The sequence below is a fragment of the Falco biarmicus genome, chromosome 7 (assembly GCF_023638135.1).
Source record: "Falco biarmicus isolate bFalBia1 chromosome 7, bFalBia1.pri, whole genome shotgun sequence".
NCBI classification, from domain to species: Eukaryota; Metazoa; Chordata; class Aves; order Falconiformes; family Falconidae; genus Falco; species Falco biarmicus.
This window is the reverse complement of record NC_079294.1, coordinates 17,046,099-17,118,187: the sequence shown is the minus strand read 5'-3', so window position 1 is coordinate 17,118,187 and position 72,089 is coordinate 17,046,099.

The following is a 72,089-nucleotide window of genomic DNA, read 5'->3' as shown; positions in this document are numbered from 1 at the left end:
AAAATACAAGCAGCAATTCTATTGCAGCTGAAGCCAAGCTGTGTCAGTGCTTTTGTGGTCCTGGCCACCTTGGCTCTGGGACTGCGATACAACCCTTTCCCTTCATCTCTTTTGGGGACACGGATGCTCATCTGATCTTGGATGGACTAGCTCAGGCAAAGAAAATCAACAAATTTTTTTACTGGTCTTTTTTTCTCTTATGATGATGGTTTCCTGCTAGTTTACTTCCTGAAACAGAGCAAGGGAGAGGGACTCCAAGGGCAATACTTCAGGCTGATGTAAACTATTGTGGAATCACAGCCTGAGGCTATACTTTTTATATACAGCTAGAATTTTGAGCTGGAACAACTGCCATGGTTGCCAAAAGTAAAAGCACCCTGACCCTATCCTTAGCCACTTGTTCCAGAGGCATGCTGCTTTCTCTTCAGCACGACTACATAAAATCATCCAGTTTAGGAACATATTTAGCTGATGATTTCCATTTTTTTTTTGTCCAGGCTAGTTTTCAGTCAGATCAGTTTCTCTTACAACACCACAGAAGGGAGAGACAAGAGCAGGGAGGGAGGGAAAAATGGGGAAGGGCTAACTGAGACGACTTCTTTGTCACAGGGTTTATGCTGGCTAGAAATGTTAATTTAATTACATATTGTGGAAGGCTGCTGTAGTTGCTAAGAGAGATTCACTAGGGTCCACAAAGAGCATAGCAGCCAACGGAAGGAATTGATAGTCATTATGCACAGAGGCTCATAGCAGCTGATGAGACAAGCCTATACCAGATGTGTTGAAAGTTTCTTGCAGCTGATGGAAAAGGTCCAGGCTGTCTAATGTGAGAGACATATGGTGGCTGATACAGTGGCCTAGGAGTTCTAAAGAATAGTTATGGGACAAAAAATTGGTCAGGAACTTGAAAGTGCATAAAGCTTTTTTCTCTCCTAAACAAAAACAGGTTTGCAGTAATCTGCAGAGGCCCAAATAATTCTCCTGCTCACACCCCAGAGACTCCCTAATTGTGAATTTGCATTGTTCTTTCCTTCAGTTTTGCCTATGGCCTTTGGCAGCTGCTTTGCTGATCTCACCCTTCTCCAGACCCCAGTAACAAGAACCTGATCGGACATCTGTCATCAATCATTATGGGAATGCAATGCTTACTGCATTCAAGTAGCATTTGATATATAATTGCAGGCAGGCAGGTTGTGCTTTCAGGTAGTATAACAGAAGACCTTGAAGAGATAAAAGAAGGGAATTAGTATTTATTTTCTTAGTCTTCTAGTATTTTTCTGTACTTTTTCAATTTAAGGCTGTAGGTTGGATATTAACTTCAGCTAGTTTAGGGACTGAATGTTCTTTTGTACCCTGAGATGTTAGATTTTGTACATCTGCGTAGCCACTTTCTAGTGGCATTCTAGTTCTCACTTGCAGTGAAGTCAAGTGGTACTTAAGCTGTTCACTGTAACAGAGCAGCATAGGTACAATGGAGACAATTCCATTAAAAAAAATTGGATCTTTTCACAGTGCTCCTTGAGCTGTGGTTAGTTACATTCAGGCATTGGTTTTCAAAGTCATATTAAGAATGCTTATATTGCAGATGGTAAACATGTTTAGCTTGGAAATCAACAAAAGATACATGTGCATTTGACAATATAGTGAAAACAGAAGGACCTCTAATAAAGATCTTCACCTTAAACTGCATCAACTCAATGCTGAACTTGAAGCTGCAAAAGTAAAGTATGGTTCTCAGCTCAGTGCTAGCTGGGCTCCAGCTTTCCTTAGACTCAGTAGAATCTGGCAGCCAAAATCATCTGCTTCTGCATGGCTGAGGCTATAGAGGATCTCAGCAGTACCACAATCAGTGAAGACCAAGGTTTACTACTTGTGCTTAAAGCAGTGTCTGCCAGATCTCAGGGTATACACCAATGCTGCCAGTCAATGGAAGCTGTGTTTCAGGATGCTCATCAACCAATCAACAGATATTGGTCCTGTTAAGTGTCATCAGGTGTTCTGACTGTCCTTTCAAAAGTGCATCTATGTCCTTAAGTAAAAAATAAGTGCTAGGTATGTGAAGAGATGCTGCATCAGATTGACACAGTACACAATGATTTAATTCGGTTACTAGAAAGCTCTGTAGAGGTGTTGTTTCTAGAATAGAATAGAATATTTTCAGTTAGAAGGGAGCTACAGTGAACATCTAGTCCAACTTCATAACCAATTCAAGGCTGACCAAAAGGTAAAACGTATGCTTAAGGGCATTGTCCAAATGCCTCTTAAACGCTGACAGGCTTGGTGCATCGACCACTTCTCTAGGAAGCCTGTTCAAGTATTCACCATCTCACATCATGATACTTCTAGCATCATACTTACTTTGCATGGGACCACTGCTTTCCTTTTTGCTCCCAATTGTAGAATTATGTCTCTGGGATCAATGTAACTGTCAGCATGCTCTAAACATCATTTACTTTTGTGAGAGTTAAGTTTAGAACTATTTGGGAAACATAAGCTAGAATTGCTGTTCCTTTGGATTTTGTAATGTACTTGCTGAATTGTTGTGTCTTTGGATTTTGCAATGTACTTGCTGAATTGTTGTGTCTTTGGATTTTGCAATGTACTTGCCATCATAAATTATTCTATCATTTTAATTGATTTTGGGAGTTAAACAACTCAATAAGTGATTGGGGAGGCAGTTTTATTCTATTTCCCCCCCACTAACTGTAATTATCTTTTGCAATAAATGTTTTGGACCAAATTTCCAGGTTCTTTTTTAGTATAGCAAACCCAGCTGTTTTCATTTCTCACTGCGGTTGATTCTTATGTAGGTCCTACCTTTGCTTTTCTCCTTTATCAAGTTTTCACTATTGCTCCTCTTAGAAGCATATGAATATATGCTTAGAGAGAATGCTGTTTTTAGTTTTGTTTGGTGCAATATCTTTAAAATATGTGGAGTTCCTTTTTAAGTATAACTTTAATTCATTGTATATTGTATCTGTCTTTCAAGTGCTCAGATTAAATCCAATACAATCTTCCTTAGTCTGAGCAGCCTTAGTGATTTTTACAGGTATTTATTCATAGTTGCTGGTTAATGTGTAAATTACTTTAACTGCTAAGTGCAAAGCTTTTGTTAGCAATTGTTGGAAGTCTGAAATTGTGCCACTGATAGGGGATATTTAAAGGGTAGGAAAGTCTGTAAGCGGTTTTATAAAATTGTGAATTAAAAAAAAATGATGGGGTTGCATGCATTCTTAAAGGTCCTAGGGTCCTCAGAGAATTTACCTCAATATAATAGCAAAGCAGGTTGCTGACAAATGACATAAAACTGGAAGATGTTTCTCTATGGTGCTGTTTAATTGTGGGTTATAATTCTCAGTATTCTCCCTGTTTTGAAAACACTCTCAATTATTTTGGAAAATAACAAAATGCATAGTGGACTTGGGCTGTCTTAACTTGACCATTCTCCTTAGAACTACTTTTAGAAATCAGATAGTTTAAATATAAGTCAAATGAAGATAAAAGTGCTGAAATCCACCTACTGCCTCTAGACCATTAAATGTACCTGCTTGCTGAAGTTTTTTCTGCATTTTTTTTTTATTCTTTTCAATAGTGAGTTGAGGACATTTAAGTCCTAATAAACTCTAGAATTAATATTCTATTTGTTATAATTTAGAAACAGTAAGAAAGCCAAAAATGCTCTTGGCTCAGAGAAGTTAGGAATTGAATAATGGAGGGGAGAAGCTATTTTACTAGTCAGATTCAGAATGTGGGATGTCTGTAGGAAGTAGAGTATTATAATTAATTTTAAAAATCATTACTTAGTAATTGTAACTCTGTACAAGTGCTCAGGTAAAAAACTGAAGTGTGTGGCCATACTCTTACAGCCTTCAATGGGAATCGGAGCAAACCCTGATTACTAAAAATGTTTCATTCCTGTTTGGTTGGGTTTTGTGGTGGTGTTTTGTTTTGTTCTTTTTAACCTTCTAAGTATATTTGTTTTGATCTATTTTCAAAGAAACTGAAGATTAACTGAAAATGCAATCAAGATTTGAATTGCATACCTTCTGGTCTAGCATCCAACTGCAGTAACACTTATTTTCATACTATTTCAGCTATAAAGCCCCCTAATGTTGTACTTACTGTGTGTGAGTGGAGGGGGAATTCATGTAGGTTAAAGTGACAGTAAACTGATTTTAAAAGACAGATATGTTACTGACATACAGAGAAAGCAAAAGCTTTGTGAGGGAAACTTCATTTAAACTGATTTCAGGATACTGTAACTTTCCAACTGATAGCATACCTTTTTTTAAGTTTTATAAACAAACCTTTTTTTCCTAACCAGTATGATTACAACTTGTTCTCTGCTGTTCTTAATTTAGACTACTGTGGTGAAGCACTGAAGCCAAATCTCATACATTATGCTAAAGAAAATCTGTGTTCCATCATTTTCTTTATTGTGAAAGACTGTTCATTCACTGCTTAATTTACTATCCTCTAGGTGACATAGTAGTAATCTAATATTTTTTTTTTAAATAAAAACTATGTGTAGAGAAAAGTCAAGGTGATCTGTATGTGACTATTTTATGTTTAAGTTTTTTTGGGTTTTATTGGGTCTGGAAAACTAGCAGAAAACTGCCAGAAGAAGAGTAGTGAAATGCATTTGGGACTGTTCTTTTAAATAATTTCAATTTAAGCACATCACAATCTATTGGAAAGGATATCAATTCAGGAAAGAAGTTGACAGAAATAAATTGCCAAAGAAACTACACAGATCTTATTCTAGGAGGGCCCTGAAATATATGTTTTATAATAATAATATAATGCTGGTATGTAACAGTTATAGGTCCTGATTTTCAGTTGCCAGGTACGTGCTATTCCTTCTGAAATCTGCAATTTTGAAACACTATTTAGAATCATATTGTAGATGTAGGTATTTGACTCTTGAGAACTGAAGTCTGTATGTGTTGACATAGTTAGCTGTCTTGCTGCTGTCAATAAATCTCTTGAAATTGTGGTGATTAGAAAATAAATACATACAAATATGTAAATATTGTGCATTTAGGTAAAATGGGGCCAGACATCTTACTGATGTAGGCTTTCAGACTTCAGTGGAAGACTGGTGTTTTCCATCATTTGAGAAGCCAGGCTGCAATATTTATATGTACATGTACACAAATACATGATAAAATGTATAAAGTTGGTCTTTTAATTAATTTTTAACGTAATTTAGATTCTGAGTATATTACAGACTTCTAATTAGTACATAGTGTGCCAACAGAAAATCATATAGCACAGAAGCAATGGAGAAATCATGCCATTCATCACTGTACTGGTATCCAGATTGCGTTTTGATCAGAGCTAAAATGAGCTCAGCAGTTGTTCTGTGTTTGTAATAGTAACTTCTCTGTGTAATATTCAGGAAGTGGCTGGTTTTATCAAAGCAGAAGTTGTTCATTATTTTACAGCTGTGGTCATCTTACAATCTAGTTTTTCTTAACCAAATTTAAGTTTTACCTGGGATGGAACAACGGAGTTATGTAGATAAAATGGAAGACTCTATCATTTATCTTCTCTTTTTTTTGTATGCTGGGGCTTACTGGCTAAAATGGTGTTTTATATTTACTATATTGTATTTATATATATTTAATATAAATATATATATTTACTATACTGTATTTACTATACAGAAAACCTTCTGTATAGTAAGGATGGCTAACCATTGGAATAGACTGGGGAGGCACCCTCCTCAGTAAAATTTTTTAAAATAAATTAAACAAAACCTTAATGGTTTGGAGATAATTGGGCTCTGGTCAAGCAGTCTTCTAGCTGTTTTCAGATCTCTTTAAGCCGTATTTCAATGATTCTGAGATCCAGTATTGACATCAAAGTACTTTGATTTAGATACAGAGCTGAATCTGGATCATGTCAGCTCCTGACTGTTGGTGTCAGTACAATGCACTATCTCAAGAGCAGAGGTTTAACACTGGGCAATACTTTCCCAGAGCTACTGAATACAAGGAAGATTATTAGTAGTAGTAGTAGTATTTAGGACCTGAGAGACTTCATCTAAGGGTGCAGAGACAATTGTCCTTGCAAGGCCACTCTATCATCTTTGAAAAGTTGTGGAAATCTACAGGGAGGTCCCTGTCAACTAGGGAGGTCTCTGACAACTGGAAGAAGGCATATGTTGCACCCATTTTCAGAGAAGAACAAAAGACCAGATTGAGGATGTACAGACCAGTGAGCACACGCTGATCCACAAGAAAACCATGGAGTCTCCTGGAAAATGTTCCTGGGCGCATGAAGGAAAAGGTAAGGACATGACTTTACAAAAGGTAAATTACTTCTGATGAATCTGACTGGCTTTATGTTCAAATGACTGGATTTCTGGATGAGGGGAGGGAATTGAATGTCATTAACCTTGAACTGAGCAAGGCTCTTGATGCTGTCTCTCACAGTATTCTTGTATCCACAATAGGATGTTATGGTCTGGATGGGTGAACAACTAAATTGTTAAAAAGCTGGTTGGAGGATTGGGTACGGGAGTGGTGGTTTCTTGGTTGTAGTCCTCTTGGGCACCTGTGACAAAAGGAGTACTTCAGGGACCTACGCTGGGACCCATCCTCTCTCATAATTTTATCACTGATGTGTGGGAGATGGAGCACACTTTCATGACTGATTATTAAAGTCAATGGGAAGCCTTCTGTCAAGAAGCAGATCTAAGAAGACTGAAGAAATGGGCTGACAGCAACAGAGACAATTGCAAAGACTTGCAGTGATGCAGGGTCAGACTGACTGACTGGGGAGCAGCTCTATGGAAAAGGACTTGGGGTCCCTGGCTTGGGGGTGAGCAGTGAGCTGCACATGAAGCAATAGCATGCTCTGGGAGCAGAGAAAGTCAACAGCACCCAAGCCTGTGTTCAAAAGAGCAGCACCAGGAGCCTGAGGGAGGTGATTATACACCTCTCAGAGCACGTGTTGGACCACATCTAGATGCTGTGATCAGTTCTGGACACCCCCCACTCCTCAGTACGGGAAAGACATTGGTAAACTGGAGCAAATTCAGCAAAGAGCCACCTAGACGGCTGGGGGCTGGAGCACCTCTCCTGTGAGGACAGGATCAGGGAACTGGACTTCAGCTGGGAGAAGACATGGCTTCGTGGGACCTAACAGTAGCCTGGCAGTACCTGTGGGAAAGTTATCAAGACAATGAACCAGGGTCTTCCAGTGGTATGTGGTTGAAGAAAGAGAAACAGGCCTAAGTTGAAACAAGAAAGGTTCAGACTGGATGTAAAGAGAAACTTTTTCACCACAAAGACAGTCAAACAGTGTAGCAGGTTACACAAGGTGGTTATGTTGTCTCCTTCCTTGAAAATTTTCAAGACCTGACTGAATAGAACCCTGAGTAATATGGTCTGATCTCATAGCTGGTCCTTGCTTTGAGCACGAGGTTGGACTGATCCTTCCAACCTGAATTTTACTGTTATCCTACCATCCAGTCCCAGCCTCTTACACCTTTACATAGCCTTATTTATACATGTATATTTACATATATTTGTATTTAACTGTGCTTGGCTACTGTATGTGGCCTCACCTCCTAAAGGAGGTAATAGGAATAGAAAACAGTGGGCTTAAATAATTTGGTATAATTTGAAACTATACACTTACATCATAATTGGGAAAAGTGAGATTTTTTTTTTTATTATTGTTGCAAGAATGTATGGATAACATAGTTTGATCATTCTCATAATATCTGACTGCATAACTATCAACAGATGGCCCTTCTTTACTGAAGAAAACCAGCTAATTGTACCTGAACCAGACAAAGGCAGAAGTAGTAAATTAAGGGTACTCTTAGAATTTCCTAGTTTCCCCCATTTATTTTTTTTTAAAATGAATCAATTGGTCATTACACTCTGTGATTCCTTGGTGTAACACAAATGCAATGTTTTCATGTGGTAGCATCTCAAAACACTGCTTTCTATTATCATCGTAGAATAGTTTGGGTTGGAAGGAACCTTAAAGATCATCTAGTTCCAACCCCCCTGCCATAGGCAGGGACACCTTCCACCAGACCAGTTTGCTCAAAGCCCCAGCCAGCCTGGCCTTGAACTCTTCCAGGGATGGGACATCCACAACTTCTCTGGGGAGCCTGTTCCAGTGTCTCACCACTCTTACCGTAAATAATTTCTTCCTAATATCTTATCTAAATCTATCCTTTTTCAGCTTAAAACCATTACCACTTGCCCTGTCATTACAGGCCCTTCTAAAAAGTCCCTTTCCAGCTTTTTTGTAGGTCTCCTTTAGGTACTGGAAGGCTGCTATAAGGTCTCCCAGGAGCCCTTTCTTCTTCAGGCTGAACAACTCCAGGTCTCTCAGCCTGTCTTCATCAGAGAGGTGCTCCAGCCCTCTGAGTACCTTCATGGCCCTCCTCTGGACTTGCTCCAACAGGTCCATGCCCTTCTTATGTTGGATGCCTCAGAGCTGACCACAGGGCTTGGGTGGGGTCTCACAAGAGCAGAATAGAGGGGGAGAATCACCTCCTTTGACCTGCTGGCCACACTTTTTTTGGTGCAGCAGCCCAGGGTATGGTTGGCTTTCTGGGTCACGTTGAGTTTTTCATCCACTGACACCCCCAAATTCTTCTGAGCAGGGCTGCTCTCAACCCATTCTCCTCCCAGCCTGTATTTGTGCCTGGGATTGCCCCAACACACATGCAGGACCTGGCACTTGGCCTTTTTGAACTTCATAAGATTATTAATTCTGATTAGCTAGATTATCGTTTGGCTTGTCCTCTCTTCAACTTTGTTGCATCTCAACCAGATTATATCACTGCAATATGCCTTGGAATAAACACTCGTGCAGTTAGGTGTGCTTCTGTGCCGAGGCTGAAAGATTGGGAAAGGACTGTTTGAGAGAGAACAATTGTGTTACACTGAGAACTGTGCAATGCCCTTAACTACTGCTGATGATAATGTTGAATAGTATATAGCATAGTACTCCAGACTGGGGGACAAGTCAATTAGAACTGGTCCACAGTCATAGAAACAGGTCAGACTTTACTGATTCCTGCTTCACCCTCCCACCCCCCACCCCCCATCAAGTTTAAGATGCCTAAGACAGATATTTTTATTGTTTTAATCAGGTTGACACCGACTGATCAAATTACAGAGAACTCATTGTACTGGTTGGCCCATGATACTTGCTGTGTACTGGGCATGTTGAGATATTAAATATCTATTAATTAAACAAAAATAAAGACTGGACTCTTTAAGAAAGTACCAGAATAGTCTGACTATGATTTTACTACTTTCAGTATCTTAATTTGCAAGTAATGCTCTTGATCACAAATTTGAAAGAAAATAGACCACAAAAAAACCCAACAAAAGGGACTGCAGCATTAGTAAAACACTGAATGCTGCTCAGAAAATAACCAATACCTAAGATTTTCTCATAATGTTTCTAAATCTTTATATCTCACACTTTCATTAGCTCCTTTCTAATAGTTTCCTCTGTTGACACCTCTTTTCCCTATCAACATTTATTCTGAAAATCTGCTTATTGATTATCTTATATGTAACCGAGAAATGTGTCATTATTTCTTCAGCTACTCAGATATATAAGCTATAGTATAATTCTGTTGTAAGGCGCAAGTTAGAGATGAACTGCCTTATTCTAATTTTATGCTGATGTACCTTCACTGGCATGATGAATTAGATTCATACCGAGAGGGATATTTCCACATTTTATTTAAAGATTTACTTTAATTTCTCTGTCATTATGAAAGCTGTACTAAATTTAGCGACCCTTTTTAAGGTTCAGAAGATGGGAAAGAACTTGTTCAGTTGATTCTATGTAGAAGATTTTTGTGCCCATCTGATTTGTACTTCTTTCAATGATGATGGTTAATTTTGATGTGACTAACCACTGAATAACATCTGTGAAGAAAGGAACGTTTGTGAGCAGCGAACGCTTGCATTATTTCAAATCACTTTTCTGTCTATTGGACACACATTTACCTGCTACACAGACTTGAAAACTTTGGGAAAAGTACTTGAATCTGCTGAAAAATAGTTGAATGTCTTTAAAGAAATGAGAAATTTTGGCTGCCAGAATTACAGGTTTTTTTATGCTGATTACTACTACATGTTGATTTACTGGATTATTCCTGGAAATGGTTTCCCCAGAAGTGAGATAATGGCCATGACAACCAATACGGATCACCTAATACTATTACATCATCCCCCACATTAATTTCACACATTTCCACCAGTTCCTGAAAAACATGCTTGCCCTCTAGGTCTTCCTAAGTCATGTATCTTTACTGATTTGTAATTATGGGCTCTCTTTGGAAAAAAGATACTACTGTACATCTTTTTTAGCTCTTTATCCCATTGCAATACATCATTAAACTCTTTTATAACATGTTATTTATTATGTTATGTAAAGTCTGTGGCTCTTAGGAACAGCCTTAAAGGATTTATATTTTATTTATATATGTTTTTATTTTTATTCTTTTTTTCAGTTGGTTATGTCCTATTTTAAATAATTTGAGGGAAAAAGTATTGCTTGTTGTAAAACAGATACCCTCAGGAATTCAAGACCATTTAGCCTTTTTTCCCCTCTTATGTTTCATCAAATTTTAGTTATCTCCCAGAGAGCAAGGATTTCATAGATTAAAACCGCAATTGATTTTTTTTTTAAATCTTTTATTTGAATTTATCCATTCCACTGAAATACATTATGTGTCTCCAAAGAAAGTAATAAATTATAGACAAAGCAAAAGTTAAAATTAGATCTGAATGTGGTGTAATGCCCAAAGGAAACTGTCTGGAAAGGTTACAAGCTGTCAAAAAACAATTTGTATGGTTAAAAGCCACACAGTTAGATGCTGTTAATGGAGTATCTGTAATGATTATTTAGGCATTGGTTGCTTATTATGTCTTTGAGGCAGCTATTCACTGTGCTACTTTGGGGCTATAAAGACCTGTAATTCAGCACCTATTATACAGAAGTGTGTGCAAGAATGCACTGTACCACATCAAACAAACCTCTCCTCTCTATTCTCTAGATTTTTAATCATCTTTCCCTCTTGGAATTATGGTTGATGTTGATTGTGAGAATAAAGACTAGTTACTGTAGTGAAAGGATCATAAAGTCAATCATGTGGATAAAATTACTTAGCAATTCAGCCAGCTGGTCTCTATTTGGCTTCACTTCAGTTCATTAGTTTATGGGGAGAATTCACTCCACATTTAAAGAAAGAAAAAACTGCATAAAAACTAGTTTGTAATTAATTGCAGCTTTTTATATAGAAATAAAATTGCCAAGTGAATGTGCCCATTGGGCACTCATTTTTGGTTACATTTCCTATCCTTTGTAAAATAACTTTTTGTATTTACAACCTGTTCCAGACACAGGTTGTTCACCAAGAATCCACGTCTTTTTCTTGAAAATGATTCTTTACACGGTGTAATACTTGAAGAGTTTTCAAATCACAACATTTGCTAGAGGAGTAGTCAACTTTAAACAACTTAGGAGCCATTTGGAAGCAGGGCTGTATAATCTTGGCATTCTGTGCCAGTGCTCTCATGCAGGTGATTAGGTGGCATTGTATAACCATAAGCATATGTTTAAAGTGCCGTACATCATAAGCATATTGCGGTTTGCATGCTTTATAAGAGTTAAATAGCTAATGTTAATTACTATTGTGTTTAACGGAGCCAGAAATAACAAATACACTATTCTTCTGGTTTTGGAAACCTTTTATGAAGAGCACATAAATGCAGCAAGGCAACTGGGGAGTTTATACATTTCTAATCCCTTAACAGGGTATCCAAAATGAACCCAAATTACTCCCAGATCCTTTCAGGTCTAACCATAGAAGCGGAAGAGGCTGTAGCCTGTACATTTGTGTTAGCAGTTACACTGCACTGCTAAAGAAAAATGGTATGGAAATTTTGTCAGAAATATATTTGTAACAAAAATTTGCAACTATTGAAAGGAACTTATTGTTTATAAGGCCAGATTAAACACCCATGCACTAGCTCGCTGCAGAGTGATGACCTTTCTTCAGAAGCAGTGTACACACAGAATGTATTCTCTGACACAGAATGTATTCTCTGAACCTACTTTAATGGATAAAGGGGGAAATAGAGTATGCGGGTGGAGTTAGGACTCTTAATTATTCTTCTCCCTATTCAGAGTATTTGGAATGTGTAATTGGAAGAAATTTCAATATTTCAAGATGTGTTTCAGTGTCCAATTAGATCAAAGTAGGTTTTGAAACACAGAAATCGCTTACATTTCCACATTTCTTACATTTCCATGTTTCCACAAGAAATCATCCTACAAAACAAACTTATTGTTACTACTTTGGCAGGTCTTGATAATGCTGTCTAGATCTTAAGAATTAATATTATGTAATGGATTGGCACTTCCCAGTGGAAAATATTCCTCTGGCAATTTTACAGCTGGCTATTGGGTTTATGTTGTGCCTCCTGTGAGCATGTAAGCTGGCAGAACTGGATGGTATTCAGGAAGGTATAGGGCATGTGAGCTCTGAGGTTTCTGTGTTATTCAGGAACTCTGAAATTCCTGAGACAGTGTAGCTGTATGTTTTAGACATGTATAACCATTAAATGAATGATTTTCTTATACAAAAGATTACTTAATCAACAGTATTTAGCTACGGAAAAGATATCAGTGGAGTTCATGTCCCTGTTCTTCTGTTTGTTACCACGAGTGTATTTCTCTAGTTCATTCACATTTCTTTCAGCTTTGTATAGGCTTTGTATAGTAAATATTACCCACAGAAATGGCATTTTTTGACATTGTTAGCAATTATAATTTAATTTGTTTTCTTTTTATCTTCTTTAATAAGTAGATCTTATCAAAGCAGAAAGGTATGAAAGAACTGATAAAGCCAAAATTGTCTAGAGAATACTGGAATTCCAAAATTTAGAGAAGTTAAAATGAGATGGCTGTCATAAGCCTGCTTAGTACTGCAAAGTTAGAATAGTCTATGCAAAGCTTAGTATTAGTCCTACTGCAAATACATTATATTGGGAATGAAATCGTGTGTTTTAATGTCAAGGAACTCCATAAAACACTGAGGAATCATTAGCATAAAGAACACGTGATGAACACAAATGACTATTCAATTTGTATCATTATTTTCCAAAGTAGAAATCATGAAAAAATGGGAATGATCAGAGACTGAAGTCTGGACTAGCATGTGTAAGAAATTGTGTGACATTTTATTCCTAAATAGCTCCTCAAGTAAACCATGTTCCTTCCAACTGTTTATATTTGTTTGGTTGATGACATCTTGTGGAAATGCCTGGGAGACCTGGAGTACTTGCCTTGTGTTCCGTTGATGTTATTCTTTCCTGTTCTTCCAATTCCTTCCATACTATACATGGTCTACAGGGAATCCTGCAGGACAGCACTTCAGTAGCCCTCCTCTTTTCTGGGGGAGGGATGTGAAAGGTGACAGTAATTTTGGGTGGGAGTGTTCCTAGTAAAACCCCTCATGACCCATGTTTATAAATAGTGTACACAGGGAGAGGTCTGATGGTATCAGAAAAGAAATTCTACACTTATAGTTGTATCCTAAATCTGCTTTAGCCTACCATGGACTAGAGAGGCCCAAAATACAGTTTTTATGTACCTATTAATGCTCAACACATCATAGATGCTCGCTGTATCAGAAGGGACAGACACTGGAAAGGCATGCTATTAGATAGTGCATGGGAATTTTTAAACTCCCCATATAGCAGTTAACTACTGTCATCTATTCCAGTTATTGACTGTTCAATTTCCTTAAGTTTATTACACATCTTCATTTCCTGAATCATCGGAGATCATTTAATTACAGAAAATGATTAACTAAAACATTTAGCAAGGAAGCCACTTCCATCTGTTTTACTAAATACTGAAAATAGAAATAAACAATGGTTAAAATGCATACATTCATATATATACAATTCTTTAAAAACACTTTTATTGGCAGAAATTTAATAAGAGAATCAATAAGCAGTCCTAATAACAGAGTGTATGATCCTCTAGGTGTAGATTAAGTCAGAGTTGCAAAGAACAATCAGTTAATGTGCTGAAAAGACTGAAACTATATTGTAGCTAAGCAAAGCAAGTTTTCTAACGTGACATGAGAGTTAAATTGTAAGTATAACACAACGGTCTGTGAAATGATGAGGCATGTTTGCTTCAAATAATATCCAAAGAAACCTGTTATAATTGTCATACTTAATAATATTATGATAGTTGATACTGAAAAGATCTTTGTGAGATGGAGATTATTTGTTTGACTGGCTTGATACCCATAAAAGCACAGTATGCTGAAAGCAAGTATGACCAAAATTAAGGACATTTTGTGGTTTGTAGAAGTTTATATAACAGCTTCTTTTGCAAAATTACTATAAAACTTGGAATTACTCGAGTCTAGAATCTATTTGATGTGGACTCCATAATTTGGTAAGGTATTTGGAATTAAAGATATGCTGATAGTCAGAATAGGCAGAACTGCAAAACATGAAAGAAAAAATTTCTAGCAGCCATTTCTCAGTATGTGATGGTTCTTTTTAATCTGAGTAGCTGTGGTTTGTGTTGGTTTTTTAATACAGTTGAGCAAAACAAATATCATGAAAATTCATACAATTCTTTTCTTGATACCATTATCTACAAAACTTTAAATTATTCGACATTCACCCTAGTGTAGCATAAGGAACAGAAATAATCAGCCATAAGCGTCATGGCTTCTTAAACCAATAACAAATAATTTTCAGTCCTAGGCTTTCTTTCTGTTATTCAAGGCCAATTGGAAACATGGAAACAGAATTTGTACTCCCTTAGAGGAGCTAGTGACCCTTTAACTTGGAGCTGATGATCCCTGTAGGTGTTACACTGCAGAACTTGTCCTTGATTTTAAAGACTTCTGATCATCATTAATAAACTTTAAAATGTAAGAATAAATTATTAATATACTCTCCCATAATCAAGATTATATATGTACTTTTGAAAAGAACCCTCAGTTGATGCAGTCATCTGTGTCCTGGTTACATGCACCTATGTTATTTCTCAACCATCAAAATACAAACCTTTCAAAATAACAAAATCTTTATACTTCATCTATTACAAATTGCCGTATGTTATATGTTATACTGAAAAAACCCCACTGCAACAGCATCTTACAAAATGTCAGATCATGTTTTGGCATGGATTTACAGGCAAAGTAAGACAAAAACACCTGTTATGGGATCACACAACTAACCCCATCTTTATTAATAACAATTAGGGTATAATTAGGAATAAACTATTTCCACTGCCTAGGTACAGAGGATTACTATAAAGTCTTGCTTCATATGAATGTTCACTACTTCCATAAGACTAAGGTCTGTTGGCTTCAAACTTTTACTCCTCCTTTCCCCAAACGTGCTCATATGCCAGTATTTTCTGCCTGAAGATATCTGACTATATGCATATGTCCCTCTGTCCCAACAGTAGCTTCTGTTTTATCAACACTATGAAAAAGGTAAATGCACTGGCAAGTCTGACACTTGGAATAAAACTATCTGCTGACAACAATTTTGAAATAATGTGTTTGAAGTTTTTCCTAACACTTCCCTCCTTGCTTAGTGGTTGATTCAAGCATTTAAGCAGAATTGTCAGTATTCCTTATAGCAGGAGGTGTCTGCAATGTACAGCATTTGATTCAACTAGTTGCCATGCTAATGGACAGTAATTTAGGGGCAAAAAACCAAGCCACTTTGCAAGACAGAGCCTGTAGTTCTAAGAATAATCTAGGTTAAGTCTTTTTTTTTGTTTTCATATAAATTGCTGCTCAATATTTTAATTCTAGATGTTTGTGTTCTATCTTTGTGGAAGGTAAATACAGACAATCTACCTGAGGCTCTTTCCTTTATAATAATGATCAAATACATTATGTCAACTTTTATTGCGTATGTATTTAGCACTTTCTAAAACAAGTCAAAATGTTAGCAGAATCCAATGCAGGAGTGCACTGATAAAGAAGCATGTGTAAAGCACTTAGGGTATAGGAAGCCATTTATTAATACACTGATATAAGCTAGATCTTTGAGATAAGATTTTGACAGGGTTAGGAACAATTCGCTTTGAGATGGAACATAGAGAGTGCTAACTAGGCAGTGTGATCCTAGGCAGTTAAGCAGTGATTACTAGACTATTTTCAGTTTAAAAAATAAAACCTTATTTCTCTACATTTATAGAAAAGTACAAATTGAAACAAAGAACATAAATACTGAAGAAGTTACAGTGAAGACTTACATATTCTATTTGTGCAAGAGGTGGGGAACTTCTGTTTTTACTGGGTTTTCTACACCTTGTAGCAAAATGTTCACAAGTTAATATAAGCCTATAATGTAAAGTTTATGCAATTAAAGACCATAAGACAGTTTATAGACCATTCATCATTGGATATGGATCATAAACTGTGAGTTTCAGAAAATAAGGAAGGAATTCCATTTGTAGTTCACTGTTGCCTGAAGCCTACCTAATGAAATCTTTCTTAGTCATAGAATTAACTGAGTATCTAGCTGAAAAGCACTGAATATTCACTGTGCATATTAAACTTGAAAAGGTAGAATAAATTCTTGCATACTTGCAGGGGCTTTTTTTTGGGTTCAGTTCATCCAAAATTAGACAGCTCTTGTTCATTTAGTGCATTCAAAAAGAGTCGAACCTTTAAAATTCCAAACTGTCAGCTCCCATCATTTCATATGACAGCTGACTGTTTGAGTGTAATACACACAAGCCATACTGACTGAAAAGCTGTTAATGAATACAATTGCTTTTTTTAAACCAAGGGAAAAGAACACATTAGCCAGTGCTTTGTGGATATGTGTTGTGATGCAAAATGGATTCTCTGCTATTCTTGTTTGGTCTTACTTGTGTAGCACAAGACTGGTATGAAGAAATCTATGGAATTTGTTAAAGAGATAATTAATCTTTTGTGATTTCTGACTTTAATATGCTATATGATATTGCCTCAAAATTAAATACATGGCAGAGATGTATTTTTTTAAAGCAATAAAGAATTATTCCTAAAGTTCTGTATGTGCATAACATATTCTTTGGATCTCATTTTCTCAAGGGCTATCTTCATATTTCATTGAAGTCAACTGGGGAAGCATTTGGCATGCTAGAAATTAGTCACATGGTAGCTGTAAAATCTGACTAATCCAAATTAATTTCCTGTATTTGTTTTCTTCTCTTGTATTTTTGACATAGAACTCCAGGATCCTTGATTTTGATTTTCCTTTACCAAAGCTTATTGATGTTTGTAAAGTGGAAGAAATACTGTGTTTCTTTAAGGTGGCTTTCATAGTTAGAAGACAGAGCTTTTGAAACTTTAGGAAGTTGAGGAGAAGATAGTTTCCGAAATGGTAGCTCTCTCTCCCATCAGTAGTCTTTTTGACTCTGAAGGCTGTGTGGCTTTCACTGGGCTGGATCTTCAAGCAGCCTGCATACCATCAATAAGTGACGGCATAAGCTAAACTGTCCTTCCAAGTACAGGAAATTGCTTTTAAAATTTACTGGTTTGGTTGGTTTTTTTTTTTTTTTTTTTCATTAGTAAGAAAAGCTATTTTGGTAAATATAAAGTATTTGTTATCTGTCTCTCTATAAGAAGGGCTGTCATACACAGGTTGTGCAATGATCTTCAGTACTTTTGAAATAGCAAGATACAACAGAAGACATAGAAGCTGAAAGGGTTTCTTTTCTGAAAATCAGAGGACTGAAATATGGAAAAATCTAGATTCTGTTTTATCCTATTCCTCTGACTTACTGTAAATCTAGTGTACTTACTTATCTACTTCCTTTATTTCTTCTTTTGTGAAGTGGGGACACCTTACCAAGTCTTACAATCCTTAACCCTTTAAGGATTGTAAAACATTTTGAAATGCTTGGGCAAAAAAGCGCTTGTAGCAGAGTAAATAATTTGATTGATATGACTTTATTGGAGACAAGGCCACCAAATTATGTTCTGATCTCAAAGTCACAGTCCTTTCAAGACTTGGGGAAGAAGAGATGTTTAAAATCATGAGAGGCTTGTGCTAATTACAGACAGGTGACATTTTAAGATACTGAAATACTGCTGCATCAGGGTTTTAGAATCTGTTGACTGCCGTGCAAAACCAGTACAGCACCATTTCATTATCTTTAAATATGTATGATTTCAAGCAGAATTAGTTAGGGTTCAGATTCAAGAACAGCAAAATTACAAAGTTTTCTCAATAAATTTCAGGTTTACCAGCTGTCTGCTTCAAGTTTTACTGTCTTGTACTTTAAAGTCTCATTAACCTGCATAATCTCAAAGAATTTCAGGAAAATTTGAATTTGAACTGATGAATAGAGGAGTTGTTGATTTGATATAGCCCCAAAATTCTAAGAACAGGTTTAAATTTGTGCTTTGAACTGGAAATCTCTAAGCCCCTGAAAATCTGAAGTGATTTGCATAGGCCCAACTTCTGCTAAATACTGTTATCTGAAACAGATGCTGCTTAACTTTAGACATATTTTTTACTCCATCCATTCATGTTGTATGGTTTACTGGGTCACAGCTGGCCTATTATTCTGGAAATTACAACAATAACTTCTGGTTAAGGATAAAAACCTCAAAAGAAGGAATCTCCAAAGGGAAAGAGTCCTCTTTTTTTGTTGTTATGCAAGAATCTGACAAGACCTGGAAGTAATCTGGAAACTACCTATTACATTTGCTTTGCAATCTCTGTGATTCCACTTTCATGGATAGAACTAGTCACCACTGTTAGTAATGTGGAAAAACTCAGTTTATGTTAAACTCTAAAATTACATGGTGGAAAAAAACCCAGTTCAGCTATGAACTTTGAAGTTTGCACATTTGTTCTTTTTTGTGTTGGTGACTCTCTGTATAATGTGTTATTCCAAAAACTTCTCAATAAAAGCACTTGATATAGCATCTAGAATCAGGTTTTCTGAAATGCTCATTAATATAGAAAGTTCGATGTTGAACTTTATTTTGGTACTTCTTTTAAAGAAATATCAGTGGTAGGCTTTTTTTCCTTAATTATAATCACTAAGAACTTTCAAAAAAATAAATACTTTTTAAAAGTTCAAAACAGAGGTCTTGTAGCCTGGATGTGTATAGCTATCTTTCATAGATTTAAGCTTATCCTTTTATTTGGCTTGCTTAGATATACTTAAAGATCAAAAACATATGCTTTTCCAGGTGTGCTTGTGAGCAGGCACCACTGATGGGGTTTTATGTAAAGAGATAAAAATTCTGTGCATGAGCTGTCACAAACTGTTTGGCTGAACAAAGTCACTGTTAGTAAAACACTGCTGATATTCTTAAATGGAAATGCAATGAGAAACACCTGTGTGAAATCTAGATTAGTAGAATTGAAAATCATTGTGGATTCCAGGTCAGAAGTAAGTAAATAAGATAGTTCAGGGAAGGTCAAATAGTATCCATGTTCTCAAGTGGTGATGAAAACTTCAACTGCAAAGAGTATAGAAACAGGTGTGATTGTTGTGAGGCAGCAGAATGGAGAACTTTAAACATGATGTTTAAAATTCTGTGATCAAGAATGGTGTACCAGAAAAGCATAATACTATGGTTACTCCTGCTATTTTATGAGCTTGAATAGGTTGCAGAGTGCCTGTATAAACACAAAGGAAACACTCTTCAAATTTGCCTTTAACATCTAAAAGCTATACAGCCCTTAATGGAGTATGGTATAGAGCTGTATCGTCCGAACAGGCGCACTGGATGGCACTATGCCTTTCATTCACTGCTCTTTTTGTGAGCCCATGTAGAGAGCTGACGCAAAACAAACAATGCAGTCTGGACACATACTGCATTGTATCACTAGAGAGTGAATTTATCCCTTATGCAATGTATCCCTTCACCCCTCTGCTTTCATGTTTCCACAAGTAAAACACTTTCTTTGTGTGATGAATTAATGCTGATAGGCTTTATGGAAAGCTGTTCAGAAGAGCTATTTAAATGAAGAGGATGACTGCCACATGAAAACAGTAAAACTAAGAATGTTTCTAGCAAAATTAATTTTAGTTTTTTTTCAAGGGATGTTCCCATTCCTGTGGTTTTTTTCTGTCTAATTTTGCAATGGCTGATCTAGCAGGAAAAAAAAATAATTATAAAAAAAGTAAAGAGCACTGGAAAGCAGAATACTGAGGTCCTTAATTAAGCCAGGCAGAAACTGTCTATTCGCTTTAAAGTTTAAACAGAAGCATATGGCAAAGACTGGTTCACTACTGGGACTGACAACTAGCCTCTGTTCTGTTAACTTCAGCAGTAGTGGGAAGAGGGAGAGGAAATAACAAATGCAGACATGCAATAAAGAAACCCAGGGAATTACAGGGGAGTAAGCTGTAAGAGTATGCTAAATTACACCTATACATTAACCTTCTTTGTTTCCTTGCTGCAAAGGAGGACACCTAATTAGAAATAAATATGGGGAAACTTCAGACCAACACTACTGCTAGAATGAAGAATAATTGTTTTGCTGGAAACTCCTAATAGCTTGAATCCTTGGTTATATCAATTGATATTTTAAATTAAATACCAATGTAATGTCATTTTTTTTTGGGGGGGTGGGTTGTTTTAAATAGTAGTTGTGTGAGATTTACATAGGAAGAATTCTACTACAAAATTAATAACTTGCAGAATTCACGCAGCTGACAGTGCATCTTTGAGAAACCACCTGTGTTTGTGCCGAAGCCACCTATTGCTAGTAGACTGAATCAGCTAGAAAACTTTATATGAAACATACACATGTAATAACATGTATACTGTTACTTATCACTGTAATTTTTTACATTAAGGATTTTCTGTCTTTATTGAAAAAATCTACATAGATACCTAGATACATCTACATATCTCTGAGTAGACTGTGTTCCACTGTTGTTGTTCACTAACTTTTCTTTCACAATGGAAATATTTCAGGTTGGCTTTTTTTCAGTGTGGCATGCACATACATGTATGCATTCTAATTCATAAAACAGAAGAAATACATCTGTTTCCTCCATATCTTTTTAAAACCAAAATTTTCACCCACAAACACCATACTGTTTTCCCTTTGATACACATTGTACCATGACAATTTCAACATAGCCCACACTGAAAGCTAACAACATAGTTGGGTCATCCGTCATGGTCATGACTGGAGTTGGTCAAGCCTAACAGCATCTTCACTCTTGTAGCTTTCCTGTGCCAGTAAGGGAACCAGTGAAATGAGAGCCAACTCAATCTTTCTAATTAAAGGAAGATATTTCTTGATCTTTCAAATTTTCCCATAAATGTCCCATCCATATCCCTCACACACACACCTTCTAAAGCATTTCTTGATTTCATATGATAACAAAAGAGAAAGTAATTTTAAATAAGTAGATGTTCCAGGCAACTTGTTCTCTTTTTCTTTCATTAATACAAATCAGGAATTATACTACTTACATCAAAAGACTCACCACAGTGTCACAAACTACTACTAGAATGTAGAGAATGAGGTCTTTTTTTTTTTTTTTTTTTTCCATGGGTGAGTTAGGAACAGCTCTTAGACTTGTATCTTCAAGTATTTTCATGGCTCATTATGTACCAGTAACCATTGCTCTGAATTGCTCTGAATCCAGAATCTGATGCAGAACTGTTTGGTGGAAAGGTTTAAGTAAGATTTAAAACTTTGGAACTGGTCCTGCTCAGTGACAATCTGAATTTTAGAAACAATAAATAAGGCATTGAAGGTTATAGTCTTAATATTTAAAACAAATGGAAGGCAGTTTTATATATATATATATATATATATATATATATATATATAACTTATTTACTCAAAATATTACTGACACCAAAAGTTTGCTAGAGCTCAGAGACAGAAAATCAGAGGAATGAAATCAGAGATATTCACAATTTGCCCAACTAAAGTTTTTGAAAAGGGTACCAAAAATTTGGAAAAGAGGTTATAAATGCTTGGCTTAGAAACAAACAAACAAAAACCCACCAAAAAAAAAAAGATAATCTGTTGGGGGCTGTTTATTCCATCATTTTATATTACAGCAGTTCTTATTCTTTCCTTTCAGGCCTGTGAAACTGCCCATTTTATCTTACATGGTACTGCCAGACAAGTCCTGAAATGATAAATATAGTAGTTCTTCCACAAGTGAACCAGAAATGTATCACAAAGAAATGCTGCAATTGCTATTAAGCATTTACCAAAGACATTATTTGACTGTAATACGTTGTTTCAGCAGCTCTGAAGGAAATTGTTTCTGGCATGAAGAGCTGGGTGTCACATCAGAAACAAATATTTGACATTTTCTTGTTTCCATCATGCCTTGTCAGTATAGTTTTATAAACATCCATGAAGTTTTGCACACAGAAAAGATAAAAAGGAACACTAATGATAGAGTATTCACTGAATGGATGTCACATGATAGAATTTGTACTGCAGTAGAATTTGGAGACTCTTGCCAATAAAAAATGTTACAAAATTAAATTTTGGCTTAATCTTGTTAATGATAAAATTATCCTGTGTCAATATACATAACAGTAAAATTATATAACAGCTTTATTAATGAATCTTGTATCCCTTTATCCTGGCAAGTAATAAATTGAAATACTTTTAAGACACAATTTTGAGGTTTATTTCATTATTTAATGCGACACGTTTTGTTAGAATTCTGTTGCCGATATTATAACTGCAGTTTTGCATGTGCATTCAGTGTAGAAAAATTGTGCTCTGATTTTATCCTAGAAGCTAATTAATTATTGTGTCATATTTCATGGATGTGCCAACATAAAATTATGAAGAAAATAGAAGAGAGTACAATCTGTTACCACTTATTATATAAGCAGACCTTATATCTCAACAGCATAAATGAGATGATTTCAAATGTCCTGTTTCACATCCAATATCAGAACTAAATATTAAGCTTGCCCAATAACGATAAAAACCAGAGCACTTAATTATATTTCCTTTTCAATTTCAGCTAATATTAAAACATATGCAATACTATTTAATAGGAAGTGAATCAATGCAATTTGAGGTTTGGCATGGTTAGAAAGCAAAGATCTGGAATTTTTGGTCAGTATGTTATCGTACTCAGACAAAAATTCTAGACTTCAGCTTTGATGATTTTCGATTGGCCTGTATTAACAAAACTCAACCAAAAAGTTCCATACCTCCTTGTATGACTGCTACTACAACTAGTATTTCTGGAAGACGCGTAACGTAGCCTTAGGATCAAAAGTCCCAAGGGATATCACAGTGCTTTATAGCTGCACAGGGGTGTGTGTCTTTGAATGTTACCTTCTGTTCAGTTTGGATGTGGTTTTTATGTCATTTTTTAGAGTTATTTTCCTGAAGAAATGGTATTCAGGATTTTTAAATGACTTTTATTTTATCCCAAATAATCTAGGAGGTTACTGTAGTGTAGCATATCTGCAGTGAAGCCAAGATACTGTTTTGTATTCCTTATCATTTTTCCTAATATTTTATTTTAGTTAATGAAACAGAAGAACCAATACTATTTTTCACTGAGAGCATTTTAATTTTATATTTTAAACAATTATTAGGTTAGCTTTCTATTTCAAGCCCTTCCAAATTTTTATCTCAGGTATAGTGATCCATGCATTATATCTAATGAATAAATAAATAAATCTATTAAAAATAAATTTTACTTGCTGAAGTTAATTTGAAAAGTAACTTTTAAAAAATTCTCATTGCTTTAAATCTGAATTAATGTTTGAACATGGAAAATATAAAGTAAAAGGAATGAGTGACATGGTGAATTTGTGTAGTATATAGGGACACCTTAAGAAAGAATAAGTGGCTGAGGAATGGTAGTTGGTCTTACACAAGTTATCTGGGTCACGTTAATTTTTGTATTTTTTACCAATGTAATCATTGGTAATAGCAAAACAAGCAGATGAAAACACTTGTACTTCTGTAGGAATTTAATGAAGTTTTACTCACGATTATGTTACTGCATTTTTTGAAAAGGCTGCTTTGGAAGTAATGAAGCATGTATTCAGCTTAAAAGACCATTGATATTACTTCTGCAGTTATTTCAATATCCATTTAATTATACTACCTTCCCCATAAATTTTTATTTTTTTTAATCATTGCACATATTTTGATATAAATGGATGTAAAATTACCTCCCAAGACAGTTTTAAATCTTTTTTTCTTTGCCAAAGTAAGCAACTTTGCTACTACTCTGTGTCAGAACACCTGTATTTCTCATTAAAAAATGTTGACCAATCTCAGGAAAAGAAAACACATATTGTAAAATGAAAGTGACTGAGCAATGACATAAATTGTACCTCTTCTATTTTCCCAACTGTTAACTGCAAATAACAAAGATTCAAGAATGGATTTACAGAAGTTTCTATGGAAACTCTAGTGATATTCTCTGTTCCCAAGTCTTTTTACTTGTATCAGTGGAGGTATTTTTGAGATGTTTTGTATTTAGATGCCTAAATTCAGTTAAGCTTGGATCTGTATTGATGAAAGAGCATTTATAATTTTTAAAATATTCTAAGTGAGGTCATTATGCTTGAAGCAGGCACCAAAAGAAGTTGCAAATAGATGAATCAGTTTGTTAAGGCCAATACATGGTATATTGCTGGTTAATCTAGAAACTAAGAAAAAAATTAAGGAAAAATCCCTAGCTAAAAAATTGCTTAAAACACAGTATATATATAATTTAAAAAGTTGTAAGGAGCACCTGAAATCTGAAGCATTTATATTTTTTCAAAGTTTGCAAGCATTCTTTTCATCTGTTTACACTCCTGTCTATATTTCCACCACCTAACCTTCATTTTATATCAACATCTTTTCCATCTTTTTGCAAAAAACCAGAACAGGCTTACTGAAAAACTGTCTCTATTCTTCTTACAAGACCCCTTTAAGTATTGAAAGACTGCAATAAGGTCTTCCTGGAGCCTTCTGTTCTCCAGGATAAATAACCCCAACTCTCTCAGCCTGCTCTTATAGGAGAGGTGTTCCAGTCTGATCATTTTTGTGGCCTTCTCTGGACCTGCTGCAACAGGTCCATGGCTTTCCTGTACTGGAAAAAAACAGAAATGCAAAGGCGTATGGAGAAAGAAACAGAAAAAAATATAAACTTCAACCTTGTATCTTACATAATTAATGCACTGTGGTGTGAATAGTATTTTAGTCATGGTCAGAATTTCAGATATCAAGAATCAAGTAGACAGTAGACTGAGTTGTGTATGTAAAGACTTAAGATCTGAAAGTAGATACAAATTTCAGGGAAATTCTGACATAATTCAAGTTAGGCATGATTTACTCATCAGTTTTTTACCATGGATTGAATTATCATAAATTATAATAATCATCAGTATTAGTAAATGCAGTTATGACCAGTCTACACAAAAATATAATTCACAACAGCCAGTCATGAGAAAAAATATAGTGGTCTTACTCTGTCATACTGCTCACTCTTCCGACTACTTTCAAGTTGAAAAGAAGATAGAAACAAATACACACAAAAAGAAAACAATATAGCAACAAAGCTTCGATGGTTTTATTTAAATATAAATTCAGTAAATTGGACTTTGATTCTAAAATATATTTGGATTCAGTTGATTATAAAGTCCTGGAGGGAGCAGTCTGTGAGCTCCTCCCTTGGGTTCTGCAGAATCTAAGTGGGCAAAGCAGCCTGAAGTATACAACAAGGAACAACTGCACTGATCTTCGAGTATTGTACTTGTCTGATTTTTTTTTTAATATTTCTGATTTTTCTACTTTGACTTATATGAAGGATATTTTCTCAATGGTTACAGGGTTTTTTTTTTATGTTAACATGTGTATTTGCCTAATTTACAACTGCACAGCAACAGTTTTCAAACTTGCTTCAACAGTGACTCCAATGATAGATTGCTGATTTGATGCTGCTCCCTTAATCTTGGCTGAAATTAAGTTTTTATCAAGCTCAAGATCCAATTGCTTTTCACTTACTTTAAGGTTCACTGTCATAGAAGTATAGGTCTCATGTCTTGGTGATGCTCAAACTTCTCAGGAACTAAGAATATTCAATATCCTTATAGAACCTTTCTGACTACAAAAGATTTACAATCCATTACAAAACATACCTGCTGTAAAGCTTTTGTATTTTAATTGAAAAAGAGTATTTACAAAATCACTAGTAAAGGGTATTTTCTGTAGGGATTACAGTTTAGATGTATAAATTCTATTTCTGTTTGCTTGTTTGTTTGGTTGGTTTTTTTAATGTAGCCGATCTGCCTTTTGGTTTTGTTTTTCTTTTTTTCCTTGGTTTATTTTTCCTCCCTAGAAGGATACATTGTTGTAAATTCTGACCTCAGGTTTTGGTTCAGACATCTGAGCAATTTCCATCTTTCCCACTGGCCTCGGTGTGCAGTTTCCACTTCATACATACAAGCACACATATGTTCAAACTCGTAGTCTCTATCTGCATATGTGTTTGTAAAGAAGATTCCAGATTAACTCAGAGGAATTAATATTTTACCCCATCTTCTGAAAGTACAAGAAGTTTTAAGTTTTCTATCTGTCCAATCAAAATTTCGTCCCTTGTATCCACTACAATAATAACCAAATAACATTTTTGATTCCATTTATTGTATGTATATATATTCCTGATTTTGATACTGTAATTTAAACAATGTTAGACGAGCTCTGTCATTAGCTGTGAGGTGTTATACTATATTACAGGCATCAGACAGTACCGTGTGCATGTCTGCAAATACACATGCATGGGCATGCCAAGGAAGAAGAAACCCTTGTGTTACACCATTTAATCACATCTTTCCCTGCAGCTTGTCTCTGAACTTGTAGGGGAGGGAAAGGAATTTTGTAGAAAACTGATGTTTCAGTATAATTACTAATGGAGATCTTTTATTTCATTTCTTTACTGTTAGGCAGCAGAGGGTTACATCAATTGTACTTTCACAAGCTAATACTTTGCTTTAGAGCTTCTTTGTATGTAGCTCCCATTACAACCAGATTTAAAATAGTTTGTTAAATCTCTGAATATTTTTGTCAGTAAAAACAAATACAGTTTATTGGGTAGGACATAAGAAAATGAAGCAGTTTGTTTCTACTGATTTTAATTTTATTAAGAAAGAACCTTTCAATCTATTAGTACATAACTGTAAATGAGTATTACAGTTTAAGTTGCCAGCTTACCTTTGCCTTGTCAGGAATTAATCTTGTTTTAGAAAGTAGAATTTTAATCTAAGAACAAAAACTATAAGCATTTGACAGAATGAAAAATAAAACCAGATTAAAATCTACTACTGGTTCCCTGCCTTCTACCTTAACAGTCACCAGTCCTTTATCACTGTAGAAATCCAACTGAAGGATCAGGACCTTCCTCTTGTGAGGAAGAATGCCTTGCAATATTTTAAATATAGATAATTTGTGTGAAAGAAGATAATCATATACATATTAAAAACAACTGTGAATTGTTAAGAATTAAAAAAATAGTGATTTTGTTTCTTCATGCTGCTTAATGACTGGGCATTTATTTTACTTTATGCCACTATTAAATTAAATGCTTCTGATTCTGTTCAGCACACACAATTTAAAGTCCAAAGAGTACCTTTCAGCATAGTTTCATTTCACTAGCTGTTCTCTGGGGGAAAAAAACCCACAAAAAAAACCTGAGAAAGAGAACAAAAAAGAGAAGATCCAGAAACAACTTACTTCAGCACTGCTGAGAAAGAAAAACATATGGTCCAGTGGTTAGAGACAAATCCAAAGGCAAGAGGATCTTTATTTTAAACTTCTAATCTGGATAGTCTGTTTATTATGTGATTTTGGGGAAGTCCCTCAACCTCTTTCAGCTTCAGTCAACTCTGTTGGCGTAATGGGTAAAACAGCAGGACACCACTACAAACTGTATGTTATCAGATGAGTTTGGGTGGAGAAATACCCTGAACACTTTAAAAGTTCATGCTTTCCTTAGAAAAAGGTTAACTAAGTACAACCATGCAGCTTCATCACATTTAGGAGCACAAATTAAATAGGATAGAGCAGTTATAGCAAAGAAAACGTGAACAGTGAGATGCAAACTCTAACACTAATCTTGAAAGCCCTCTTAGAGTTGTAGAGGGATGGACAGAAAACAAGATCATGTTAGTCAAACAGTATATGAATGACCAGTTTAATGAGTAAAGAATAAACCAGAAGCTATCCTTTGGAATAAGGAGCCACATCTGCTTTCAGTCATGTCAGTATGAATCCAGAATAATTTCAATAATTGATTTGAATGAACTAGATTGTCATTGCATTGGTGTTGTGGGGCAAATAGTTCTATAATATGGCACTTTCAGATCCAGATGAAAAAAAATAAACTGCACAAATGAGAGCAGTACTTTTCTTATTTAAGCCTTAAATAGTGAGAGCTTTGCTTTGTTTGATACAGAACAAACTAGCATTTTGTGAACTATAGTTTGATTTCTGTAGTACACTAGGTGCCCTTTTAGGAGGCAGTATGGCAGAGAAATTAAAAAAAAAAAATTCAAGATGAAACAAGTGCTGCAGTGTGGGCTAAAATCAGACCCATCAGCAAATTACTGGGCCTCCAGTTCCCTCTTGTAGTTTTCCAGTGTGTCCAGGAAAAATACCAAAATGTATTTTCACGCGTTCATTAGGAAAGAATTCATACAGCATGTCTTAGCTTACTGTAATGAGCTCTGTAATGTTTTCCTATAAGTCTCAGGGATATCCTCAAGAAAGTGGTACTATTGTTGTACTAATGTAATACTTGCTTATTCTTTCATAGTGTGGTGGAAAGCATGGTAACTATTTTCACCAAGTTTGTAAGTTTCTCTGGTTGTAGACTTGCTTATGTGTGTCTGTGTGTGTGTGCATTTTATAAAAATATTTTTAAAACAATGTAATGGAGTTTATTCAGAGCCTGGATAGATCACCAGTGACATGTATATCAGCAGTGGAGAGCCACTGCACTGGAACTTTCTGTTCCCTAGGGGAGTGGAACTCATTGTTCCTTAGTCATAACATATTTCTGCTTTTATCAAATATCTCTGAAAAACACTTCTTTCTATTGCTGTTTTGTATGAGAGATGTTAACCTATCATAACACCCACTACTCTGTTAGCTGGCACATATGGCAATTCTAAAGATTTGAACTATGCTAACAACTCTTGAAAAAAAAAAAAAGTGGGAAATTACATATGAAAGGGTTAAATGACAGAAATAAGAGTGCAGTATAATGCACCCAGAAGTTAAGAAATGACAGATTAGATTGCATAGATGAGCTTCACTTAAGTACTGTTACATACCTTTAATTACAGATTATTCCACCAAATCGTGGCTCTTCAGTGCCTAGAATGGATCTGTTGTGTGAAAGAAGTAAGGCTATGCAGTGAAGAATACAATTGTTTGTAGAAGCCTTGATTCACCTGTTCATAAGTAGAAAATCATATAATTATTGAGTCAGGATAGCTCATAAATAAAAGATAGTTTCTGTTGTCAAGGCAATTTGATGCTGCTATAGAGATTTAGAGTTTAATACTGACTTTAATACACACAAGCACTAGGCTGTTTTACAAACTATTTAAAACAGACCAGCAGAGTTGGTTTGTGGGTTTTTTTGCTAATGGCTATGCCCAATTTTTTGACGTTTATTTTGAAACCTTTGAAACTGACTGTCAAAAATGCAGTACATGAAGGCTGTGCTTTGGATCTATCAGGTTCTGTCACATGCTGAATATTTTGAAAAAATCAGGTCCTAGTACTTCAAATTATTGCATATTTTTGTGTTGCTCAGTTCTATTTGTAAAATGGGCTTATTCTCCTTCTCTATTGTGGAGGAAAAAAACTGAAAATGATTAGAGATTATACTAATAAGCTAATAGTAAAGCAAGCAATTTCATCTTTAAAGTAGAATTTGAATAGTGTGCTGTAAACAAGGCCTCTCTGACACATGGCATGATAAGAACAGCACAAAATAAGGTCTTTTTCAATTATTAAGCAAATGTTATCCATTCTCTGCAGTTGGCCTTCTTTAAAAATGTATAAGGGACTATCATAGTCTATATGTATATGCTATTTCTGCATACCAAGTCAAAGCTGAAATCAGTGCTCGCTTGTATAATTTTACTAACCTTTTTAACACTGGTGTTTTCCATGTAGTCTGAGTTTGACATAGATCACTATGGCATATGATATTATCATGTTGTCATTTAGCTCATCAAACTATCCTGTACGGTTTAGGCTGAAGCACCTTGAATGTGTGGGTCACAAAGGGGAGTATAAGTAGAAACCCAGCTCGCAGGCAGGAATAGTGGTATTTAAGGGAAGTAACACTGCCAAGACGTACTGAAAGCAGAAGCTAATGCTACTATTTTTCATTTCTTTTATGGCAAAAAGAACCCTGTTGGTTTGTCCCAGTTTCACAGTTTTATGGCTTGAACTACTTCTGTTTATGAGAGTAGAAATGCCTTTGGATCAAGTTCAAACAAGGCAGCTGACTAACAACCCCTTCTGTTAGTTGACATGGGTCGTCTATGAAATATTGTATTTTTGTAAGATTGCATTTTTGTTAATTTCACATTTTATGAGGAACTTTCGCTAGGGAGAGACATAAGAAAAGTCTGCTCCTGGGTAAGATAAAGATTGTAGAAAAATGAATCACCTGGATCTGCTGCATGGTTATCTAGAGACTACAGTTTTGACCCATATATGGGTTACTATTTTTAAGGCTCCAAAGAGCAGATGGTATTGGTTGACAGTCAGCAAAGACAAGTAAACGTGTTTATAATGTTGCAAGGTTATGGAGGTGAATTCAAAAACAAAGGATTCAGAAGTGATAAAAAGTGCAGAAAGTAGTTGGGATGGTAATAAAGCTGCTTCCTTCCAGGGGCAATACTTTTTTTTTTTATTGTATCTGATTGCAAATTAAGGTTAAAAAAAATTAACCCCAGGCATAGAATATTCAGTCCCTACCTCCCTGGTTTCCAGAACAAAAAACCTTTGTCTTTGATTTTAGATTTGATTTTTTCCCTGCTAGTTGCCATACGAAGAGATATAGCTCAATAAAATGAAAGATCCACTGCACTGCAGTTCATATTATTGGCCTGAAGGAATTCTTAGTCAGGTTAATGGATCTGATGGTTTTCCCTTCATTGATTTTTAAGATGATTATATTTTATTTATAGGTGAGAAAATAATAGTTAATCTTAAATTTATTGAAAACTTATTGTGAGACTGCAGGAATTGATAATGATAACAATACATTCAGGGAAGCCAAACTATTCCTGTCTTTAATCCCATAAGTGCTGATGTGAAGTAAACCTATTGACTTGAAATTAAATGGGTTTTTATGTACACCTCTGTTCAGAATAAAAGAGTTATATTTTTCTTGCTCTTATGAAAGATTTCATTACATGAAGCATTGATACACCTCAGGTGTTTCTTTTGTGAAAACTGTATGTGAAATATCCAAGAGCTGAAAGCTCATGGATAAGAGCATGTTGTCCTCTTGAGGCTATGAGATCTGATTTCTAAGTCAGCCAAGTCATTTGTCAGATAAAAAGCCTACTGGTCAACCGTAATTGTGTCCACAGGTTTGAATCTTAAACCATAACATGTGGGTAGCAAATTTACAGTGGAATTTGGAGAACAGCATGAACAACAGCTCATTTTAACTCAGCAATCCGTGCCTTAGTGCTGTTATGATTTGTTTTTATGTTCTAAATGGGCTTAGAGACATTTTCTTTTTTTTGCAAGCCAATGGATGATAACAAAAGATGTAACAATTTTACAATATAAAGCTATAAAATGGCATTCATCTCTCAGTAGCACTGAATTTCAGTATTCAGCTCATCTTACAATAGTGCATTGAACTGGGTGGCTAAAGATGGAGATGCTGAATGAAAGTTATGCCTCAGGCAACCATAAGTCCTTGTTACACATTCCTAATGTGTGCTGAAAGTTCTAGAGTGGCATTATATTTTGACAAAAAAAATCGCTTCTCAGCAATTTCATTAGTCATAATGATCCAGATCCAGTGCATTTCTGTGGGGTAAACTAGCAGAAAGACCAGTTTGGGAATGTGCAGCAGATTCTGTAGAAAACAAAGTAAGAAAAAGGGAGAGAGATCAGAACACAGCAATTACTGTTGAATTTTTCATGCTTATAATGCATTATCTCAAGCTGGCACTGCCGTTAATGGCTGTATAAGGCCTCTGACTGGACACCTACATTAATTTTAGAGCTCCTCTATTGTTTTGCTTGAAGCAAAATTTGACATCAACACGATGTTTCACCTTAGATTGAACTTAGTGGGGAAACAACATGAAAGTAAATTAAAATCCCTGCTCACTTCCCACCACTTTTGTAATAACATCTTTTTATTTTACACCAAAAGCTGTCTAAAATCCTTGGAAGAGATTTCCAAAAGGAAAAGCCTATTTTTTTTTAACTTCCTTTCCCTGACTCCAAGATGCACTCAGCAATATATTAAAAGCTTAAGCAACATACAAATATTTGTCTTCAGTTTGTTTCTACACTTATGTGTGTATGTTCTGCGTGGAATTCAAAAGGGAATAAACTGATGAGTTGAGGGGTCAGAACTTTTCCTAGGTTTAGCCTGTACAAGCGTAAGTGCATGGAAAGGGAGGCATACCGAGGTAAGAGAGGGGGCTGCGTGTACTGACTTTGAAATTACAATGTATGTGTAAAGTATTTTCCTGTTGGGAAAATACAGCTGTCAAAATAGATTCACAGGTAGTGTGTGAATTTGGGACTGTGGGACAGGAAGAAAGGGCAGAGGTTGAACAGAACCATGAGGTTTGGCCTCCAGATTTGGCTAAAATAAGAGGTGATCTGAACCATTGGCCAGAATTCAAACCAAAAGAGAAGTGAACTTGTCAAAAGCTTACAAAAATATTTCCTATTTTCTTGTTCCTCTGCACTTCCTGGTTCTGCTTGGTTTTCTGAGAGTCAAGGGCGAAGGTAAAATTAAAAGGGCTGATCCTGCACTCTTGTATGTACACTGGCTCAAGGACCACAAGAAATCTCCCATGAAGTGTGTTCTCATAAAGTTGCTAGGTAAATACTGCAGTTAATTAAATTAGTTTGAATAAGACCCGGAAAATTCATCAAAATCAAGTCTGTTTGATCTTTCCTATAATTAGACATAAAAAGGTTATCATTTTCTTCTAACAATTAAAAAAAATTAAACTTGACTAACTATGAGTGTCAGAGGTTTCAAACTAGTATGGACTCTATAGACCAAGATTAAGTGAGCCTCTTCTTTCCTTTCCTTTCCTTCCTTCTCTTTTTTCTTAAAGGTATCACATGAAAGAGAACAATCATGTGGCATTTGTACAAACAGTACAAACAAAAGCCTTGGGACTACTCGGAATGCATAAACTTGAGCATATGTGCAAATCTTTGCTGGATTGCGCCCAAAGGGCGCATCTATAAAGAGCTAAAAGTATAAAATACTGAAATTACTTGCACATGTGCTATTTAGGTCATTATCTATAGCAATTCAATGTAAAAGGAGTTATTTGTGTTATTTTTATCTATTTAGGACTTTGTGCAAGATTTGAAAGAACTCCCCATGACCTATTGTTAATTGACAATTGCTTATCTGTTATTTCAGGAGCAGAATGATGAAAAAAGAGTAAGGAAGGAAGTACTAAGTAATGAGTATATCTTTTTCTGTAATATGAAACAGTCATCTAACTGTAAGGATTAGAGGAAAAGATGATCTACAGTGGTAGTGTTAAGATTATTTCATAATTCCAAGTCCTTGGAGTTACACACTTGCATCTTAAAACTTTTCTAATGAACAGTATTTACTATCTGCTTTATAAATGAGGCATTTGTGTTTGATTTCCTACAAAGAACAAAGAAATATTTTCATTTGCCACATCTTCATTTCAACCCCTATAACTTCTTATTAATTAAGAAACTTTTCCATTTCTGTACACTTTATTTCTGGATACAATAATGAGGTAGATCTCAATCTCTGTCCACATTGTTGGATGGTACTGAACTAATGCAGGTTACTGATGGGAAACTTGAAGAATACCCACACAATTTCTAGGAAATTTTATTTTATTTCATAAAATTCATATATATAATATTTATTTTTATAGTAGTCATTTTTGTAAATAAAATAATATTAATAAAATTTTAAATAATAATAGATTAGAATAATGATAAAATAATTTTTTTAGAAAATAACTCTAATCTGTCTTTTGGGAAATGCAATATAATAATTCTTAGGTAGGTTTTTTTACTATCTCCCCCAAATAAATCAAGTTTTGGAGCAACCTTAGCAAATTTACCCAGGAGAATTTAATGAGTTTTCATTTTTTAGTTCAAGTCAAGAGTAATTTTCCCAGTTCATTAATTTAAAGAAAAATTCAGTACTATAAAATGCATCCTAGCTGTCTGCAATCTGCTTAAGGTAAGAATACAACTGTGATGAAGTAAATAGGAAATACAAAGAAAATTATTGTATGATAATTCACTTACAGACAAAATTACAAATGTAACATATATAGTAAACTTCCACAGACAAAAAAGACAGTGAACTTCCTATTTTACTCCCTATGCATTAGTGAAATTACAAATAACAGGTCTTCACTTGAGAAGATACTATGCACTATGGACTGTTTTCATTCTTAAAGGGCAGAGGTGGAAGACAAGCTGATCTGGAGGATTAGTATTATGCATGAAAAAGATAATCTACCATGAAAAGAATGAATGTCACAACATAGTTTTGTGTATAAAGATTTAAAAAATTACATAGTACAAAAAGATTGAATTATAGGCAAGCAGATTTATAAATCTATGTAGATTTTTGAAGAAAATGAATAATTTTATACTGAGCTCTGGAAAGTGATCCTTTCTAAGGTATGCATGATAGGTTGTCCTACTGAAATACATGGAAAGGAATTTATCACCCACAAAGAAAATACTAAGCCTCAGTAGTTGTTTGTTCAGGCCAAATGCTCAAGTTGCTAAGCTAAGAATTTAATAAGAGAGTAAGCAAATAACATATCACATTGAAAATACCTGATTACATACTTACGATCTTACAGAAACTGTACAAAAAAAGTCCAAGAAGCATTTTATTTCTTCTGTGTAAACAGGCAGCTAGGTTTATACTATTTTCACAGATTTAAAATGTATGGTATCTTTTGTTTATATTATTCTATCGAACAACAATAATAATAGTAATACTGCTTATAATAAACCCTAAAACTCTACTCTTGCCTTTGCTACAAGTTATTTCAGCAGTTGCTGATAATGGTGTTTACTGCATCTTCTATCACTGTGACTCCCCTACTTGTGTCCATTCATTTTCAGTGTTTTCCCCTCCTCAGCACGTATGCAATCATTTATCAAAGCAGCCAATTTTTGCTAACACTAGTTCATTTTTTTACAAACTCTTTTCTTTATCACTATGAATATATTTTTCTAAATTTGCTGTTAAATATGAAACTTACACCCATTAAAATAAACATGAACTGTTGATGCTGCATAACATTCCCAAATCTTCTATAATTGATGCATATAGTTTTCTTAGTATTTTGTATTTTATTCTGCAACAGGAAGGTCACGCAGAGGTGTTGCTTGCCTTTCATTTGCCCTTATTTTAGGAACCAGGGCTACAGTTTTTGTGCTGTATAGGCAATCTAATTGCACTGGTTTGTCAGCTTTGTTCTGTGTATAAAGAGCAAATCCAGGTAAAGGAATGGAAATGCAGAGGCAGAAACAAGCATTCTTTACACAGAATATGGCTTATTGAGTGGAGTAATGTAGATAAAGAAGCAAAGCACACTTAATTCCAATCCAGACTTCTTGGGCAGTATAAAGTAAGTTTTGTCACTGCTACACATAATTTCAAAATAATTGAGCAAACAGGATTGTGATGAAATGCTATGTAGTACTAAGTCTTTGTGCAGTATCTTTTACAGACTCATGCAAGAATTTGGGTTTGATCCGGATGTCGAAACTGGCTGTTGAGAAACTGGCCATTTATGTCATCTTATAATTCCTCTTAAAAAATAGTCTAAGTGCTATGTGTGCATCTCTGTTCCTGGACAGATGGTTATGTGTAAACAAAGCAAATTACACTTGGCGTATAGGCATACCCACTTTACTGTCTTTTTAGCTTGAGAACTGATCCAAATAGCAATACTTCCTAGGTGAAGAGCAAGAACAGTTACTGCTTCCAAGTGCAGAGATACGTATCCCATTTATTAACTAAACTAAGGAGTACTGGTTCATTCAAAAAAATATTTAGACAGGTTCTCTTCATGCTTAATTATTCCCTTTTTTTGGGTACACTGCATAATTTAATGTACAAATAATTTTAGGTGTGATCCTGAGTACTGAGGATCAATCACATTGTTATAACAATCATTTTGTTATAAAAGTTGATGTTTTACATGGTTATTTCTAAAATACTTTTTACATCATGCTTTTTCTTCTATTTGTTTTTATTATTATTATTATTGGAAGGATTTTCTATTTCGTGCATACGTAAAGTCTACATTTCATTCTCTCTTTCTGACAGCATTGTAGCTTAAGGAACACTTGGAATTTCCTTTTTTTAATAAATTCTACTTTTCAGGAAAAATCTTGCAAGAGATATTTTTACAAGAGAAAGAGATTAATTAAATGATACCAATTGTAAAGGCTTTGTTGCCTTTGGGTTGTCATGTTAATAATGAATAACATTGATGGATAGAGATTGGGGTTGTCTTAAATCACAGCCCACTCTTAATCCTTCCCTTTTTCTTTGAAATACAATATAAACAGAGCATTCCAAACCACTCTTCAATGAGACAGGTGTTCATAATCTTCTCTTATAATTCCAGGGTTAGGGAGTATGGTGTTACAGAAGAATGCTGAATCATCAACAACCCCCCCCCCCCCAAAAAAAAAAAAAAAAAAAAGAAATCTCAACCCAGCAACTAAACCCATAATACTTGGATTCTTACAAGACATTTGAGGCTTACCTTCTCTTCGTTCATCTTATTCAGCAAGAACTCTTGTTCCTGCATTTCTTCTGATAAAATATGAATTGAACATTTTCTTTACAAGTAGTTTAATAATCTGTAATACAAATGCTGTTTAGTTTTTTCTCACAAGCTGTTCAGAAAGCCAAAACACACAAGAAAAATTGCAGTTCTCACAGATTTAAGAAAAGGAAAGCAGAAGGAGAGAGGCAAGGTACACAACTGTCTTTTAGCCTTATTGTAGCTTGATTTTTTCTTCCAGTGCGGTTGTTGTGTGGATTAGCAGGAGAGTGGAGAATGGATATCACAGAATGCATAGCTGTACATAAATTTATCGCCTGAGATTTGCATGATTTTCCCTTAAAATTAAGAAAACCAAGAACCTTTAGAACCTCCCATTTATGAAGCAGCTCATATTTGGCTCAGTGTAGTAGTAACGTAAAATTATTTTCCAGGTGTTTGATGAATTCTGAGTTGCTTGTCTCCTTACATGGGGATAAATTATACTATAGGTAAAGCAGCAGCAGAACAATTCTTCTTCCCTGTAAAAGTGTTTGTTTAAAATAATTAAGAATCAATTGGTAGAGCTTCAGAAAAGCTGCAATGTCCATTTTCCATGCAAATATGGACATCTACAGTTGAGAGAATCCCATCCACAGGAAAAATAGATATTGCTCATGCTATTCAGGTTTTAGAAATACACTGGAAGTTCTAATTCCTCATTCTTACTAAATAAATATCTTCTTAATAATCATGCCAATTTTGAAGAATGCCTTGTGTATTTTCAATTGTTTAGTGAAGGTAAGAAGGCAGATTTCATGCTTGATTGGGAAAACATATTAGACCAAGGATTTGCAGTAGAGGATTTTTAACATAATGAAAGGGCATAGCAGTATCATCTTGAACCGAACTCTTAGAATCATAGAATCATTTAGGTTGGAAAAGACCTTTGAGATCATCAAGTCCAACCATTAACCCAGCACTGCCAAGTCTACCACTAAGCCATGTTGCTAAACACCACAGCTACGTGTTTTTTTAGACACCTCCGGGGATGATGATCCCACCACCTCCCTGGGCAGCCTATTCCAATGCTTAATAACACTTTAAGTGAAGAAATTTTTCCTAATATCCAGTCTAAACCTCTTCTGGCGTAACTTGAGTCCATTTCGTCTTATCTTGTTCCTTGTTGTCTAGGAGAAGAGACTGACCCCCAGCTGCCTACGTCCTCCTGGCAGGGAGGTGTAGAGAGCAGTAAGGTCCCCCCTGAGCCTCCTCCTCTCCTCTCCACTCATTCTTCAGTGGCAGCAGAATGGCATTTTTGAATGGCAGTTTCATCTAAATAGTATCTTTGAGTTAGAAAGGATATCTTTCCTCTGTCTTCTTTCTCTTAAGATTTGTAACAGTTCAAACGTTTGTGACAGACTTACTAATCAGCTGTCCTGATGAGATCTAATTAAAGTAGTGCCTTCTTACATTGATATAATTGAAAACATACTTCCTACTCTAAAACCTTACTTTAAATTGTTTAGAATATGCACATGAGTTGCAGTGAAAGTATTTCAAAGTAGGGCTGAAATTAGTTTCAAATCCTCTTATATTCAAGAAACACAGACAAATAGGCAAATCTTTATTTCATGATTCATTACGTAACTCAGACCTAGGTTCTGCCTTTAGCATTCTTAAGTACAGCAGAAAGTAGCTCAAAATATTGAGTTTGTAACCCCTGATGCTTTTTTTTATTCTGCTCTAATTGTGACTTCTTATAACTGTTTCTGACTTTCTGGATGCTTGGTTTGTGGGGAAGAGACTGGTACTGCCTAGTACAGAATGAATACTACAGGAGTTCTAAAGCAGTGTGAGAAAATCAATATATTTAATTTAAAGCAGAGAGGTAATGCATACAGACCCAACAGATTTTCATCAAAAATCAAATAGGATTTTAACATCAGGATGTTCCCAAACATCTAAGATTTGGGAACTTAAAATGATGCTTTGAAATGACGAATGGTTACATATTCCTGTTGGATCATTTCTGAATAAGTAATATCCCATAACCCTTTATTAAATGTGTAGGCTTCACAGATGCTCTCTTCTAATCATCCAATTATCGATCTGTACATGACATCATTCTAACAGATCATCTGTCTTGCAACAGATGTTCTGTCATGCATAAATAAATAAATACAAGGAAAGACTTCGGGTCCACCAGTTTAATCAGTAATCTTCAGAACTCCTCTAATCTTTTTTTAGTACAATTCTGTTGGTAATTTCCAAAATTTACATAATTTCATCCCTGTTTTAGCTTACGTTTTCCTACTCTCTTGTGGTTACTCACCTAAAGAAGAAAGGGCTTACTATGTTATCATTAAGAAGTAAGGTCTTAATGTGTCCATTATAAATGAGTAAAGAAACATATTTATGTAGCCAAGCTTACAATTAAAAGCTATACATCTTGCTCACTAATATATCATTGTTTTGTTATTTTATCTAAGTCATTAGAAATGGAGATTCAAAATATTGGTTATATAGCTTACTTGTATTACTGCATTGCTCCTAGAGACAATAATGCAAAATGGATTCTTCTGAGCAGTAATATATTATTTTTCCTTTTCTTCTTCTTAACTCAGCTTACCTTTACTAACAGAGGTGGATTTTATTCCTATCTTCCTAGTGAAAAGGTAAATACAGGACTGAACCAAAACTTTAAATCTAAATACCCAAATCTAAGCAATGTTTGAAGTCCAGAAGGTAACAGAATGATCAAAAGGAAAATTTATTGACTAATCAATACACATTTTAACACAAAACTTACCTTTTTAAAAAACCTGTTTATTAACTAATGAAGATTAAACAGATTTGTTTAAAGACTGCATGTTGCAATGGATCTTTTTCCATGTTATCACCAATGTTTTCACACTTGTTGAGTAAACTGGTATTAATATAACATTAGGAAGAATTCCCCTCCTGAGAGGAAATCTAGCTAAACAAAATGATATTTAATGTTTTCTATTATATTTATTCAACTAAAATGGCTGATTAGATGTTAAACAGAACAGAGGTTAATGACCTTTGTTATTGGTATTATAAAAATTAAGAAAGAATAAAATAGGGTTAATGATGTATCCCATTATTGTTATTATGGGGATTAAATGCATGCTGTTGTCCTCTGCGCTGAAAAAATGGGCCCCAAGCTGTAAGTAATTAGTAAAATTATATTATTGTCTAACCCTATGCTGTAATTAATTACTCTCATCACTGTATTTTTTCAGTATGGGTTCTATGTGTTTTAGGTAGGTCTTGGTTTTGTATGTAAAAATGGAGGAAATAAACTCATATCAGGTTTAGTCCAGCCTGTATATGAAAACTGTTATTTATTGCATAAACACAAATGCAATAGGAGAATGGACAGGATAAAAGGTGAATCGGTTGAGGGAAACCTGCATTTGATCCTCATACCTAAAGGATATTCTTGTCTTTTCATTTTCCCTTTTCTTTTGAATATTTATATTACAGTAAAATGTCCACTGAGAATAAAACCCCCATATCAACTGATGAGATAAAAGTATCTATTTATTATTGGTTGTTTTTGTTATGACTGTGTGTCAACCCAGAACAAGACCTTATTGTGCTAGGCTTTTTACAAACAGAGAATACCAGATGGTCCCAGCTCTAGAGAGCATATAATCTGAATCAACAGGGTGAATGATGAGGCATAACATAAAAGAGTAGTGTGAACAATGTGATGGCAGCAAACGTTACAGTAGTTCCATAATTTCTTGCTGAAAATAAGGAGGGAGGTTTTAGCATGTTTACTGGTGGATTAGGTCTAATGTGGCGATGGTGACCTTGTTAGCACTTCGCAGTGCTGTGAATACTTTTGATGCCGACACTGGGAAGCAGCCTCATGGCTGCACACTTCCTTCCTCTCCCTCCAAAATGCCCCTGTACCTCTGTCCGGAGCACTAGAAACATGCAGAAATGAATAAAAGGATAACTGATATTGGTGTCAAGAAAGTCTGAGATGAAACTGCTATAGGGGAAGCACAAGTTTGGACTAATCAACTAACCATACTTTTAGCTAAAAAAATTATCTGCTCTGGTTACTTCTGCTGGACCTTCTCATTGGCTTCCTTCCATAGTTTCACATTAATAATCAATTATCCAAGGGGCAAGAAGCCATGTGAAACTCCATACTGTGGGTGGAAATTCCCCCATGGGTTGTGCTCCAATACTTGCATGATATGGAGAGGGAAAGGCCCTTTTACTCCCTGCAGGTGCGATTCAATTTTTGCCTTCTGATATACTGTCATCTATAGCTGGAGTTCATATCAAGCCTCATTTAACCTGTAGAATAATCTCAAAATTATTAACTCCTCCAGATTTAAGCAGGTGTTTGTTCTTCAGGTGTGGTCTCCATTTTTTCCTGTACTGAATGTTTTTACAGGACAGAAACCTGGTTGTACTTCAACCAGTCCCTTTATTTAACTAGTTTTGCTTCTTAACGTTAATCATAAATATAGTAACAATGCTTTTTTAACAAAGGATATAGAGATGCTAGAGTTGCTTGCTTGACAAGATTAGGTAGAAGGCCAACAGTATATTACAAATGTCTTTCTAAACGTTCATGATATCAAAAGTCCAGAAATAACATGGACTGACATTGTTAGGGTTGTACATGAGACTATAAAGACAGTAGTGAAGACATAGGTTTGAAAGAATCTAGATATAGTTTACAGAAAATCAAATAATTTCTGTTTTTTTACAGTTTCCTCTGGGAAGGAGATAACTTTCATTTTCTGAAGATGGTTCATATTTCATCTTCTTTGTGAATTAGCCAAATTTTATCTTTAGTTGGTAAATTTCAACAGTTGTGCCATAAAGTGTAAGAACAGACTGGAATATAGGCACAAGTGTTTTTGTGCAGCTTCCCTTGATGGGTGGCTAACCCAAGAGATAACTGAATTATAAGAATTAAAACTGCCAAGTGTTTGTGTTTCCCAAAAGCAGAATTCAATTTGTAGGGATCATATCTGGAAAAAATAATTTCAGAAAGGAATGTAATCTCCCACGATGTTCTGAAAGGTGTAAAGGTAAGTATGTTTATGATTTCCCTCCTACTTGCAACCTCTGTCATGCAATTGAGGAATCAGGAATCTGAGCACAGACATCAAATACTTCTAGCATCTTTTCACCTCTAATACTTGTATAACAGTAGAAATAAAAGCCGAAAAGAACTTATGGGAAGAAGAGGAATAGTAAATAGGCATCAGAAAGAGGAGTGTGTCAGGAACTGGCAGGAACAAAAAGGAAAAAAAATAAGTTGAAGTGGAAAATGTCAGCTAGAGTGTATCTGGTGATTTGTGGGAAATAGGCAGCCATTGAACAGTTCCCTGAAAATGTATCATCACTACCATACACCTTAATGAATGAATAATTTTAAAAGCATATATATTACATACTGTAAGTTCTTTTGTCCACTGAGTACAAACATGTGTAAGCATAATTTCTTATTTCTAACACTCACATTTTTGCCAAGTCCCTCATTTGGGATTGCTGCCAGGCAGGTTAAATTCTAGTTCCATGTAATCTCTGCCATAATGGAACACTGAGGCTATTCAGGAAATGCAGATACATTATCCTCTGGGTAGCATATGGATTTCTATCACCTCTTGTCATTCGTCATGTATTTATATTAAGACTATCATATAATTTGTCAGTGCAGGGAATACTGACCATTGGGATATCTATCCCATATTATAGTACAAAGAAATAATAAGGGAACCTAGTATGCCTGAAACTATTGATACATCTGCAATATGAGCAAGCAGAGCTGATGTACAGCTTGTAACTGTTAGCCATTCCTTTAGCTATGAAATAATCTTGCAAAATTTCCTGTTTTGTTTTGCTTTCTAGTATAAGGTAATGGCACACCAAATACCGACTAAGACAGCGAAGAGCAGACTGAGCTATTCCTATTTCCTTTGCACTGTACCTGCCTCTCTGCATGGTCCTGGAAACAGAAGGAAAGATGTCCTGAATAGAAATAAAGACACCACCAACCTTCTGATTAATTGTTTTGATGTCAAGCCAAATGCTCAACCTGTATTGTGTGACAATACTGTTCACACTTTTCGAGCTGTGTAAGACTGTTTTCTAACCAAACATTTGCATTTTTTCAATTAATGGGTGCTTGCACAAAATATTTTGCTAACTCTCTTCCTCTGCTGGAAATCATCTATTTTTTCCAAAGTAGTCCATGAATTATTTTGTTAGCTACGATGTTCATTGTGTAGCTAACGCCTCCCTCACCTATTTAAAAATATATACTGTATAATGTCCTAGACAGTAGATTAGCAAAAGACGACTGACTAATAAATCCTAACACACATTGTTTCACTGGAAAGGAGCCACTCCAGATTTTCTGTACTTTAGTGTGCAAAACATAGCTCTCACATGAGTTTGGTCAAGCATCTTTTGGTGTTCTATGAAGCAATCGGAATTTTTAATGCCAGTTTTGGGTTTAAAGACACAGATGTAGTTTGAATGAGATTTAAAAAAATATTTGTAAGGTGTCAGATTTTGACTTACCTTGAATAAGCTTGTTTTCTGGAAGTGGGTATTAAGTACCTTCCAATAGTGAGAGTCTTTTCCCTAGTTGTGGTGATACTACTGAAAGGCAATAAATTTATTCTCTGTAAAAGAGTCTGGGTACCACACTGTTAGTCTTTCATTTGAAAAACTTAACAAAACTGAGTTCACAATTCTTACTGGTCTTAATGTGACTCAATGAACTGTTCCAACCATTTATAATAAAAAAATGCATCCTTTGATGAAACACTTTACCTGTACAGCAAGTCTTTAAATGTTCTTGTTGACCAGAATAGAGCCATTGTTTTCGATGTTGGTGTGTGCTGCATGAGAAAAACAGATAAAAGCAGAGGAAATTCTGGAAATTGGAAAGCAAAAGCATCTATCTAGTCAGATCTAAGGTACAGGACTTAAAACTTCGGCAGTTTTCTCATCATGTAACTCACCATTTTAAGCTTAGTTTCTCATTGTCATGCTGGTAAATTACTTAATGCTTCCATGCAGCTATTTCTGTATGGTCTGCTTTGCTTAAGCAGACGTGAGATATGCCTGCTTCTTAGTTCATCTGCATATTATCTGTAGCAACAGGCTCCTCAGTTCAATGAGGCATTTTGACACGATGGGAGCACAAGTTATGACAATAAGAAAGTATCCTAGTTTTTTATTTGCATTTGTATTTGTTACATGGAAAAAGTGCATGCTTGATGCTTCAATTTATAAAACCATCAGCTTGTGCTTATATTTCAAACTCAGTGAAGGCATTGTCTTAGGTAAGGATGGTCTTAAGCATTTGTTAGGTGTTTTTTTGATTCAGAAGCTGTAATGTTTTGCACCTGAAAACATGCAGAGTTATGCAAATATGTGCTTTATAGACATTTTTAGAAGAAGTCGGCAGTTACGATGTCAGCTGAGTTATTTCTTCCATAAACAGACTGTTAGGATATTCTGTATGAAGGAACAAAACTGGAGAGAACATTTTATGAGTGAAGGAAGAGCAGTAATTCAGGCTATCAAAGAGAAAATATTATATGACCATTATTTATATGGTGCTTTATTTCCTTCCCTATACTCAGTCTTTTTGTAATTGTTTGTTTTCTTGACAATTTTTCATTTTTTCCTTTGCAATTCATAAAGTTCACCTTTTATCATTAGAATAGTATTATTGGCATAATGGGTTATTAGTGAAGTAATTGGAAGAAACCTGACAATGCGTGATGAAAACAATTAATGGTACTTTCTCATTTTGTTTTGGCCAATATATTCAAAATGGCTGCACATGAAATGTAATTTGGCTAACAGTTGTTCCATTGCATATGCAATGAGAATGGAACACAGAGCTATGTCATCGGTACAGGAAATCATAAGACTGCATTAAAAAGTGGGAATGTTTCTCACCGTGGTTGTAACAAAGCTTAAAGGAAGTTAGTAACATGCAAGCAGAATCAAGCATCCTTATGTTGAAAAGTACATTTTAGTTAGTCAGTGAATCCAAATTTGTGAATCAGACACGATATGCTAGCATGTTGGCCTAATGAGTAGAGACTCAAAACATCCAATAAGCAGCTCCTTTTGCAAGATGCAAAGGGGTTAGGGATTAAAGGTTTCAAATCAGAGATTTATTTTGCTCTATGCTTAAAAGCTGTAGCTCATAGGCTAGTCCTTATGTTTGCTAGTCTTCCATTATCGGCAATGGTCTTAACATCTTCAGCCTTTCACGCTACAGGTTCACCATTAAGTGTCAGATAACTTGTTTCCTAGGTTAGTTTTTCTTTTTTTTTTTTATACTTATGTCAACATCCATGACATTATAGCTCCTTAACTTCTTCAGTTAAATATGGTGTCAGAAGGAAACATTTTCTAGTCCAAAATTATGAATTCTGGAGCCATATTCACTAGAGTGAACATCACAGGTCATCTACCAATGCATTTTTTGTAAGCAGTTTGAATTATAATTTATTGGTTTTGCAGAGATAGAGCTAGTAATTGTAATAATGTCACTTTGGTTATGAACATATATCTAAAAATCAAAGGAAATTGATTTAAGGAATTTGTATAACTATTTTCTAAAAGTTAATTAGATTTAAGTCTTTTTCTGCCCCTCAAATTTGTTGTCCTATAGACAGTATAATGCACAGCACCGTGGGAAAAAATGGAGAGGAGGTAAAAAAAAAATGTCTGTTCCCTTTGGTAACAGAGAAAACAGGAAACAGTGAAAGCAAGTGCTGGTTTAGGGTGCCTTCCCTGTGATCATTTCCATACCATTGCTGCTTTATCACATATTCCATCTTCTCCAAGTTATACTTCTAACTTGAGAAGATAAAGAATATCAGTCTAAAGCTTTACAATGAGGGCATTAAACTTTGTCCTCTGTCAGTGGCTTCATCAAATGCAGAGAGAAGCATAGAAACACTGAGTTTGAGGCTGGCTGTGTGTTGCCTGCACAGCAAGATGAGGTTGTGATATTTGTTGAGTTCTGAGCACTTGATCAGAAGGCTTGCAGCATGTAGTTTTGAAGGATGGCCCTCAGTTGCTCAGATAAACATCTGTCACTGCACAATCAAAACTAGCTAGCTGCAACAAGGCTAGTTAACCATCACATACCAGGTTAACTTCAATAAATAGTTCCTGCACCTTGCCCCAGTACAGCTACCAATCCCCTACAACATTTCAAAAGTTCATCTACTGTCCGTGCTGTTTCTCCATACTCTTCAGCCCAGTCTACCCTGCTTCATCCAGAGTCTTCCTTCTCCAGGCTCCTCTCCCAACCAGCCTCTCCTCATCCAGGCTCCTAGCTTCTCCCAAGGCCTCTCCTTGTCTCTCCTACATCAGGGGCACTCTCTCATCTCATCCCTCTGCTTCTTTTGGGTATCCTTCTATCCAGTCCACCTCTTCATATAGCCCATCTCTTCCTTACCCCTTAGAGCCATTTAACTACTTAGCAGGAACCAGCCACAGCTGCACCTTATCCACGTCAGCCAACCCACCGTGCCTGAAGCCAGCCCACAGCTGTATATTATCAATGTTAATTAACCTGCCTTCATTCCTCTATAATTTCTCTACAATTCTTCTACAAACATCTAGTGTCATCTGAGATGCTCTGAGGTACCTGAGACATTCACATGGAGATGGCAGATATGCCACAAGACTTATGGAAATACTGACTGCTTCTGGAATGGTGGCTGGAGGTAAGGTTGATATCACAAAGCATCTGAAATGACAGAGAGATCTACTCAACAGCTACATTCAAATGCCTTTGTTTAGGCAGTAGATCCCTTCTGTGTGTTTCTTTTATGTGTCCTTGTCCTGGTTTTGGCTGGGATGGAGTTAATTCTTGGTGTCTGGTACAGTGCTGTGTTTTGGATCTGGCGTGAGAACAATGTTGATAACTTGCTGATGTTTTTAGGTGTTGCTGGGTGATGTTTATATCAAGTCAAGGACTTTTTGGTTTCCTGGGCCCTGCCAGCCAGAGGGCTGGAGGGGCACAGGAAATTGGGAGGGGACACAGCCAGGACAGCTGACCTGAACTAGCCAAAGGATATTCCATACCATATGATGTCCTGCTGAGTACATAAACTGGGGGGAAGAAGAAGGAAGTGTGTGTGGGCATTTGGCATTATGGTGTTTGTCTTCCCAAGTAACCGTTACGTGTGCTGAAGCCCGGCTCTCCTGGGGATGGCTGAGCACCTGCCTTCGATGGGAAGTGGTGAATGAACTCCTTCATTTGTTTTGCTTGGGTGTGTGGCTTTTGCTTTACCTGTTAAATTGTTCTTATCTTGATCCTCGAGTTTTACATTCCTTCCCGATTTGGAGACTGAGCGAGCGGCTGCATGGGGCTTGGTTGCCGGCCGGGGTTAAACCATGACAGTCTTGTATCCAACCCTGATAGACAGATTGTGCACTGTGGTAACTGGAAAAAATACAATATATATACGTGCATTATAAATGCAACCTCTAATGAAGTGCCTTTTCCCCCCCCCCCAGATTAATTTTTTATATTTATTGGTACTTGCACTTTTCAGGAAACCCATTGAGGCAGTACTAATGAGAAGCAACAAATCATAGCACAGGGACAGGAATGAGCCATGGCAGCACAGGGACAGGAATAAGCCATGGCAACCTGCCCCCCCCCCTCCCCCAGATTAGGTTCTTTCTCTGACTTGAAGTTTGAAGTCTAAGTCTGAAGAAGAAGAAAATGTCCTGTTTTCCTGCAGTTAAGTGCAAGGGAGGCTAATGTTGCGTTGAGACAGGAGTCTTGTCCCCCATAGTCCTGCAATAACATTAGCACTGTTCATGTTTTTAGTGCAGTGTTACAGTTATCTTCTGGTTTCTGAGTCTGCTAGAAATATAGAAATTGCTATAAACAGGAAATTGGAGAAATCCTGCAACACTACACTGAGAATGATAGGTGTGCTTGTACCATAGCAGGGGGTTGGAAGGTAGAGATGGAAGGGAAGGAAACAAAAAGTCAGCAAATGGTCTCTGCCAGAACATCTATGCTATGTACAGGAGGAAGTAAATGATGTGGAAGTGGGATAAAGTGGGTTATTTTTTCTGTAAGAAAGGCCAGAGCTGACCTCATCCTAGGTTAGTAGGATGTGTTCAGAAATGAGGCATACTTATTCATGGCTTTCAAAGTTTAAAAGTTCAAGGTTTTTTTGCAGTTGATGAGGAAAATAATTAAGCTTTTGAAGAGGGCTAATGTAGCAAAAATGATTAGCAAAGAACACGACCAATAGAATTTTGACTTGATTTAGGGAAGGCAAGGAAATATAACCTGGGATAGGATGAAAAAGCAGGAAGATTTAGACAAACTTTGACAAAGTGTGTCGCAGTCTCTCTCCAAACTTTATTCCAGAGGACCTTAGAGTACTTTATAAATGTTAATGAAACTAATTCAAAAGATATACTTAGCTTATTTTACAATGGGTAAATATAGACACCTATTCTAAACATATACAGAGATTTTAATGTAAATATTTATCTTTCCTGATCACATAGGTCCAAGGCAATTCTAGCAAAGTATTTTAAAAATATATCACCTGGCAGTATCACCTAATATTCTGCAAGACTATATAATTGACATGGTTTGTTCATTAAGAAAATGAATAGCAGTTATTTACTGTGCCTACTACATTGACTAAAGCTGAAAACTAAAAAAAGTACAGATAAACTCGTAATGATAACATCTACCTAAGTAAACTGAAATCTACATTTTGTGACATATTTTTTGGATGATCCTGTCTAGAGCTTGCCATCATTTTTTCAACTCAAGCAAAGGTTTTGGAAACTGTTATGTATTATTGCAAGGTGTATTTTTAATGTGGGGTCACTACAAGGTAAAGACGAGTAGTACACTGTTTGACCTGTCACAGGAATTCCAGACAAAACCCCAGAAGTTGAGTCAGAGCTAATCACAAGATCTGGAATCCGCAATAACAAACTGTTCATATATCTACCTGTCAGCTGTCTTCCTCTAAGGGAGGAACACAAGGTCACTGAAATGGCCCTTTTTTTTCCTGGACAGACGGTGGGGTAAATGGAGAATTAAATATTTACAGGAAAATATTTTTCCATCAGGACTAAGTGATTTTATTTCAAATGTTTGTTAGGTTTTTTTTGTCTTTTTTTGCAACTTCCATGCAAAGTAGTATGCTATTCAAGGCAATACAGTTACCTTTGTCATCTTCTTGAGAATCATATTTCCAGTTTTAATTAAAGTAGTATCTTCAAATTAAATCTATCAGATATTAGCTTTTTCATTAAATGAAAATGAGCATGTGTGGAAGGAAAGACAGAACCACAAAAATGGAAGGTGGATCACTTACTGAGCTTAGTAACATAGTTCTACCTGGAACAGTACAATACATACCAATTGTATAGTATGTACAAGAAGTACCACCACCCTCACGGTCTTATAAATTTTTAAAGTATCTCAAATCCCAAGATCAACAAAAGATTTTGTGTTAAGATCTTCTAATACGGTCATGGCTGTGGCTATTTGAGTAATAAAAGCTATGTTTATTGTCTAGTCACAGTGGTTAAATGGATGGTTGTGATGTGGCAATGCCAAGCTCTTGGACTTCCCTAGTCTCATTTTCCTGAAAAAAAAAATGTTAAGATTTTTAGAATCAGGCAGCTTTATCTGTGATTTTCTCCATTATAAGAAGACTAATTATGTTTAAAAGCAAAAGCACCCAGGCTCTGATCCTGGCTCTGGTAGAGTGTTTAATCCACGTTCAGTTGCACTTTGCCTGCAAACGCCAGAAAGGGATCCGTAAGGCAGGTGGAAAAAAGAAATGTTGCTTTGATTAACTTGGATAATGTGGAAGAGAAAGTGTATTTGAGTATTCTAGATATATTCCACAGTTAATACTTCTGTGAGCCAACTGAAGAACAGAAATGATTGTATCGCTGTGCCTGCCCCCGTGTTCCTCATACGGTCTGGGTACCGCACAGCCTTGTACTTACCGGTCCCACAGCTGGCCTTAGGGCAGTGCTATTCTCATTTTCAGGGGCAGGGAGGGAACTGTGAGCTGCCCCAGTTCACACAGGACGTCAGTGCCAGAACAGGCAGCGGAGCTCTGTTCTCCTAGGTCGTGCGTTGGCACTCTGACAGCTGAACCCAACTTCCTTCTCTCCCAGCCTGGACAGGACGCAGAAATGTATTCGTTTGGCAAAGGGGGAGGGGAACCCCTGTGTCTCTTATTTTATTTTTATTTTGGAGGGGCCTGTTGCAGTTCTCATGCAGGGCAAGATTAGTTAAACTTGGTGGTCTGTAGCCACATGTTTAGTGTTTCCTAAAGTGTATAAGGGATGAATTCCAGACAGAGCACAAAATCTACATAACCACACAAAAAGCAGTACCAGTGGCTTTTGCCAATGTATATAATGAATGTTAATAATTCATAGTTGGTCAGTGTGAATCTCCATTTACTATAATTTATATTTACATGCATATAGTATATTTTTTAAAGGTAAAAGAAGCAGCATGAATAACATCTGTTCAATTAAAAGAATTTTATCTTTTCCTTTTTTTCTTTTATCTGGTCTTATAAAGATATATTAGAAGACACATCTAGAAACTTTTTATAGTCAAAAGGAAGGTCCATTGTTTTGAATGACTTCATGATCACACTATTTATAAAACTGCATTTGTTTTCCTGATTTTGTGAAAAAGGTGCCTTCCTGGTTAAGTTAATTTTATGCGTATGTAATATACTGTTGTTGTACCAAAATAGAGTACGGTAGTAATATTTTATCATACTTATCAGTGTCAGTATTTTTTCTTGATAAGTCTGTTAAGGTAGCACTATTCTTTTTCAGATGTTGTCTCCATAAAAATGAGACCAGCAGCTCTTTGGGGAAAAATGTAATTTTTTCTCATATGCAGGATATGGAGCTGTATTACTTTTGTGGGTTAAACACATTTTCATAATTTTAAAAATCAGATTAATTTTCTGTATTTGAAACAAGATGCAGAACTTTTCTAAGAAATGTGGTTGACCTCAGGTTTCCCAAGAACCTGGGAGTCCTGGTTTTACAGCCTAAGCTATATCTCAGTAGTCATGTGCGTTTGCTACATCAAACCGAATTGATTGTATGTCTGCATGCGTATTTCTGTGCAATAGTGCAGTGTGCTTTGTAATGGACTGAATTTTAGTAGCAGTTGGTAGCATGTCTTGGTATAGCAAAACCAGCGAAATAGAGAATTATTATTTTCCTATCTAAGTTTGTCAGTTCTACAATGATTTAAAAGCAGAAAATACTTTTGTTTTGGAAGTGCACTGTGTAGATCACCAGAGGGTGGAACTAAGGGACAAAGCTGATGCATGCTTAATGCCTCAGACATCTCTGTCTTGATTTTGTTATTCTGTATATACAATTTGTGATAAAGGAGAAGATTTTAAAGGAATGAAATGGAGGTAGGAAAATTTTTAAGAGAATTGTAAAAGAAAAACCAGTTGATAATCAACATCTATTTTTAAATTCCACTTTAGTTGTTATATTGAGTACAAAAAATTCCATATTAAACATGTATTTGTTCTAGCTGGAAGGGAAGTTGGTAGAAGAACTATTCTGAAAAATTGTACAGAGAAGGAAAAGGGTTTTAGAAGATTTAGGTAGTGGAGGGAGAGTAGAAAATATAAATTAGGAAGGTTTTAAAAGTCAATTCTTCTTCATCTGGCATTTACTCTGTGGAAAACAGAGGCACCAGTTTTATCACTTAAATTTACCACTGGTCACTGTAGTTAGAGCCTGGTCTTGCAGTTGCTGCAAGAGCAAGTGGTTCTTTAGGAAGCTGAAAACCCCCCACTAATTAAGACTGGCTAGTGGTCATCTCCGTGAATTTTAGCTCTTTGCATTATGGGAGAAATTGGAAATCAATTGTCTAACTTTGATGTGCAATCCTGTTGTTACCCCACAGTGACAACGGACAGGGACATACATTGCTACCACAGTTGTTCTCAGTTAAAAACCATTAATAAGCTGAGTACAATTAGGCAGTTTAGATGTTAATGTCCTATACAATTTATTTATAGATTGGTATTTTCCATCTGTGTAGGGAAGAAGATACATTTCCTACTGAAAAAACAGCAGTGATCCACCAAAGGTAGAGGAAAGAGTTTTATATTTCATGCAGTTGTTTACTATCCAACTGAGACTAGGAGATTCTCACAATAACAAGGAGACATTAATGTACCTGTAGAATTTGTATGTTTTAGATGCTTTGCATAAATGTATTTATTTATACATATATCTACCCATATCTACCTGTCTGCTTTAAGCTGACTTGATTTAAGCATAGTTTAATAAATTTTTAGCTATAATGATTCCTTTCCAAGATCTATGAATTGGGACCTTGGGGCTTAATATCCCATAGCAAGTGCTTATGCTCTACAGCACATACCTTGCTTTATCTGAAGGCTAAGAGAAGATATCTGCATTTGAAATGCATGGTTTAGATGGAGACTTGGCACCACAGGAATCAAGAAAGTTGGATATTTCTTCTGGTAATTACTTGTGGCAGTGAAGTCTCCCTGATATACAGTAAGGTATTAGGATATGTGCTTGTCAAAATTTGTAAAGCTATCTGTTGTTATATTAAATATCATAGCTATAACTTCAATTGTTAATCACCATCAAGAGTATAATAACTTGGAAAAAAAGAGATTTTTTTGGGGGAGAGAGAGAAATAACATCAGCCACTGGCAATTCCACAGAGGGAAGGGAGAGCTACAAACGCTTCGAAGTTAGATTAGCAGTAGAACTTCTGAAAACTTACAGTGTTAGACTGGTAATTTAGGAGCAGAAAGCACAATCTTCAAGAGATTGCTTCACTATTGAACAAATCCACTGCAGGCATTTTAGTATCACACTATAAAAAATTGAAAGAAGGAATATGCTATAAACTAACTTAACCAATTGTAGGAGAATGAAAGCATATGCAAGGTACTTCTCTCATTTCCTGCTTGCTGAGGGACTGAAGTTACCTGAAATGGTGTGAAAAACAGTCCTACCTTGCTTATCCCAAAGGGCAGTATGCCCAGTAAGGTGCGTCAGTCCAGGCTGATAGGGATGGACCTGGTTGTATATCCAAATTTTGTTCTATTCTAGATGAAGAAGGAATAAAAAGACCACATACTTTCCTTTGCAAAGTCAAGCATATTGTTTGAATGGAAATTAGAAACTTTTATTAAGTCAGCATTTAAGAAATGGCAAAAGTACAATTTCCCATTGCTGACAGCATGCATTACATTTGTCCCTCCATCAGAAGCAATAAATCCAAGTGGGAAACTAGCAAAGCATCAACCTTCCAGAGAACCTGTTGTGCATTTTCTGCACCACTTTCATCAGTGTGTGGGATTTTTCACAGCTGCTGCTAAATGATACTGACCGGTTAAGATGTTGTGTAATTTTTGGATTTACATAGTGAATATTCAGTGAAGTGAATGCCGTCACTTTCACACAATACTATTACATGTCATCCCACACATCATTAACATTTCATTTGGTCTGCTTCAGAAGACAGTGCTTGCATGGTGTCATCAAAATAAAAGTGGCCAGGTAAATATTGCAGTAACATTTTCTGCACAGGGAACACTCAGGCTTTTGTCATTTACAAGTCACTTCTTAAAACTCTGCCAAAAAAAAACTTTTCTGTGATGATATCCACTTTTGTTCAGTTGTTAGTATGAAACCAGGAGTTAGCATCTACCCACTGCACCATAAAAAGTTTTTCGGAAAGATGCTATCCAGTTCCTGTGGAAGCTCATTCTGTTCATAAATCACTCATAACACTGAGTAAATAAGTATGAAGGAATTTGATTCCAGGCTTCCATCCCTCTGTCAGGCATTCAACTGCTGCTGAAGCCACTACAAATGGTTTGCTTATTTGTTTGTTTCTTTCTTTCATGAACGCAAAATGGGCTTCAGAGCTGATATAGCAAACCTGGTGGTAACTACTACCTTCATCAAAGAAATCATATGTGAGGAAAGATATCTATCTTTTGCACACAGGTAGTTTTATCCTTAAAAACAAGTAAGTTATCTGGATTTTCACAGAACTTCTTCCTTGTGATACTCCTTCTATTATAGATATTTGAGGATTAAAAATAAATAAAAATTAAATATATTTCTGAAGTAGAAGCCAGGAAAATGACAAGGAAATACTAATATTCAAACTGTTTCTGATGTTTCTTGTTCTTAATGCAGACAGGTCCAAACAGACAGTACTTTTACATTTTCAGGTCAGTAAATTCAAATGATTGTGTTTGTGGGTATGAAGTAATATCAGCAATCTAAGCACTGATAAAGAGTATGTGCTTTGTCTAAACATATTGTATGTTACTAAACCATAACAGATGAGGAGGGAAGAGATTCTGGGTTTATACAACTCCTTTCACTTATAACAGTGCACTGTTCTGAGCCCTGTACTTTTTTTGTAAGTAATGTCATTATATTGAACAGAATTGGCTTCCTCACTAAATATTGGATATCGTAGTTGAGGAAAACGCAAGTATGGAAAAAAACCAAACCCACCACTAAACATCACCCAGCATGACCTAGTATATTCTTTGGTCTATCAGTCATCTCGTGATTTTTGAAACCTGTCAGTCCTTACAATGACTGAAAGTCCTTATGCAGACTGAAAGTTGTACTCTGCAGAGTGACAACAGTAGCCACCAGCTCTTTAGCATCACTTCTTAAAACAAATTCTTATTAGCATTCTGATCCTGAACACATGCCAGGAGAAGTCATTATATATAGTCAAGCAAATAATTGCGTGTAGCTACCCCTTACTCCATGTACTGAGTGCCTGGGTAGGTCTATCCATGTATCACATTTATGCAACTGAAACATGAATCAATATTATTCTTCATGCATTGTCAACAGCCATCTCATAGGCTAGCACAGCCCATAGGTTAGGATAAATTAAGGGATAATTTTCCTGATGAGCTGGAATCAAGGTGGGTTTCTAGAATTCTGGAAGAACATTACTTTTATAATTGTTGAGGTAATCTTTTTCTCATTGAAAACATGAGATAGATGCAATTTCTGGAGGTGAGAGATTGGCTAAAAAGTGCTGTCATCAGTTTGGAGGGAAGTAATAAATTTATTATTAAAATTTTGTTTAGGAAGAAATTTTATGAGTTAGTATAATTACTGATGGTTATGCAAAGAACCTTCCACCATATTTATGAACACTATGAAAAGTAGGATCAGGTTTTTTGGAACTCCGTTTGTAATGACTTTGATGAACTCAGGTTAATTATGAGGGAGGCCCCACCTGAGGGAGAAAGCACACTGCAGAACAAAAGAGATCCATTTTTTTTTCATTCTACTATTTGAATTTTACCCTTCTTCTTTCATCTATTTTCATCTTATGGAAGTGATTATAAGTGCTAATGAGACATTTGATCTTGCTTCAGGCAGTCATTTTCTGGTTAACATAACAGAGGTATCAAGCATCTATTTTGGTGTTATAGGAAGGGAAAAAGCTGCAGTCACATATTCTTGTCTCTTATACCCATGCAGTTGTGGCAATCCTTTTTCTGTTACCTTAAATACTTATTGCGCTATTTTATTTTTCTGTCTGCACCTCTTACATGAACTCCTTGTCACTAATTTATGTCAGGAAAAGATATAACTCTTACAGGTGTTTCCAATTTAAAAGCCAGTCAAAAGCATTCGAAACATTATTTTTTTTCTTTTGGGAGCTAATTCTAGTCAAGTTGAGAATTACAGATGTGTTGTTTAGTTCAAGAAACAAGTGGTGACTGATGAGCAGAAGTAGCGCTTGAACCTGGGACCCAAGGAGTAGAGTTTAATAAATTGAGGTATCAGTCTACAGAGAACAGTACCATTTGAAAACATGATTTCTTTCATGTTGGCTTAATTTTTCAGAAACCATAACCAAACCTGGCAGTTCTGAGCCATTCATTTCATCAGTCTTATTTATCAGCAGAAAGTCAGAGGACACTTTTGGGCCTGTGCTCCTCAAACATTGATAATTATGCATATAGACAGCACTGCTTGTGTTATATAGTACACCCAGTGGAACTGGGAAAAGAGTTTTGATTTAAAGGAAGCACCCTTACAAAGACCCGAGGAATGTATACCAGGCATATCCCCCAAATATTTCATCCATTAGTATGGATTTTCCTTTTGAGGAAATAATCCCCGTTAATCACAGCTGCTCTTTTGTTATGGTACAATCATTTTCTGATTGACAACTTGCATGTGGAGCTCTTCTAGTGCTTACTTTCCAATTCAAAGTTGGTACCAATTAGCCTTTTACAGGAGTCAGACTTGTGAGATCTTTTCTAGAAATGAACACAGGAGAACAGGGAGGCTAATTAGTGGAAATTCTCTCCTATAATCCAGATTTTCTAAGTAATACCAACAGGTTTTACACACACTCTTTCTCTGATAAAGATAGCAAATGCTGCTAAGTATGTGTCTGCATATGCATGTGCATTAAGTCTGGTGGTCAACGAAACGTGTTCCAAAGTTTTATTGGAAAGAGCAATACTATATGACCATCAGATGTATTCAGTATGCAAAACCAAGTTCGTGGGTTGCCTTCATTTTCTCCCACTTAATATTGGAGTAAAACTTTCGGCTTAACTTAAATAGCTTTTACTATTTAAAAGCACACAAATATGCATTTAAATTGAAATACTATTTACTATTTAAAAATATACAGAAAATTAGAAAAAAACTGTGGGCTTTGTCTTTGATATGTAGAAAAGAAGAATAGGCCTAGAGAGAAAAGAATAAATATCTCGAGCTAAAACTTTAAAAGCTGGTGAAATGTCAGCATTTTCTAGGGTTATTTTTCCTTCTCTTAAAATTTTTCCTCTGAAAAAATCACCAAATATTTCTTGGTCAGTACCTTCTTTGGGAACATCTCTTTTAAGCACTGGATTCTTAAAAATACAATTTTAATTTTGTGACTGAACATTGTTTCTTGATTAGATTAGAGTGATCTTTAAAATCAGTATTCCAATGCAATAAATTTTAAGCACAAATTGTCTTTATATAAATAAACCATTATAGTTACTTGATGGGTATTTCAAGTTTCAAAACTTCAAAGAAATTTTAGAATAAAAGACTTAATTCCAACAAAAACCATTTTGAAAATCTTACAAATTTTTTGCCTTCAGAGATCTCAAATTTTATGAATATTCATTACATATTTCTGCTAGTAAACTTATATTTTAGAATATTCCTGAAATATAGAGACAAAGAGAATGGAAAGAAAATCAAAGAATGTTAAAAAAACAAAATGAAAAAGTACAGAAATGCTTTTTTTTCTGGTTATGATGCAGAAGCATGTGAAACTGAGGAATAGAATCTATAATCACTTAGTGTATTCTTATTATTCTTAACTTAACAATTTTGTAGCCCCACACAGATCAGTAAATACACCCACATACATAATGTTAGCTGTGACAAAAGACATCAATTCTATAAACATTTATGCCTTTAGGTGACAATTAGATAAATTGATTTTGCTTGTAGTATATCTCTTAAACACAGATATTCTAGATTATTTTCAGGATCAGGACCCACAGTAGCAAACCATTAGGTTTTAAAGTATGTTTTTAGTATGTTAGACTTTATTAAGTCTACCTAGTTGAGTATTAGGGAGGAGAGGACATGTGTTTTTTAAACTGGACAAGTTTCTGACACATGCTGTCATATTTAGAATACTGGTTCCTGACATAGCACTTTTTTCCTCCTTCGGAATATGACTTCACATTTAAGCAGTCTTCAGATTCACAGGCACATGTCAGCTTCACCAGCTGCTCATTAATTTATGTATTTTAAAGAAGGTAGGGGAATGTGGAAAGCTTGTTTCTTCTCGAGCAAGTCAAGTGTGCATGCGAAGGAAATAATGAGGAAACATAATGGGTTAATGGGAGAGAACTCCCACATTTAATTCCTTCCTGTTAGATGAGCTCCTTCACCAGAGACTGATCCTTCTAACGCACACATTTCTAGCACAGCGTTTCTTATTTTAAGAGTTGTGATTCATTGTATGGAGGTGGAGAAAATGGAGAAGCTTATGCATGTTAACGATTTTAGATGAGTAAAAACCCCTTTTTTTCCCCTGCCTTTGCTTTTTTGGTAGAACTTTAGCAGAGACAGTATTTAAGCATGATGGTTAATTTTATATCAAATTTGATCCAGCCACCAGTTACTTTCTACTTCTGCAGGCTGCTTACTCTGTCACTGAGTATTAGAGGTATTACCCACAGAGCAGTAATTACATTTGACACATAATTATTATGGTTTTGATGACAAGAAGGCCTTTTCTTTTCCTGCTTTCATAACATATATTCCTGAAAGTGCTGGCGTGCTGAATACAGTTAGTTTAAAAGCACTTGGATTTAAATTGAACCCAGGGACAAAGAACGAAATGAAAAGGAAAAGAAAAAGCGAGCACATTTGAAAATTCCACAGATGATCTCACACGAGTGAATTTTGAACAGGAAAGAAAGCCTTTAAGTGTTAATGCAAAAGGAGAAAGAGCTGCCTGGTTGCAGCCATGCCAGATCCCCAACAGGAAAGGAGTGCTTTTAAAGTTAATAAACTGAAGGAGGTTTGGAAAAAACGGAGGCTCCTGGCAAGGCCAAATAAACTACACAAATGAGTTTCTAATCTTGCCACATGGGCATTTTTCCAACTCTGCACTCTGAGTCACCCCCAGCTGCAGGCCTGGATGAGCAGTTTAACAATCCTTAGATTTTCTTTTTTTTTTTTTAATGATCAGCATCAGAGTATCATGTTTCTGGGGCCGGGGGGCTGTGTGGTATTCAAACAAGGCGAGTGCTTGGAATTCCTCCAACCTTACCTGCAGCTGCCTCTCTGCTGAGGTTAAAAAAAGCCGGAGCTGCAAACTGTCCTTCATGTTACTTTTTTCCCACTTCACCTCCTCTTGATTTCTCATAGCGTGCATGGGGCAGAGTCAGGTTGGGAGGATGCTAAGTGTTCTTCCTGTCTTTTTGAAAAGAAAAGTTACAAGGCATGGACCGAGCAATGTCAATGCTAGGAATCTTTCACTGGGAATTGAGCATTTTTGAAGGAAACCTGAGCAGAAAAGAAATGACCTGGCTTCCTTCTGTGACCTGAGAGCATCAAGGAAGCTGTACTTGATGCACAGGGGATCCTTCCTTTTGATGTGAACTCTTCAATCAGCGCTGAAACAATGATAATCAAATTAACATACTATAAAGCAGCTCTAATTTTAGCCTGGTTTGTTATTGTAAGAATTAGTAGGGAAGGCTAAAGGGGGAGGTGGAGGCTGCTATGAATGACTAATGCTGTATTTCAGCCTCTTAAGCCATATTTAGTGATGTGGGATATAAAAATAAGCTTTCAGTACAATTTTTCCTATTTGACTTCTGTTTCCTTTCTTCTGTTCCCTCTCCTATAAGATGGATTTAACTAATTACTCTTTTAGGTGGATGTTGATAGACAGGTATTTATTATTGGTGCTGTAAACCCTGAAATTTTTTTTCCACAGTGAGTCCACAGACATATACATTAAACTCCAATTCTCTGGGGCTGTCAGAATTACAGACCAGCCCGAAGCATAGCAGTACGATAAAGTTTTCAGGCCCTGTTTAGTTAAAGCTGAAAATCTGGGACCCAGCCAATCTATACCACTCAGGGCGCTTTTCACAGTCCAAAATGATTTGGCTTAAACATTTCCAACTGTGATGAGGTCCCATTTCAGTGATTATACAGTCATTCACTTTTCCACATCAACATCAAAGTCATTAACAACTGAGTATTATTGCATTGGCTGGAATTCAGTTAAGGACTAGAGGGATGTTGCTCTTTATTAAGATAAATCATTGCCTTGGTTATGTCACCCATGAAATAATCAATTTACTGTGTTGGTTAATTTCCTCCCTCTTTGATCTGTGAATTAAATTCAACAGATCATTGTTTCACAACTGCAGTGCAAAGAATGTTTTAAAAGAAATGTACCACATTTTCTAATGGTAAAAGTCTGGCAACTATGTAAAACAAGACGACTGCATGTGGCCTGAGAACTTTGGGTGTTTTCCATTCATTTCAACAGTCTCCTTTGAAAGCTTCAGGGGAAAATGAACCATCAGCACCTATTTGGGTGATCCTCCCTCAAAATTCCTGAGGAATTACAAAGAGGAAAGAGAAAAGCTAGCAGAATTGACTCTGAAGCCTTCAGAGGAGTTATGTTTGTGCCAGAGCCAATGATAATGTTTTTATTTAGGTGTATGGCAATTTATTGATAGCTTTTATGAGCTTTACTTACTGACAAGCTCACTGTAAGGAATCTTTTAGAAAAGTCCCACTCTCAAAACAAGCCAAATATTCTGAACAAAATAAATCTGAATAACACAGTGCATTGATATTGATTCATATTCTATTCTTCTTCTGTACTGAACTATGCATTCTGAAATTAAGATATCTATATGAATAATGAAGTCCACATCAACTATGGAACTCACTGTGTCTATCAATGAGAAATTGATTGAGAGAAACTAAAACCCAGATCAAATGCGACTCTTGGTTTTGCAGAATTTCACAGCAGTGTGGGTATTTAAATCTTTTTTTTTTCAAAATTTAAAATTTCATTTTTCACAGATTAAATGGCATAATCTAGGTTAATTAAATTCAACACAGGCTTCCTCAGTATATTTCTACTGTAATTTAAACTGAGATCTACGCCTCTTTTCAAATTTGAGCTCTTTTCATGTCTATGTTCTTTTGACTCAAGTCTATGATCCATCATGATCTTAGAAAAACAGAAGCAGCATGTGATGTGTTTTAAGAATTTGAGCTCAGGTTGTGCTGTAAAATGTGCCTAATTATTCCCCTATTGATAGTATCACGGCTGGGCTGGCCAAGGTTATACCACATTTCCCACAGTATTTTGCAACGGTGCCACATCCCAAGCGTTAGACACATAAACCCCTTATGTTGCAAAAGCTGCTTGCTATTTAAGGCAGACAGTGAACAAATGAGGGAGAATCGTATTCTTGACCCATGTCTGCTAAGATAACTAAATGGTAAGCATCTAGTTAGACTTTGCGTTAAGCTGTGTGTAGTATTAGGTTTTTGATTGTAGAACCAAGATACAGAACTTCTTCCAAATTTTTAGGGCTTTAAGATTCTAGAGCATAGATTTGTTAGTAGAAACACTAGGATTTTTGAAAGAAAATGCATATTAAAATACTATTGCTAAAATAGTTGAACTAAAATTCCTAAAAATCCTGACTGAACTAAAAGTAAATCAGTATCTTTGCTAAATCCAATTCCCATTGTACAAGTAAAATATTTTCACTAATTCTCAGGTCAAAGTTATGGATTCGAGCAACAGATTAACAAGATAGACTACTGATTTATTATAAGAATAACACCACAAATTCATTTCAATTAATGAAAGTTGATTGCAGATTGGTATCTATAGCAATTACTTATAGCAATTACTTAGTTTTTCTCCTCCATTTAACATTTTAAAATGCTCTCTCCGCCCCCTGCAAAACATACATGTGATTTCATGACAGAAAAACAATTTGTGCTACCAAATTACTTCAGTGCATTTGAAAGTTGTCTTCATGAAACAAAATATTCCATAGCAGAGTATGTAAGAAAATGAAAACTAATGAAAGTTCAAAGTCAGAACCATGTAGTGATTCATTGTAAATCAGTTAGGATATTCAGATATGAGGAAGCTTAGTATTGAACAGCTAATTGCAATTGCAGTAAACCTGATTAATGCACGTGACAATTTAACCCTATATTGCTTATAAACCTTCTAACTTAGCAACCAACTTACTATTTTCTAATTAATTGCATTTGTTAGTTTCCCCTTGTCAATTGTTTCATATTCGTGGTCTTTTGACCAATTAGTTCTCATGTCTAACTGATTCATTCTAAGGGCATGAAGTAAAAACATTGCAGTTCCTCATGTGTGACTGCTTATTTTGTTGACATGAATGCATAGTAACTGCAAGTTTCTTTAAGCTGTTGTGGGATATTTATTTCTTAGAGTTTCCGTGAGGTCATACTCTGACAATTCTTAGATGACAGAAACTCCTGGTGGAGTTTTGAACACACATTTAGCTTTTGTAATTCTGCTTCAGGCAGCAGCAGGCAAGTTAAACAACTAGGGATTGACTTTTTTTAACTCTGATTTGTAAGGCTGATAGGCTCAGGAATGCAACCTATAGACAGGTTCTTGAAATCCAGCCCAGACAGGAATCCTATTGAAATTCCAAAACCAGGAGATAACACTTTTCCTCCAATCTCATTTTTTATTTAGGTAATATTCTTTGCTTTATAGGGTGTTTTGCTTTTTCTGGTTTAGATATTTGATTTGAAATGTTCATCAATAAATTTGTGATTATTAAAAAAAAGGAAAATTAATGACCTATTAAAAGCTTGATCCTATGCCTGTGCCATTTTATATGACAATAAAAAAATTCTTTTTCCACTAAGGTAGCTGAAGAAATTAAGTTGAAATGTTAACTGATGTAAAATTAATGTAATGGTTTCTCTGGTACAAGGTGGCTTTGCTAGAAGCCCTGAGGAAGGTGCTGCACAGTGAGACTCCCAGTCTGTCCTTGGACTATCCCTTTGCTCTGGAGGAAACTGGAGCCAGACTGTACTTGGCATGCATTGCTTTCCCCAGTGAGCAATGCCATTCAGCCTCACGAAGGAGAGCGAGCAAGGGGCCAAAACTGTACCTTTCCCTAGGCCACCCACCTGTACAGGGAGGAACACAGCCCTGCTAAAAAACTTTCTCTGTCCCATGCTGGTTTTCATAGCTGTTCCACATACCCCGTGATCTCCCTTGATGGGTCAGATCTGTACAAGCCAGTTGCTGTGTACAAGCCAGTGATGTGTTTTCATAGATTCTGCTGTTTGTTGGATCTCAGGTACCTTCTTTGTTTTAAAGGCTTGTTTTGGATTTAATTATTACATGGGATTTACTGAATCGGTAGAGCTGTAAATAAAACCAATTTCTCCTATAAAAGTAATCCTTACATATTTTAAGGAAAAATTGCAATTAGTGATTTGGGTTTTATGTCTGTTTTATTTTTCATTCCTATGTCAAAATGCATCTGTCATAGTGTTTGGTCCTGCAAGCTTTCTATGTATGAATCCTCAGACTTCAACAGCAGTTCTTTAATTTTGAAGGGCTTATAGAGACAGCCTCAGAATCTCTAAGTGCATTTACGCATTTGAAACCACATACATTAGTTGGATCAATGTCAGTGAAAATGCTTAACATTCTTCTTCAAAACAGAATCTTGAAATCTGTTAGCCTCCCTCTCATTTTTCCATTATCTCTCTTCTTGCTGACTGCCAAACAGGAATAATTTTTCCAAAGCCTTGAATACCAAATCTATTAGTCTGTCCTATGTTAGTTCTTATACCTTCCCTTGAGTGCTTATGCAGTGGATGAGCGGTGAAAGGAGCACTATAGTTTGCAATAGCATATAAAAGATTGAATCTGTCAGGAATGGAGGTGCTACAGTAAATTGACTTTTCATTAAAATTTTGCTTTTGCTTGTCCATTCATCTGCTACACTACCAGTTTATAGGAACCAAACAGACACTGGAAGTTCATTAATATCAAGTAAACAGCCAAATGAAACTATTACCTAAATTTCAAATACGAGTTCTGCCCATCACCCATGCTGGAAGCTGAGTGGCAATGAAACTAGATATGGACATTACCTCTTACTCATGCAAAATGCTATTGCTTCTGCTAAGAAGATTACTGTATATGATGAAGAAAATACTTGGCATGCTGATTCTGCTTCAACAGAACAGAAAATGCCTTTTCTAGACCATGAGATTCTATGGGTAGTTAGGGACTACTGGCAGCAGAGTTTTTTGGAAAAACAACCAAAAAATGAGCTTTCTTTAGTAAACACTTTCTACCATCATTTGATTTCCTGTTTAAATTTGCTTCTGCTGGGGAAAAAAAAAAAAAAAAAAGACAGGGAAAAATTGTGAGTAATCTCAACAGCTTGTCGGAAGCGAAACATATTCCTGAGGTGACCTACCTGCCTCATATTAAAGCTTTTTTTCTCAACAAATTGCTATTAATAAACATTTGTTCAGCTACATATCAAGTGTTTTCAAATTAATGATTGTGTGATTTCTGTTACTGAAATAAAACATAACTGTGATTGTGTTCCTTAGAACCAGTTCCTTTTCTCCATTTTTTCCTATGCAGATCTGTTTGTTTCCATGTCATGCTCACGATGATCCAAGAGCACATAAATATCAAAACCTTTAAAATAAATGCTTTTCACTGTACAGATCTGTTGTATTTCATTCAGTTGAGACCAACATGAAATCCAGTGTTTTCCTGCACCTGGAATTTGGTCTCTGACGGGGTAAAGCGGGGATAGTGTGTCTTCTCTGAACCAAAAGAACAGACTCATGCTGTATACTTCTCCTTGCCACTTTCACATCATTAAACTTTTGAATATTATTCCTGAGTGTTGGAGCGCTACTGTTAAAGGTGCAAAGCAGAGTACATGAAAAAAAGAAAAACTGAAACAAATTTATCTAAGCATTTTCATTAATTGTTAAGGTGACCTGAGAGATCAGAGATTCAGGCTCAAATTCCTTCCTTAACTGATTCAGAATGTGAACTGAAATCAAGATCTGTATCTTATATATGTGTGAGCTAGCCAGTATTCTGAGATGACTGGGAATCTATAAAATATTTAAACAAGTTTGAAGACAGTGAGCAAGTACTTTGATTATTCTGTTGCTGTGTGTTTATGCTGCTCATCTGACTTCCAGTCTTGCTGACTTCACAGTGCTACTGAATATTCAATATTATACATAAAGTACCTATGGAAAAAAGAGAATGTTACTTCAGAACATACACTATTCTAATGATTATGGTAGCCCTAGGAGAGTGGTTTTAGAGAAGGGAGTTGACTTCTGATTTTCAATACCATCTGTGAATGCAAAAATATGAAAGCCTTCAAATTTTCAGGTATTAAAACTTCCATCTATTTTAAAACCAAAAATTGAAACTAGATCAAACTTACTGCAAACATTTTTATTTTTTTCCCTTTTATTTGTCAAAAGAGTGACTAGTGTGGCATAAATGTTGAGATTTGACTGAACCAGCAAGTGTTCTGCTAGGAGCTCTGGGTACAGCAGGGATCCTCCAGATTACCTAAATTATCTCTGGAAAATATAGGTACAATCTATTACATTTTGTTTTAATTCAGCCAAAGTGTTGTTTATTGAGGTGCAATATGCACAGATGTTATAGCATGCAGTGAAAATGTATAGGTATCAAGTTATTTGGGAATAATATATGATATATAGTAATTACTACTGAAGGGTCTGATCAATTTTAATAGGCATCTTTTAATTCTGCTATCCTTTTGTGTTGATACATGCTACAACTTCTAGCAATATTCTTCAATACTGTCACTAAAAGCAGATCAATTACAGCATATCCTTTTAACAAGTTTGAAATAAAATATGTTAAGGATATTAAAAATGTGCCAAGTATGTTACGCCCACTGCCAGTTTCAGTACTAGTAAATTATCCTGTTTTGCAAGTCATTGCCTGTTGCTGTTCACAGATTATGTGAATAAACCTCCAGCTTTCATTCATTACCTTCTATTTTTGAGCAAGAATTTGGAGGAAATTTATATTTTTAAGTGTTCATAAGCGGTTAGACACAGTAATGAAAGCAACTAAAAAAATCTAGCATGTTTTTTCCACCTACAGATTTTCCGTTCTTTACTGTAGGATAAAATAAGTCTGACATTTCAGCCTCTAGCTACAATATAGGTTTTTCCTATTAATGGAACTTGTTTATTACAAGAAGTTGCTTTGATATAGTGCTAATTAGGAAATACATTCTGAAATATATAAATTGTGAGTTGAATGGAGATTGTGTGACTTAGATAAAAAAATAGAGTGGCAAACCAGTTTAGAAGAGACATGAACCTTTTAAGACATGCTGTTTTGTATAGTGAAGGGTACTCAGACTTCAAAGGCACACACGGATAACATTTTCTCCCACTGGTCAAGTACTCAAATACAATATAAGCAGCAGTTTTCACAGCACTTGCAAAATTGTATGTATTGACAAAAATTGTGTTCGCTTGCTCTCTTCTAGTGGGTAAGGCAGACAGCTTCTGAGGAGGCTGACGAGAGTTAATACATCAGCAATGCAGCTGGAAAATCTTGGCTTTTATTGGATTACATTGGAAATCCCCGACATTAGTTGATGAGGCTTAACCAGTTTTTGTGTTCTTGGTGGCATTCACCTGAATCTTCTGCATCCATGTCTTTTCTCCTGCTTTCTCATATATACCTGTATCAGCGCAAAGCTATCAATTAAGTAGTATTTAGATAAATTCATCACACATTGTAACTGACAGTGTGCTTTGCAATTTACATTTACCATTATTGAAAATGGAGGTGGCTCTGATAAGTTATTTGCATATTTAAGTATCATCTTAGTTTTATGGAACAGCTATTGGAGGGGAATTTGTCAAAAACGTTAGGGACAGTGTTATCAGCTTACAAGCTGAATGATGGGAAACAAAGCAGCACGTGAACTCTAAGACGCTGAACCTCAGTTAGCCAAATGGCAAGGATTGGCCTGAGATGGCTAACTCCTCCTGAGACTGTGACATGAGATCGATCTGGGCTGCTGTGTTGCCTGAGCATTAACCGGAGTAAAAATTTCCAGATTGAAAGGCTGAGTATAGTCAGAAAATCTGAAGCGGCTGCCAATCTCGCTAAGGAAAGCCTGTGTAGTTCACTTGTTATGGATTTGCTTGTTCTGTAAAAGTTTATGGAGGAGGATCTGTATCACAGCTCTGTTTTGTTTTCTATAGCCAGTTTTTGGACACATATGACCAGAAGGGAATTGCCCTCTGTGTACGGGAATTTCTTTGTTAGACTAAAACATGATGAGGTGGTGTATCCACTTCATTATGCTCCTACATTTGAGAATAAAGGATAAGCTATGATATACACCAGAAAAAAAATCCCAAACGTCCTCATTCCATCTTCAGTTTTTCTCTGGAAGGGATTTAAGGACTCTGGCCATCTGGATGTCTGGCAACTCAGTCAGAGCTGTGGCTACTGTGTGTGTGCAGATTAACTGTGTAGCACATGCACAGTAAGTCCAATGTGTCCAGTACACATCAGACCTGCTGCACATGTGCTGCACAGATGGTCTGTGCATACACAGTAAATCAGATATGTTAAGCCTACTGCGCATATGCAAACCATCTGTGCATTGCACGTATATACATTTTTGCATGGGAAATCCCTAATCAGAGCATGAAAGGTTGTGGCAGAAAGGAACTCCAGTGGTAGAGAGACCACGAGAGACTCTAACAGTGGCATAAATTAAAGCAGCTCCTTGCCTGTTTTTACTCTTGCCTGGACCAAAGCTGCAACAAAGCATTTCCTCAGAATCAGACAGTGTGACTAGCTGCTCAACAGTTTCCCTCTCTGTAGCAATTGGCTGCAGGAGAGAATCTGCATCAAAACCATTAGTTTTATAGTAGTGATTATCAGCTCTGTATTATCTCCCTAAACCAGCGAGGACTGCAGCTAGTTCAGGTAGCTTGAATGAACAATGTCTAGTATTTCACTTATCCAATAAAATAATTGTGCTTATTGTGCGGGTCTCAGGGATATGTTTAGCCAATTGTCTTTCTTTTATTTCCCAGTAATCCTTTTGCTTCTGTTCCAAGTATCAGCATTTTTACATAGGCTATTTGAGCCTGATAGGGATGATTACTGTTTAGTACATAGGCAAAGCCACATATGTATATAAATATAAAATGTTTAGTGTATATGCAAGTTGTTGTTTTTGTTTGTTTATGTACATTCTTAAATCCCAGTCCTGACAGTGGCTAGTGTGCTCTTCAAACTAGGTCTGCTTTAGGTCTGTCTCTAATGAGTTGTATGGGTCTGATCTTGAAGAGCTCCTTTTTTATGTCACAAGGGAACACTGCTCATCTAACTGATACTGGAGGGAAGGGATGCCATATAGAGTTACCTTGATAGGCTTGAGAAATGGGCCAATGTGAATCTCATGAAGTTCAACAAGGCCAAGTGTAAGTTCCCACACCTGGTTCAGGACAGTCTCCAGTATCAGTACAGGCTGGCTGGTGGATGAATTGAGAGCATCCCTGTGGAGAAGGACCTATGGATACTGGTGGAGATAAAAGCAGGTATCAGCCAGCAATGTGTGCCTGGAGCCCAGAAAGCCAATTGTATCCTGGTCTGCATAAAAGGAAGCATGGCCAGCAGGTTGAGGGACCTGCTTCTGCCCTTCTCCCTCCACTCTCGTGACACCCCACCTGGAGTACTGCATCCAGCTCTGGAGTCCCCAGTGCAAGAAAGACATGGACCCGTTGGAGCGGATCTAGAAAAGTGCCACAAAAAATGGTTGGAGAGCTGCAATACTTCTCCTAGGAGGAAAGGCTGAGAGAGTTGGGGTTGTTCAGCCTGGAGAAGAGTAGGCTCTGAGAAGACCTTATTGTGATCTTTCAGCACTTAAAGGGAACGTAAATGGAAGATGGAGAGAGACTGTTTACCGGGATCTGTAGTGACAGGACAAGGGGCAACAGATTTGAAGTGAAAGAGGTTAGACTAAGATTAGGTATAAGGGAGGAATTCTTTAGGACGAAGGTGGTAAGACACTGGCACAGGTTGCCCAGAGAAGCTGTGGGTACCTCATCCCTGAAAGTGCTCAAGGCCAGGTTGGATGGGGTTTTGAGCAACCTGGTCTAGCAGAAGATGTTGTTGCCCATGGCAGGGGGGTTGGAACTAGATGATCTTTAAAGCTCCCTTCCAACCCAAACCATTCTGTGATTCTATGAATTACACAAATTACACAAATTTATTCCATGGCCAAAAGTTCTTATTTTAATCTACAATGTTGATGCATTTTATTATTTACTAGTTTGCTTTGCAACAAATGACATGACATAATTTTGCCAAACAGTTGAATCCTAAGATATTTTGAATGTAGTGTTTCTCATTGTGTTCTCTTGGATGATTTGATGCTATTATTAGGTCTAAAAAACTCATTCATTTAAATAAAAAACCAAAACCACAAATATACATACAAATAAACATTGAAAAGTGAAATTAGGAAGTTTATTTAATTTTAATTGGCTGCAAATGAAAATTTCTGTGGTAACATCATCAAGACCATACTTCCTGGATTTAAAAATACTGAGAAATCATAGGCCTTAACTACAAAGGTCTCCATGGATCACATCCTTTCCTATAATAAAAGGAAAAGCGCATATACAATGTTATTCTGACCAAGTCAGTACACATACCTGTTAATAAGTCAGTACTACTTACCTCACCTCTTGAAGAGGCAAGCACAGCTGTGATACTGGAGGAGGCATGGGTAAGAAGAAAATGTCTGTTTTGTCAGATAGAGGAAACAAATACTGAGGAGCAAAGAAGGTACAATTTCTAACTCCAAGGACTATGAAAACAGACTTCTGAGTAATGAATTCTTGTATTAATTTTATATATATAATCTATATATATAATAAGATACATTTAATAAAGTCATAATGATCCATATGTGTAGCAATTTACATTAAGAAAGACATGTTATTTATGCTTCTAATGACTTAGTGCTATTATGCTGCAATATTGGAATTAAGGGTATAATATCTTTGGTGACTTCTTTAAGTTTGTTGGGAGATTATATTTGCTTCTTCGTCAAAAATGAAAGCAATTTTTTCTCATTTCACTTCTCAATATTAGACAAATTGCCTTGGAACTGGCTTTGATCCATCCCATAATACCTTAGTGTAACTGTTCATGACTCGCAAGGCTAATTCAGCACATGTAATATGAAGTCATAGTAACACACAGCCTGACCTTAGTAAATTCTTTGCTGACAGAACACACAGGTTGCAAACTCGAGGTGCTTAACAGTGGAAAGATACCAGATTAAGATTGCCTTTGAGAGTGCTGATACTCTGAAATACCATCTGTCTTTCTGGTCCTGGAGAGGGGTGCTATTCACTGGATTCAGGCTTTCACACACCCCAGCCCTTGGCACTGTTGTCCTACCTATCCAACCTGCTCTTAATTGCTTGGTCATTTCCTCCCAACCTTCTCACCAAACAAGTCCAAGCCTTACCCTTCTGAATTTCCTGTCTCAAATTCCCAGTATCCCTCTCCCCTAACCAGCCATTTTCCTTAACGAGCATTCTTTCCCCTGCCTGCTTCTACCTCTCCATGCTTTATATAGTATTTCTGCTTTTGCTCCTGGTTTCTCATTGAAATTTGCCAACACCTATGTGCAGAGAATTTATCCCTACTCTTATTCTGGGAAGAGCTGTAACTTCCTTAGCCAAAAGCTTTCAGAAAAAATCAGCCTCAATCAAATACTATCAATAGGCTAGGTTTTACAAGTATTTTAATATATTAGTAACACTGTGTAGTAAATCACATAAAGCCAATGTTTGAAGTACTGAATTCCAATAGGCTGTAAGCAAACCATTGAACCAAAGGGGAATATCTGAATGAATAAATAGGCATGATTCTTCTGTAACACAAATTAGAAACACATACTTCAGAGTCAGGATGATTTTGAAAGAAGATACTGGAAATGTCATAAAAGTGCAACAAACAATAAGGTATGACATATCAAATGATCTGTCATTTCTAGTTAGAGTTCATCCAGCCTCAGAAAGCAACAAGATAGATGGGCCACTAAAAAAGAAAGAAGAAAAAAAGAGAAAGAAAGGAAGGCTTAAGAAAAGGGGGGTAAGGATAGGGGTAGGAAAATGGTAAGAGATTATTTGAGGCCAACTCTTTGACCCTAGACTACCCCCACTGCTGCAGCCACTGGTCAGGGTGAAGTAAACCTGACAATAACTATTCATCATGCTGTAGAACTGAATGTAAAATGAAAACCACAGCTAATCATATGATGCACGTAGGTACAGGAAGGGATTAAATCAATGGAAGATGTTATCCCAAAACAAAATAGGAATTCTTATTAAACTCAGCCTTTCTTAGGAACAACTGATTTTTTCCCCCTTAAGCTACAAACACATATAGGAAATACACCTTCATACCTAGTCAGGTGTGTTGAAATTCCAGAGGAATTTCTTGACCCACTCCTCCAGTTTCTTTTTGCAATTAAGCTGGATAATGTTCCCATGGATGATTTGCTTTCAAAGATGAGCAGATGATGTACAGTGAGGAAAAAGTTATTACTTGCTTTCAGGGAGACTTCTTGGTTTTCCCTTCTTCATTTACTTCAAAAGCTGGTAATGGTTGTAATTTTTTTTGTCTGAATCAAGGAGTCAAAAAACCCCACCATCCTTAGAAAACCTGTTGTTTCTTCCTGCAAAAACTTCTTTCTTGAAAGGCGGTAGAGCAGGCATCAGTTTATAGTCAGGGAGTTTCTGCAGCTGGGCTGATATGTGGAAGTAAATGTTCTCCCCTGAAGCACAGAAGATGATGTCAGTAAGTGCAGAAAAAGTGTTCCTTTAAACAAAAAAAAGAAAGAAAGAAAGAAAGAAAAAAATATCTGTTATTCCTCCTGTTTCTATTACTGAAGGAGGGAAATTCAACATCAGGTGTCACAGTACTGTGGTGTAAATGTCTCAAAACAGTCTATTAATCTTGACTAACGAAACACACATTTTTCAAATTGCTTAAGGCTGTGCTGCAATCCTGGGCCAGTCTGGGAAGAACTTAAAAAGAAGGCATGCAGTTTGCTTCAGTTATGTGCACATGTATGCACACATACTTTAAATGACCCCTTCGTTCTAGAAAGAACGTGATTGTCTATAAATTTCTGCACTTAGTACCAAAGTATGTTAATTAAAACTATCTGGTTAAAGTGAACCTATGATTTTTAGACCCACATAATGGATT